Here is a 60948-nt window from a genome sequence, read left to right as displayed (position 1 = left end):
TCGACTGCGCCAGAGGAAGCTTGGGAGTCTAAATTTAAACTAAAATACAACCCTCAACCATGTATCAATCTATAGCCTCAACCACGGCCACAGGTTTGCCAAAATTGTGTGTGAAACTGGACAGTATCTCACTATGAAGTGCAAAGCTTCACCTTTATGTGTGAAATATGTTTAATGAAGCTCGTCAGCAAAGGCACGTCGAACAAACTTCTTTTTTTTTATTATTGAAAAGTTTATTATCAAAGAAATCACAAAAAGAAATTCCTAAAAAAAAACACAAAAAAACATTTTTGGGCCATCAGAGACATCTATTTATAACAATTAATGCCATAAAAATTCCTGATACTGTTGTGTTTAACATACAAAAGCTAGATATAAAAAATAAAACCGGTTTCTGAACGTTTCCAGTTGGGCTGTCCCGCTGAAGACCAGGTCAGTCTGAGACTCGCCACCCATCAGTACCAGTCTTCCTCGTCACAGCTGATCCTTCCTTAGCTGATCTACATTCTCGTCTGTTGTTTTCCCTTTATTGCAAATACTTTTCTTTCTGATCACGAGTCTGGTCTGGCAGCTCGGCGTACTTTAATGTCGACAAATCATCATCCAAATAAGACGTATGCCGTTCTGAATATTTCTCTGATGGTGAAATGTAAAGTTACTACATAGCTCGATTTAAGCAGCTGGTCTCTGTCATAAAAATGAGCGGAATTAATCGTTTCCCCCTCAACAGACTGAACCTGAAACACAAGTGACCCTGAGAGACGAAAACCTCCCAAACTCCCGATAGCTCATGTAAAAAGCAAACGCTGAAATATTCATTTTGCAAGGTGCTGCCGACAAACAAGCACTTGGAAGGAAAATTGTCAATGTACAAATTTCATTCTATATTTACTTGCTAAAACTACACTATCAGATGATTGTGTGCCATTTAACTTGGCTACTATCTACAAACAGCTAACTATTGTCATGTCACTATTATGCGTACCTTTGGATATCAGAAAACTATGTGACAAAACGTAAACGTCTCGGAGTTCATTTGCTTTCCAGCAGCTTTGAAAGAACTCTGCAGACGAGATGAATGACATGCGACATTTCAGACTGAGCCGTCGTCACTGACAAGTACCTGCTGTTCATAAATAGAAAGAGTCATCCCATATCAAGAAGTGGATATTATCGCATAAAGCTGTTGACGCGGATTTGGTACGCATTGAAATGGTGCTCATGTAACCTACAATATTCTTGAATTGGCTTCAGTCCCCAAAATATAAGAAATCCTATATGGAAAAAAAAAAAACCTCCACTAAAGGAAACAATTCAATCATCTGTAACACAGAATATTTCATTTTACAGCCTCTATTCAACCCTGGATTCATTTTCAAACTATCAGAATTAAATGATTCATGCCTCATTGGCGCTTCTGCACCTTTGAATAAGTTCATTTTGGATTTTGAGTCGTTGCACGGATTTAAATGTGTTATTACATCAGCGCCATCAAGTGGATGGTGTGAAGAATCGCATGCAGTAAGCGTCATACTTCATCTGGCAATGTTGTTCTAATGAAAAGGCTGGCAGTGAGTCTGTGTTATTAATTGTATCATCATCAAACAAACAAATTGAGTGGTGAAATCGTTTTGTGAGGATAATCAAATGGATCTTGAGGAGTAAATCTGGGTGTCGGCGCTTAAAACTTTACATTTGTGATTAAAATTCTGTCCACATCGTCAATATTTCTAAAATACTTTCTCGCAGGACCATATTGCTCAGTGCAGGAGGCTGATTGAGAGATTTTCTATATATATATATCTGACAGGAAATCTATCATAGAAGGTAAAGATTGATTCAACTTTGTGTCGTATCATAAACTTCTTCTTTTTTTTTTTCTTTTAAGATTTTTGCTGAGTTTGTGTTTGAGTGATGTTGAAAAGGCTGCAGGGGCAGTTCTGAGGTAGGATCTGCAGCCAACAAAGTTAACTCTTAACTAACAGGAGACCAGGACAAGTGAGCAGTTTTTTTTTTTTAAACAAACGACCTTGATCTTGTTGACGAAGCTAGAAGTATTTTGCAGGTGTTTGCTTCTTGGTGATTGTCAGTTTTAAGTCTCGTTTGGCAAGACGTTTTTCCCAAAGCGCGAGCAAACCGGCAGTATCAGTCATTTCACGGCAGTGGGGTTTTTTTTTGTTCGTTTTGTGTGCCACGTGTGGGGAAATAAGGAGTTGTGAATGGCAGGTTAAATATACATGTCGAAAAAAATCCAGCGCGCTCCCATTGAGGTGGCAGATTGAAACACGGCTTGTAAAATCTAACAAGACGTAAACACAAATTGAGCAAAAGAGTTAATCCATTTCTCCATTTTTTTTTTTTTTTTTTTTTTTAAACAACACAAACACGGCTGAAAAAAAACAAAACAAAACAAAAAAAAACACAATCATAAGAATATTAGCTAAAACTTTGTTCAGTAGTTCTTTTGAAATTTGGACCACAGTATCTTTCCAGTTCGCGAGGAGCTCCGGGGCTAATTTGGCTGCAGCATGTTTTTAATCTGCTTGGAGGTAGCCTCATCATTCAGATGTTTGGTCGTGTACCTGCAGGATGGAAGCAGAGGTTGAGTTGGAACGTTCTTTACCCCCCCCTGGTGTGTTTGTGGTGGAGGCTGACGGACCTGAGAGCGTTGAGTAAACCCTCCACCCGGCTGGGCGGCTGCTCCTTCAGCAGCTTGATGCAGCCTTTCATCTAAAAAGTAGGAACATTTCAGTCAAGCTGAGGTGTAAAAAAAAAACCTCCTGGACTAGAAGTGGATTTCAGGATTTCCTGGAACAAAAGCAACTTTGCCGTGTAAAAAATTAATTTAAAAAAAATCGGAGTTTCTGTGTGTTTTACATCTATATTGCAGGTCTTGACGAAGGCCCCCGCCGGGTGAACGTGGTCGTACAGGATGATGACGCCCACCATCACGCGCAGGCAGAACAGCACCGTCTCCTCGCTGGTGAAGCGGCTGCGGTACTCACTGCAATCCAAAGCAACGCACACACAGACATACGCAGTCATCAGGCTGACCGAGGGGCCACCGATTCATTCGGGGGGGGGCAGGTCAGGTCAGGACTCACGGGGTTTCCAGCATCACCTTACACACACTGGCCATCGTGCTCAGGCAGTCCGTCGTGTTTTCAAGGGGCACATCTGGATTCTGAACAGCATTGGGAAAACAACACGACATGCTGCGATCATATTCACATTACAAAAAACATATCGGGCCGAAGCTGTTGTGTTGCAATAGTTTTACATCATTCATGCACAATTGCCAATCCAAATTCCTATCAGGATTAGTTTTCTGGCATCTTTGAGTTTTTTCACTGACATAAAAAAAGTCTATGATGTATATTAGAATAAACAAATAAATTGCTTCTCTTCTCAAATGTAGTGATTTTCAGCTTTCCATGAATTACTTGAGTGAACCTACGAACAGGAAACGTGAAGAGGAGCATGTTTGTCATGCAGAATATAAATAATATTCATCAAATGAACCTAAACACCTTTGCTGTGTGTTATTAATACAAATTCAATCTGAGGTTTGAGCTCCCATCAGCTTGTAAAATCTTAATTTGTTCCTATTGTCGTTTTCCACCGTTCTCTTTTCTTTAATTTCAGTCCTCTCTATGGTTAGAAGATGGAAGTTATGACTGGAGGATGCAGATCGTTGGCCCCTCCGAGTCTGGTTCTATATGAGGTGTGGTGTTAAAACTTACACAACACAGTTAAAACTGTTTTTCATTTCCACTATCACCACCATTGATTTGTATTGCCTTTTTTTAATACATTTTTTTATTAAATTATTATGCGCATTTAGAAGTCATCTAATTGGCACTCTATATATTTACCTGAATTCATAAATTGAAAAATTTCAAAAGCGATTACAATTCATATACACATTTATTTTGTGTTTAAACATTTTTTTTACCAATTATAATATCTAGATTTTCTCCTCGGCACCATTTTCAGCAGTTAAGTATGTCAGTATTATTAGTCGTTTTCAGTTCAAAATACCTCTCTCATCACGGAGTAAATTAAAAACAATCATAACATGCATCTCTGAAGCTGTGGAAAGACTCACATCCGAGACAAACTTTGACGTGGCGTCACTTAGCGTCTTTAGCATCGGTGTGGCGCTGGCATAAAACAGAGACATCCGATTGGCCAGCTCGTTGTTGACCTCACTCCCTGCATCAGCCTAAAGAAGACAAACACATTTCATGTTTATACCTCCATACTGTAGCTCCGTAATGTTCAACGTAAATAATGTCCACCTGCGTTTAGCCTTTTGATTTATTTCAATAAAAAAGGTCTAATCTTTTTAAGAAGGACACATTCAAATCTGTCGGTTCACATGTTGGGATAACGTGTCTGAAACTGTGCCCGTGAGGCAGGATGGGCCTGTCTGACAAAACCGTGCAGCGATTAAAATGACATCCAATTCCAATGAAAGCTTTATGAACAGTGGCGCTCGTGGTGCAGTTTTCAGATTTCATCTCACCAGACGGGCAACTTACAGACAGATTGTTGATTCGCATGCGGCTGATCGTTCGGCGGTAGTAGCTGAAATCGTTTTGAATGGCGGGGTTTGTCATCTGCAGCCAAAGGAAAACAAACAAACATATAAAAATAAATAAATCACAAGGGAAATAGGAGCATGACAGCAGTCAGGGATGAGAGGGTGATGTCAGTGGGAGGAGGAGGAGGAGGAAGGGGGGTGTGGGGGGGGGGGGTGCTGCACTGAGACGCACTCGAGGAGAAAATACGCGCGAACCTTGAGTTCGTCGAAGCGCAGAGTGAAGTGCATTATGTGGGCGAACTGACGAGCCAGAGCCTGCTGCTGCTCCAGGTGCTGAGTGGGAGTGGAGCCGGAGCTGGTCAGGACGTTCAGGAGACACTGCAGACTGGCCTCTGTGGGACACGGACGCGCTTGGACATTATGTTGACATTGAACATTAAAAAAAAAAAAAAAAAAAAAAAACATACAATAAAAGAAGCCCCTCCGCGAATAAGCGAGGTTGTACTTATGTAAATGTAAAATAAATATTCATATGTGCATTTTTTTTTATTTGTATATATCGTACCAGTGTGTTTGGTAAAAACTGTACTGGTCAAAATATGAGACCAATATGTTTTTTTGCTCATCATAATGGGTCTGAAAAAGTGGAGTTGTGTTTTATTTGGGTCAAACATCAGGTGCAGTGGGTTCAATTGGTGAAGGGAAAGGGTGGCCAGGCAACGACAAGTTGCGACTACAAAATGTTGCATCTCAATGTTGTTTTTTTATTTAGATAGCAGAACAATGCAGGAGCACGAAGGGGGAACGACATCGTGAAAGTAACTCGCGAGGTAGAATATGTACGAACTGGCCGAGGAGACTGAAAACAATCTGTCCCGTCGCCACACTTCTCCACATCTGTGATAAAGTGGATCTGGTTACCGTCTGTATTTTTTAAAAAGAACAAACTATGGAACTTTAACTACTTCAATGTAACCATTTCACCCGAAAGTCAAGTTCAACAGTTGTGAGAAATTCTAATAAAAATCCTGCACAGTATTCCAAGACGATCAGCAGAAAACTTTAGAACAAATTCACGCTCCACCTAAGACACACAAGTATCTTCAACTTCCTTCTTTAACGTTCTGACTGGCTGGTCTAATTGAGACACTCACCCAGCTTCTGGGAAAACTCGTAGAAACTTTTGAGTTTGGCGACCAGAGGAACCACGGCAGACCAGGCCGCCTCCTGCACACCGTCCACACCTGGACTCTGGATGGCCTGCAAACGCAAGAAAACTTTTATTTTGGAAAGTGAAAATCCTCCAGCACAGAAAGCAAAACGACACAATGTGTCGACATGCTCCTCTTGCATTTGACACACTGAGTGTCAAATGCAGTTTCACATTGCGGTGGATATGATGTTTTAAACACAACAACAAAACTTTAGGAGCGATTATATACGGCTGCACGTTGCAATGATGACGTTTTGGTTTTTTTTTTAAACACTTGTGCAATAAACTAAATAAAATAGCCTACATTTGTTCATATTATAGAATATTTAGACAAATAAAAAAACTTTTTCTTGTTTATTATTTCATCTCGATTCACCCGGGTTATCATTGTTAAGGTTTGTTTCATTCATATAAATACCAGTCAGTTCCATAATGACCAGAATAGAATGATCTAAATCACATTTTAAACACAAGTGGTTGAAAAAAAAAATGTTTAGCTTCATGCTTCTTCGAAATTATTCTAATGTCACTCAATGACATGACGCTTGCTCCAAGGCGAAGTAGTCGAGTTAGAAAATGCTGATTCGCCAGCCTCTGTAGGTGGAGATACAAATGGGACAGGAGCAGCAGCTCAAGGCCTCGGAGGTACAAGCTCCGACACGCATGACGAGAGACGTGACGGGAACAGTCCAGGAATGGACTAGTAGATGAAGATATACCCGCGTTTAAGTCCACAGACGCATGAAACTGGCCACTTAACTCGGTCGTACGAGGTTTGTTATGAACTGTAATGCTTCTTCTTAGACCTAATTGACATGTAAAGAGAAATCAAAAGTGTCCACATGAGGGGAGCTGTAGTGATCAGTGACCTTTCAACTAACAAGCCATGAGTATAGAGGCCTGATGACGACAGTTTACAGCCCATTGACAGAAACGAAAAGTTCCTTCAGACACAAGTCCAAACACATTATTGTTACTTTTTGTGGATTTATCTTCTCGTACCTGTCGTATCTCCTCTCCGGCTCCTTTGTAGGCCTGCAGGTCGTCCAGGACCACCTGAGCCTCTGTCAGCACCTGGTTCACCTTCTCCCACACGGCAGTCTCCGACTGCGAGGGCTGAGCGTCTGAGGGGCGACAAGCGCATCAACGTCCAGGATTACGCAGCAATTCAATTAAGAGACAATACAATTAAATCACAAGCGCTGACATGATCTACTCGAGTACAAATACAGGTACTTGTGTGAAAATAGTGAACGTACCAATTCATTTAGACTATTAGGAAAATAAATATTCCTCTGAAATGTACTGAATTACAAAAGACAAGTTTTTTTTATTTTTTATTTATCACAATATCTTCTTTGGTGGATGCATCATTATGTACTTGCATGTATTTACATGCACACACACGCAATATAACTATTGTTATTATCGTACTATTGTGGATAAACACATTCTCTAAGGTAAGGTGAAGGCCGGCTCATCAGAACTGGGATAGTTTGTCCTCTGCCAATTCTCTTGTTCACCTGCATAAAGCTTCTGTTTTTGTTTGTTTGTTTTAAAAGTAAGATGTTACTTTGCAACATTTTTGTAAAAAAAACAAAAAAAAAAACAAAGGTCAATGAAACTTCAAGCTTTAATGTTTAGAGTTCAAACTTGTTTCGGTTTTTATATTAGATACATTTTAAACGGCAATGAACTACAACACGATCAATTTGTAAACAAGTTTTACAAACTTCGGTCAACATTTAAGGAACTTAAACTCGCGGATTTTGTGTGTTCCCAGTAGTCGGTTCAAACATTTTAAACATGTTACCGAGATGTTTAAAGTATGGGAAACACCGTGTGGTTGTGGTTAAACCCAGCAGGGAATACGTCGCTGAGTCTATAACGTCACAAACACAGAGACGGTCACACGGGCTGATATTCATACCAATTTAAATTGAACAGTTCAACTAAACAGCATCTTTTTCGGCTGTGAAATGCCACACGAGCAAACTCTGCGAGGAAAAGCCACAAACTGGACTCGACCTGGGGATTTGATTGCCGTGAGCCGACTTGGGAACAATGTGTTCGACGAAAACCTTCTAGAAATCCTCTCCTGGTTACAGCTCACATCTCGAATAAATCATTCCTGCCTGGTATAAAACGGAAGGCTTTTCTTAATTCCCTTTATTGATGTGCGTGGCACCTATATCGGCTGAAGGTAAACTGTACTAAACCTAACTCAGGCAACCTCCACTTCAAAACTTTCTAAATGATCATGGCCCCTCTGGTGTGTTTCTTCAGGCATTGTGCATAACGCTCATCACTGCACCAGTCGCTGCACACACAGCGAAGAAAAACATCAAACGAGGGGGTGTGTGAAGCACTACTTGGACCTGTTCTGGAAAGTTAATGTGTAATGCGATCGTGTGTGTGCCTCAGTTTTCCTCCACTTACTCTCAAAGTCGAGGAAAAAGTTTCCACCGTTGTTGTCGATGTCTCTCGTCAGCACCTTGATCAGATTCCCCATGCTGTCAACACAATTGAAAGACACATGTAGCTTTGAACGGGATCATTAGGCTTAAGTTTGACACTCATTCTCGTGTTTTCACTACAGAGAACCGACGTCAGTGACCAAGACAGTTGAAAGGCAGTCTTGTGAAGGTCCACCCTACAGGAACCATATCGAGGACCAATGTCTGCTGGTTTTAACCGAATGGGTAGTAGAATCTGTTGTGGAGATGCAGAGGATCCATTAATCCAAGTGCTTTATGCGCTCAGAGGGCATGGACTAAAGGTTTTGTTTTCCTTTTTCATAGTTCAGAAAGCTCCATCTTCTATCCCACATGGTCCTGTGTGGGGAACCTCCTCATGGCACTGCGTGACGGAAAGTCTTTAAACAACAACCCTAACTGGCTTCTCATTACTCCACCGCAAAGAGTGAGGACGGCCACCCAGATGAGACAAAAAAAAACTCACGTCAACTAGCCTGCATATGTGATCTCATTCATTTGGTCATGACCGCATGTCTGTGACCCCAGACCAACCGGTAAAGGGACGGGGGAAAGACATGGCATTACTGAAGCTGCCGGACCACGACGGTAGCCATAGCAACCTCCCGTACGACCATCACTGGAGACCAGGTCCTGGAGGCGGTGGAACTTGTCCAACCCGGGGAAGGTTCTCACCCCCACTGAGAGACGACGTGCCAGTTTCTTCACGCTACAATTGCTCCCGATGCAACACGTACCAGGGAAATGTGACGTTGCGCTTTAGGATATTCAATTCCATCCATCCATCCCCCCTTTTTAGACTACTTTATCCCATTTCGGTCGCGGGGTGCTGGAGCCCATCCCCGGCTCGCTCTGGGGACACACCCTGGACAGGTTCTTATTTCTTTATTTAAAAGGGGACAGTGCAATTTCATAAAACACATGGTTACACATGGTTAAAAAAAACAGAAGCCAGAATTAGCCAGAAGGCTAGTTTTCATCTGTCGTCCCCTGACCATGATGTAAAATGGCAATAAAATACATCTACAATAAAAAAATAGGCAAACAGTAAATTACATATGTAAACACTTGCTGTACAATTAATAAAATAAAATAAAACGTTCAAGGCCATTTCTTTGGCTGATGAATTCTGCCAGAGGATCAGGAGCCAATTCATGCACTATTTATAAATCAATTTTAAAGTCTGCAAATGTGTGAAAACTGTCCCAGTTTAAAATACTGTATTTATTTATTTATTTATTTTAATTGCACAGTTATTTTTTTTTATCCATAGCTTTAATCGCTTGTTTGTACAGGACTTCCAATAGTTTTTTTTTGTGCACTCTGACCAGCCTGGGATCAACTAGTTACTCAGTAGTTGAAGTGACTGAGGATCATCGAATGCAAGTACATTTTTTTGCGGTTGCCTGTCAAAACGTAGAGAGACAACAACCACACGCTCACTTTCACATATCGGGTCAATGCACGGTCACCAATTAACCCCACATGCATCTTTTTGTGGACCCTGGGAACAAACCGGGGGAACCTGAAGGAAACCCACACAGAAACGACCAGCCCATGGCCGTACCGTATATACGGAGGTCAGCAGGTCAAACATTAAGACGACAAACCGGCTGCTGCGACAGAAGACAACATTAAAGAAACTAACGAGACAAACACACTGCAGATTTTTTTAATCTTAACGTACACACATCTTTTTAGCCCTTGAAATTATTGCCGATGGTGACGTGTGCACGTTTACATATCAGGGGGCTGCCTGAATGGCCTTTATCATTCTTAATTTCACCTTTCCCGTAGATTTTGAGTACTCGGGCTGAACCCAACATCCTCATCGTATCAGAACACCTGAAATGATGCGGCGGCCCGCAGGAGAGCCCCTCCCCACACCGTGAAAACCCCACAGGCTTTCAGGAAGTAGCCGTTTCATTACGTCAACAAGCCCAACAAAACATGTAGTTCGTGTTCACTTATCTCACTGTGGGACGCTGCAGCGCGAAACTGGAAACGGTGCTGATGATGAGGTAAAAATACTGTGTGCCAGACAACTTCGGTGAGTTTAGTGTGCCACAGACTGAAGTGGAAGCAGCGCCTGCTTGTTAAAAAAAATGGCAAAAAGAGGAAGTGATGAAGGCTCTGAAAGTTTGGCCTAAATTTAAAACTGAGGAAGTCGAGCAGACTCAGATCAGGTAAGACACTTGCTGCTGTTGGCAAAACCAAACAACAGAAAGTACAGCCGTGAAACTCAAACACACAATCAGAGGCCGTATATTGTTTTTTTAACCGATCAGTTATTAGAGGGAAAGTAAAACTACTTTCTCACAAGGAGACAAGTAATAAAGCACATTATACTGTATTCATCTCCTGAATAGAATCAGTTATGAGTTTTTATTGGATTCAATATCTTATGGGACTGTAAAGAATGGACAACAGCTATTTACCTCGACTGCTATCAAGTCATTACCTTTTAAATCATTTCAGCCATTTATCCAAATTGAACAACTTCCCTGGAAAAGTTACATGAAACAATGCAAAACACATCTCCATCTTGATACATACTTATGCATACTTCCAAGTACATTTTGCATTGGAACATATTATTTCAAGGGGTAATAGTACTTTTACTCAATCTTACTACACATACAACATATCAAATGATTCATTTCAAGGTTGTTTCAGTCCACCTCATTTTATTCATCTGAAAAAAACAATGACAATATTTACTGGTTTCTGTCCTTCATTTGTCTTGTATACATTTAAGTGACATAAATTGTCCTTTGTCATGTAATAAACTAAAGTCTCAACCTATTTGTCTTGAGAGTCCTTGTTCATGTTCATGAGGCAAAGTTTAAAAAAACACAATGCTGCAGATTTAAATAGTTCTCATCTTGAGTACTCTGACTATCCAAGTTACTAGTTTTACGATAAAACGTAAGAGTGCAGAGAAACATAGCTGCAGAGTCCAAGATGATGTCTTTAAAGATCTTATTTGTTGAAAACACAAGCACATAAAATACAAAAAGGACCAAAGGCAGAAATAGTCTCGCACGTTGCTTCCAGAAACTGTTAACTATCAACTATTTCAGCTGAGTTCATTGCCTCAAACACGAACTGCAGCACGAGTTATTTTACTTTGTGGTGTTTCTAATAATACCTGAGCATCTTGTACTTCCTCCATCACTGCTTATGTGCAAGGAGACCTCACTTTCACGTTGCAGCTGGGATTCTTGCTCACTGCCTTGAATGTGTGCAACTGCAGGTGATCGTCTTTGGATTTTGACTCTGATCGCCAGATTAAAGTCAGCATGTACTTTTGACAGTCAGACTGAGGTGCAGTAACAAACCCCCGTCTTCACTTCCACACATGAAAACATCTTTTTTCCGATTGCCAGTGCAGAAGCTCTACTTGTTACCAAGTTACTGAGGTTGTAAGAACTTTGGTTTGGTGAATATCTGCAGCTTTGACAGAAGCACGGTGTGTGAGCGTTGCACGGGGTTTGCAGCAGCACTGCCTCCTGGCTGTTGTGGAACAAGTACATGATCTACCTCAGTGCAAACACACTGGGTCCGTTGTGTTGGTGTGTGTGTGTGTGTACGTACCTTCAGTAAAGTGGCCCCCCAGAGCACTACGGGAGTTGCGCTCAACAACAAGATCCGAAAGTGTGAAGCTCGAGGAGGGACCACGGTTTTCCTGGTGAAGCAGCAGCAGCAGCAGCAGCAGCAGCAGCGCCGTGCAGGACCTGACATGTCTAATCTGAGGCCAGGATCCACCCAGAGGACCGATCCCCCTCCTCCCTGCAGCAAAACCCAGCAGCCCCCACCTCCTCCCCGAATACCCCTCCCTTCTACTCCCACGGCCTCCCTCCCTCCCTCCGCTCCCGCTCCTCACCTGTCCGATGAGTGCGGATCGTCTCCGAGGGTCGGGGGCTCCGGCGTGTCCGCGGCGGTCCAGGTGTCTCCCGGCGGCCCGCCTCCTCTACATGCCGGGTGAGTGAGCGTCAACCCGGAAAGCGGCCGCTCGGCGCGCCGTTAACTATAAAAGGAGTGATTTCCTCAGGAGGAACTGAGCGCGGAGCCAATCAACGAGCCGACAGGCCGCAGCTGCACGCGCAACCCCACAGGTCGGCCGACTTGAGGCAACACGAGCTCCAACTGCAACCCAGAGAGCGAGAGAGAGAGCGAGAGAGAGAGAGAGAGAGAGAGAGAGAGAGAGAGAGAGAGAGAGAGAGAGAGAGAGAGAGAGAGAGAGAGAGAGAGAGAGAGAGAGACCTGGAGGATGGACACTGTAACCCAAGACATCAACGTCATGAAGAAGTTCACACTAACTTTTTGTCCTGGCTACAAATTCTACAGTTTTGCCTGAAAAAGTTGGACTTTGAGGCCCCCAGGGGGCGCCAGCGAGCGGCAGGCGGAGCATGACGGGGGTCAGGGGGAAGCCTTTTCCTAGCAGGAAAGGCGTGTGTATCTTTTTCTTGTTCAGAATTCCGAATACCTTAATATCATAATATTTAATAACTGCATGTTTAGTATTTGAATACCTATATTTCTTTAATTTATTATATTTTTGTGTCTTTTTTGTGCATCGTGGAGCTGCTGTGATGACTGAATTTCTCCATGTGAAATATATAAAAATCTAATCTTATATTAAGAAAATGTGAAAATGTGGCCTTGTCAGTTTTGTGTTTTCTACCATATACATTTGCTGCATAGTATCGTACAGTCAAGGTCTATTAATTGTTAGAAGACAAACATCTCCATCAGTAGCTCTTTGTGTTTACGGAAATTATTCATTATTGGTCATTTATGAAATGTAATTAATTGTGTGCAAATATGTCAACAGATACTTAAAATGTGGAATTTAAAATCAAAAGGTTTGACCAGTGTGTTTTGTTTCATATATATTTAATTCATAAATAAATTAAACTATCTTACAACTTTGCAGCCAAAGTACTTATCACACAAAAAGTGCATGAAAAACAGTTACATTTGCACAATTTTGCCCAAATAGCTCAATAATATTTTAAGTTGACAATGATTACAAATTTCACCTATCCATTAAACGTCATATAAAAGCATCCAATCACTTATGTTGATACAAGAAGTCACAATATTATGAACAATTCCATTGATGTAATCAGCCTCCCAATATTGATGATATCTTCTGGACTTCGCTGATATAATATTGGCTCTCAAAAGAATGTGAATAATTTAGCTTCATTATGAAGGCTATTTTATTTTTTGATCTCGAATTTTAATTCATGTTGTCATTGTCTTTTTGAAGTTTCTTTTTTTTTTAATCCTACTTTTCAATGTCTTGGTCTCATTTTATATTGTGTTCCTTGAACTGCACTTTGGGCATGAACTATGCTATATAAATAAATGTTAATAATTAATTTTAATTATATTAAAAGCCAAAAAGGTGAATATTCTGAACTATTGTCAGGGACCAAACAGTGAGGAATGAGGAAAACAGCAGGTTATTGAAAAAGGCAATTTTATTTACCCCAAATAATAAGAAAATACAAACTTAAGCTTTCTTTGCAGATAAACGAGGTCACCAGAACAAACTCAAATAACTAACAAACTGGACTGCTGACACAACAAATAACAGAATGAGCCATGAGGGAGCATTACTACAGTGGCTGGGCTAAACCACCTTCTACAGAAAGGGGAAATACAAATGACATTCTGGTGGAGAAAATGAACCCCGCTGACATGGCAACAGTTGGTACGGCTGAGTGCTGAGCAGGTATAAAAGAGTCCCTGATGCATTGCCAAGCTCATTGTCACACCAATTGCCACTCCAGGATGGGACTTCCCCCTGTCATGGTAACTCAAAAAGAAAACTGAGATTAATACAACAGAAAATGTGGTAATGATGGTCTTCCTATGTGAAAGTGTGTGCACTCTATTTAGACAAGACAAGGTAAAATACATTATGAATTTAAATAATCTGTGTGGTGTGGTCATGAAATGTTTGGGGAGTGGCTGTCTGTAAACCAAACAAGGAAGTGAGGTGAGTAAGTGCGAATGACATCACCTTCAGATTGCAAGGCCTTTGCCTTCAGCTATTCTGCCAATTTAATGCATCAAATTCACCATAGCCAAGTTTAGGCCTTGAAGTAAAAGAAAATACAATTCAACTAATTTTACTTCTGTCTATATTTTAACTACCTCATGTTTCTTGTCTTCTACATGCAACATGATTTATACAAAACTTGAGTTGGAGTTGGAGGACATGATGCTATAACTGAAAAACCAGTGTGATTACAGCGACGCCTGCTATAAGATGACTATATTGTTTCTACCAGTTTTCTTTGTGTTGGTCATAGTTGGATTATGGATGTGAGTGAAGGCTTTATTTTTTTGTTCACTGACCAACACAATTCAGTGAAAACTGTTGCATCAACCCTTACTTGAAAAACGACGGTATTTCCACTGTAGGCCTTGATCTCCATATCTATGTAAATCTCTGCTGCTCCCTGCAGCACAGGAGCGGTGTTGCTTCATCAAGGTGAGAGACTGGTGGGATTTAAGTTTATAGGGGAGAAATGAAAGATGTATTCAAGAGGTCAAGAGCGCTGCAATTAATGGGGAAGGGGTGTGATCAAAGAAAAAGAGAAATGGTCTTGAAATGAAAAAAGATAAATTGAAATAAATGAACTCCAGCAAGTAGGAAAACTTTCTCAGAGTAATAACGTGGTGAGGACAATGACCACAATGGAGGAAATTGTCTTTAAGCAGCAAAGAATAAAAAGGAAAAATGGATGGAGAAAGACAATATGTGGAAACTTATGTTTGGGTGAGAAAGAAAATGGCAGAGTGGGATAAGAGGGGGTAAACAAGGAGCAAAGCTATGAAAGGAGCGAAAGAAAGTTGCTTCAAACGTAACTTTTCTCCTCGGCTAATATTTATGCTTTATTATTTTTGTTAATGTTGGTTATCACTCCGCATTAAAACGACATACGTGCAGTCACCAGAACGTTCCACCGTTGAACGACATTTCCCATGGTGCCCCGCGGAAACGGAAGTGCGTCATCACCCGTGACCTTGTCTCTTCTTCACTTGCTTTCCTAACCCGGCTGAGGACAAGCATGGCGAATAAAGATCCAGGAGTAAGTGAGGGCTTTCCCGTCTCATTTCCAACTTTAGTTTCAGTGTGTTTGACACTTTGTCCTCCGTTTCGTTTAAACGCTCGGGCGTTTCCTGTTGCTCGAGCGTCGCTGGGTGATGTTTAACAAGGCGTTAAGTTCAGCACGTGAGGCCGGTGGAGTGATGTTGGCTAGTTAACGAATGTCACCCAAAAGTCATATTTTATTAACTTTAAGTCATGTATGACTCGCATAAGCTGTATGTTTGGTGTTAATCGACTATACAAGTGTACGTATAATGACATTTAACCAACAATGTTGCATGAAAGATAAAATTACTGTGTTGCGCTAGCATGTCCGATATCGTCTTCTAATTGACCCCGTCTTGAGCTTTTTGCTGCTACATGCACTCTTCCATTAATTCAGAAAGAAATTGGAGACTTCCAGAATATTCTCTTCAAGTTGGCATTGTCTGGTTACACTGGGCACCTTCAGGTTTTCACATAACACCTCGTATGTCCTGACAAAGTGCAAGTGAGACGACCAAGAGGCCTGTAATGACAGAATGCTGGAATTGCAATAAAATGAATGTCTTTGTCAGTTTTCCTTCATTCGAAATTAAATAATGTTCAACATCAAGTAAATTCTGATCGGCTGGATGTACAGATTACATCTAATGAGCTACTAGACTTTTATATACATGTATAAACCTTCGTCCTGCCAGCACGGATGTCAAAGTTATGTTTATGCAAACCCCTTTAACGAATCAAAATGCATTTATTTCAGGGTTTTCTGCAGCAGCTGCGGCAGATAGCTGGCAGGATGTCATCAGGACCCCGAGGTGCTGGTGTTGGTCTTAAACTGCTGATCGGTGCTGGAGCTTTGGCCTATGGTGTGAAGGAGGCCACATACACAGGTTGGTCAAGTCCACAGTTTTTCCTTGAAGGGTACTTGTTGGGATCTGTTGCAGGTGGGAGTGCCAAATCACTTATTTGGTGGTTTTTGCAGTGCATTTGGTTTGCATACGTTAAAACGGCACCACGAGACACATCATCTTGAAGGCAATAGCCTGCTTTCTGAATGCCACTATGGATAATTTGCAAGTCTGACACCTGAACACAGCCAGCCATCTATGGAACCGCTGTGGATGTGTTGGTCCTCCAGAGGACACAAACACTAAGACGGAACACGATAGAAATGAACCAGAAACAATGTCGAGGTGATATTGTTGTAGCGCTTTTAGGTTTAATTTTTTACATGCAGTTGTTCATTCACATACATGACACAGTTGTTGAACACGTATTCTATGTGTAATGTTGACCGTATCACTGGGCTGTATTAATAGTTTTTGGCCAAAACCAATGAGATAAAAAGAATGTAAAATTATTTTAAAGATGCAAATCAGACTCAATATTCCCCAAAAGTGAACTAAAAGCCTTCCAAGTACACGCACAAGTTTATATGCCCTTGGAGACTTGGAAGATGTGGACATTTCTATATATTAAAATAAAGCGCCAATAATTAAGTAAAACCTTTTAAATGTTTTATTTCAAGGGCATTCAAAGTGTTCTGTGAAGCATCGCAGGCTCTTCCTCAAACACGAAGAAAAGACTGCGACATGGGATAGTTCGTGTTAAAAAGTTTTTAGTGGTTCTTAAACGTTTCATAGTAACACTTGAGAAAATATCGAGTCCTCAAATTATCCCCACTTTGACAGATCTAGACACACTGTAGCTTATCGGGTAAGATTCCATTGCTGACGGTTAACAAAGGAAATGCGTTTTACTCCTTTTGCTTGGATTAATGGTTGAAAATTGTATTGAGCAGTTGAATTATAACTTTGACTTTTCACACACAGTTCCAACTTCTAACTAATAGTATGCACGTGCCGAGTGCATAAATTGCATCGCACAAAAAAAGAGGAAAGATAATATTGGTTTAAAAAAAATTAGACTGACTTGTTTTGACACTCTACTCGTGTATTAATAGAGGCTAATGTGCAACCATATGCCACAGTTTTAGAATAAATACCCTCATACATTATTTCTACTGCCCCTCAAAATCAATAAGTTTTGTGGTATTTGGTGACGACTATCAATGGTCTCTTTACCCTCCGAGGACAAGGCTGTCCATTCCTCTTTGCAGAGCCTCTTGGTTCGTCCGACTTTTCCACACTGTTTTAGGCATCGTGTGACTTGACGCTTCATGCTGCCACTCCAATGCTACGAAAAGTGTCACGGACTGCAGACGCCTGCACTACGAACGGTTCTAAACATATGCAGGATCTCTCTCTGTTTCCTGGGTTGACTTGTCTAGAAACGTGCAATCCTCAAATCCAGACCATTCCTGAGTTGTTAATGCGTGACTTTCATCTGTAGTTTACCTTTCATCTTTGTACGTGAAGCATTTGGGCAGCTACCATTGCTCATCATATAACTCCTATTACTATACAATCATAATATAAAAATATAAACCACCTAGAAATTTTACAAATAGACCTTATATGGTGCATTCTAATGTTTTGTACAGCTAGATAGTATGTTATGTGATAAATTGTAGGCCCAGTTAATATTTAACAAACCAAATACTGTTATGGAAGAAACATACTTATTTAAAAAAAAAAAAACAACTTGTATGATATATACACACAGAGATGTTCAAATTAAATACTAAATATTTGCCTTCAGGGCCCACATACAGTCCAGTTTCATCTTGAGTGGGCTGAACTGGTAAAATATTGCTATAATCTTTGAATTTATAGTTTTGCTTTTTTGTAGACTTGATGAAACAATCTGTAATTTTGCAAGATCACACAATTACTCCAATCTTAACATAGTCAATTTTGCTGAAACATTCTGCTGCAAAATACAGTGAAATGTAACCGCCTTGCTTGGTGGTTGTATAGGATTAGTCCATTTTAAAGCATTTTATAACCGTTTTCTGTTGTGCCTATAAAAGAGTAAGCCATAATTAAATATCCAGAAATACAAGTGGTGCTTGGTGTCCCGTCTCCTGTTTGAATGCCAGACATTTCTCGCTGTTAATATTGTTGGTCTCCCCTGTGTGCAGTTGAAGGAGGACAGAGGGCGATCATTTTCAACAGGATTGGAGGCATGCAGATGGACACCGTCCTCGCTGAGGGACTCCACTTCAGGTGCCAGTTGCTTTTCATTATTAGTACAAACTTGTTGGCTCCTCTACATTACCCAAGTTTTAAAGACAAAATGTTGAATGGTGGTGGGCTGCTCGTTGTTGTTTTTTGTTGGTTTTTTTTAACTGTTTTTGAACACTGTTTTTATTTATAAATATTAGTTTTACATATATTCTATTGCCCGTCACTGAAGGTTGCACACCTCTCCATCTGCATTGTAAAAGCACAAGTTCATTATTTTCCGTGACAGGATGATGTTTACAGATGATCTAACTGCGTATTGTGCTTTTCTAGGATACCATGGTTCCAGTACCCCATCATCTACGACATCCGAGCCAGACCCCGGAAAATCTCCTCTCTGACTGGAAGCAAGGGTCAGGCACTTTCCATTCCGTAACAAAACAATGTGTGACATTCAGTTTAGGTTTTAGAAAGATAAAATGTGCAAAATAATGAAGATAGTTTGTTAATTAGTGGCTTTGTTTTTAAAGTTGACTTATCAAACTCGCAAGTCTTCCTCAGATCCTATGAAAACATTTGAACTTTATTGAAGACCTGCAATTCCAGACCTTTTAAACCTCAATTATTAGATTTGAAAGATCAGATCTTTTTCAGGAATATAGGAATGTCATTACTTTTACTGAAAATACAAAAATATGCAAAAGTGGTATTTCTTTTACGGCTATTTCTCACTTGCTCAATGGCCCTTGAATCTCTACATTTACCCCTTACAACGTTTGGTTCTTTTTTTTGAGTCGCCATTAATAGAAAACCTCTAGTAGAGTGTCGGGAAATTTCTTTTTGTGGACTCTTCACTCGTTTTCATCAGTGAATCTCTGATTTTTGTGTCATCTTGCGTGTTCTGCAAAGCTTTTCCCAAGTACAGCAGTACAAATGTCCTACTTAGTCTTGGACTGTTGCGACAAGTGTTTATTTATGCAGCGTTGAGCTTTTGTTCTTAAAGTGTGGAGTGGTCGGGACTGTAGGTATACAACCGACTCTTGAACAGAAAAGGTAGATGCTGAGTTCAGCACACAAACGCACCTTTTAAGGGTTTTAAGTAGAATCCTCTTAACCCACGCACCAACGTTTGTGCACATACTATTTGTTAAAACTCCTTGAATCTAACGAGCAGTTCCATGCAGAAATGTTTGCCAGACTTGGGGACTGTACTCATGAATGGTGCTTGTTTTAATGCTGGAGGTCAAGTGGTACATTGCAGCATTTTGGAGGTCTTTGTCACGAGAGAAGCAGTTCTAACCGTCTCAAATGAACACACACAGACCTTCAGATGGTGAGCCTGACATTGAGGGTCCTTTCTCGGCCCCTGGCGTCCAACCTGCCCATCCTCTACCAGCAGCTGGGGCAGGACTACGACGAGCGCGTGCTGCCCTCCATTGTCAACGAGGTGCTGAAGAGCGTGGTGGCAAAGTTCAACGCCTCGCAGCTCATCACGCAGAGAGCACAGGTACCAACTCCGGCCGTCGCCGGGACAACTGCACCCGCGTACGTTTAAAGTCTTGTCACCCCTGAAGAGGCTCTGACGCGACTATCTCTGCAGGTTTCTCTGCTGATCCGCAGGGAGCTGTTTGAGCGGGCCAAAGACTTCAATATCATCCTGGACGACGTCGCCATCACAGAGCTGAGCTTCAGCAGAGAGTACACGGCCGCTGTGGAGGCCAAACAAGTTGGTGAGTACGTCGGTCCTGCAGTCAACGACGTATTGGACCTCCAGACCTTGGTAATGTGACCTTTATATAGTCAATCATTATTTTAAAAAATGAAGGTTGTTTGCAATAAGACAGAAGATACCGTTTGATCCACATCACCGCCTCCCAACTTGTTCACATAAACAAACCAACCATTGTCTTTTATCGACTATTAAGATGGAGCTTCTATTGTGAAAATCTGACAGTAAGAATGTGGGTTCAGTGTTTACTTTCATTCTGGGGGAGATGTGATTTTTAAGACCCTGGATTAATGTGTATCGACTGGTCCACTCAAAAATAAAGTATTACGAGGTACGTAAACGAAGCAGATGGCAAGAGGGAAAGTGTCAGTGTGCCTTTCCCAGCCGCTCCACGATTGAAACACATTGATTTAAAGTTGAATGCATCGATGTGCTGCGTTTTGAGGAGCAGGTCTGAGCTAAGTTCTTCTTCGGTAGTTAATTTATAATTGACTACTGGTCATGAATGGGGATGTTTACTCGCACCCAGTAAAGAGTGCTTAGAATTTTACTGGAAACGTATAGACACCCACACACAAATGATCAACTAGATTCAATAATTTCTTTTTCTGAAGATTTAAAATCGTGGTCTTCAGCCAGACGCGCTCATGCTGATACTGCAAGATAAATGAAGTGTGACTTTTGAGCATTTTGTTCCTCAGATCGGATGAAACTTATTACAATATTTTGATTGATTGACTTTTCTGAATGAAAACTAATTATCGATGCATTTAGGGGTGGCAACAGTTATATGATCTCCCAAACAATCCTTGTACTAAAATGTTTTTATCCTTTTATTTCCAGACTTTTAATCTTAAAATTAGTTTTTAAATGAGAATTTTTTGGGGGGGAAAGGAGTCTTGCTTAATGCATCTACAATATTGAAAGCTTCTTGCTAATTTACGTCAACTTCATTTGCTTTTCACAAATAGCACATTGTAAAAGGTTAGAAAAAAGTATGAAATTCTTAAGATGTTATGTACTGAATTTAGGAATCCCTCCCCCCCAAAAAGTGTTAAATTTTTATTGTTGGTTTCAAAAATAACTATACTTGGGGTAATTGTTGCAAACCCTGCAATATCTGTGTGCATCCATTCATCTGTTGCGCTCAATTTATTAGCTAGGTTGATTTTCTACTCATTGAGATCGAAGACATATTTGTGTTTATCCCTTTGACCCTTTCTATCTGTAGCACTTGTGTCACAGGTCACTTAAATAATACATTGATAATGAAAGCGCCCATTTCACAGCATTGTTCACATTCTGAATTCAACGAGCCCTTAGAGTCCAATATATGTATGTTAACACATTTTATTTACGTAGAAAGTTCAACCAATTCCAGTGTGAATGTTGGCCAATAATCAATTAATGCACTAAGCATGTGACAGGATCCAGGAGGAGCCTTGGAAGTAGCTCGGTACACAAAGCTTTTGTAGCCATAATTAAACCTATTGAGACAGAATATTTTTCACAACTTCTGTCTTTTGCTTGTGTTGAGCTCTACTATTTATTATTTTATTATCTTATGTTGTGAGTAGAAGGCCAAACCTGTTAAATTAAAATGTGGACATGATGTTCAGCAAACTTAAAAGATTCACCCTATCATTTTCTCCTGAAGAGTCTCGTTCAAAAAGTATTTAGTTGTCTTTCGAGAAAAGTAAAGAATCAAAAAAAAGTTAGCGTGATGATGCTCGAATCATATAAATTCTACCTCAAAAGAAGTTCTAGGAGATGTTTAACGTCTATTTGAGGTGTATGTTTATCTGATTGTTCTTTAAATGGTGAAATAATTGAAAATACTCAAAGTCCAAAGACTGAAGATACTTTATTATTTAGACAATGAATGTAACAAAGGAAAGGCAGACGCATTTTCCAGTCTTGCCGACTCTTCATATCTTCTCACACTTTGTGTATCTGGACTGTTGCTCCGTATAGATTAACCCTCAAACCCTAAGGTTAGTGGTTCAATCCCTGAATTCATCCAGTCAAAGTGGAACTGAACAAGACAACCAAGCCCACATTTTTTCCACTGGATGTTCAGCAGTGTTCCTTTAGACTGTAATGATGAAGCACATTTCCCCCCTTCACCAGTGTCTGGCAGTAGGTTGGCTAGTTCCAGTAAACGGCAGCTGTAGATACGGCGTGAGCGGAGCACAGCTCCAGGGAAATTTCCCGCGCCCAGATATTTTTATCAACACATTTTTATTGGTGTTGCAGTATCAAAAACACAGGTGGGAGAATTAAAATGCTTCCCAACCTGGCACTTTGACCAGTTACAAATAATGGGGGGAAAAAGGGAAGTGAAAAGGCTTTTCTGTGAATTATTAAATGTACCACTCCTTTTCTTTAGCGCCTATCTATAAAAAAATGTGTAGAAACCAATATTGAACGTCTTATCTTATTCAATAGTAGGGTGAATGGCATGGTTTCAGTGTTGTGTGCTTGTTTCTCCAGCCCAGCAGGAGGCGCAGCGAGCCCAGTTTTATGTGGAGAAAGCCAAACAGGATCAGAGACAGAAGATCATCCAGGCTGAAGGAGAAGCTCAGGCTGCAAAAATGGTGAGCTGGTGGATCCTCAGTATGATTCCGTTTCCTACATTTGAAGCTCTGCGGTTATTTTTATGTTGGGGTTTCCTTATAACTTAAAATATAAATAAATAATGCATACACAGACAATACCTTGTCATATTTAAATTAAATTAAATAAAAACTGAAGCGTCATTCAGAAACTGAGTGTGATCGGGGAGGAGCTGTGTCTCCCGTCACCCCAGACTTTATCGAGAGCGAAGCACATGTCCAATAGTCTCATTAAGTCCAACAAATGACCTGGTTAGCTGAAAACTTTTTATGTCATGGTCCTCCTCAGTTTCCTATTAATATTTTCTGAACACAGTGAATACATCTAGTTTCTTTTGCCTCATTTTGTGCACTTGATTTATTTCACTTGTGGACATGCAGTTGTAGTGGTCCTCAGTTTAATTGAGTCTGAACGGCATGTTGCACAGAAAAATGTATAAAAAATGTTTGTTTTTTTAACATACATTCTTGAAAAATATTTGATTTCTAAAAATAAAAAAAGTGGGTGACCATGTGGAAAATGTGAGTCCCAGTTGAGAAGCCCTGCCTCACAGGAGTGGACATGAGACGTCACCGCAGGATAAAAAAAACAACTACTCTTAATGGAGAGTTCAGTGAAGGGAAGGAGAACATTATCTTTATTTTTAACTATTAGGTGTGGATGCCTGTGGTGGCGGCTTAAAGTAATCGCCGCTGGGTTGCTGTACCTGTTTAGCAACAGTTTACTTTTCTGTGACTGATCTGCCTGCTGAAGCTTTTCTGACGAGGACAAACCTGAAACGTGGACATTTCTGAACCGAGCGCTGGCCACGTATATTATCGGAGGTTGTTTGTCCTGAATGCGGTGCTGTGCTTTATCTGGTTATCAACTTCATTAACTTTTAAAACCACCCCAGAGCATTGGCTTCGGATACATTCCTGTCCCAACGTGAACCATCTCGGCCTTGCCTCGTAATTGCACCAAGAAACAAACGGTACTTAAACAAACACTTCATCCAAGTATGCAGTAATTATTTAGTCTGCACGTCGACGTGTGTGTGAGAAATGCTGGAGCCGGGCCGTGACACGCCCGCAGCCTTGATCCTCCTCGCCATCCGTTTTGTTTCTCCTTTGAGAGACCGGCTGGGCCTGCTGCTCAGCAGCCTCAGGCCAACAACCTGCACTCCTCTTTTGTAGGTGTGTAACTGTATTCTCCTGTGAATACACTAACTTGTGTGTCTGTTTGTCTCAGCTGGGCGAGGCCGTGACGAAGAATCCAGGCTACCTGAAACTCAGGAAGATCCGAGCAGCGCAGAACATCGCCAAGACTGTAAGACATGAACACTTTGTTAATGTTTTTTTTTAAAAACATTTATTGTGATATGGATTGCCTTAAGTTTTCCTGCAGCTGCTATAGATACGTGTAGATGTATAAAAGGCGGCTGTCCTTAATACAATACTGGGCCAAGATGTACACACACACTGAGGGAAACAAAAGCTGCTGTTGATTACAAACATTTCATTTTTTTTTGTTTTAAATATTCACTTTATTTTAGTCTCTTGGATTAATTCTAAATGTGACCCTAAGCCCTGCCTCTGAAGGCCAACCAACCAGCCGATGGCATTCAACTACCGACTCCCCGAACAAGGTCAAACATTTTCAGCTCGCTGGAGACGCTTGTTATTTTCTGGGCTGTTTAAGTCATTTAAGATGCGAAATCAGTCAAACGATGTGCTCGTGCAACAGGGAAACAAGATTCCCTTCATCCCAGTTCCAAAAATAAACACTTACATGGACAAATGTCTCCTGTGGTTTAAGCTGCGCAGCAGACCACACAGATCTAATGCGACGAGACAATGTCTTGTATAATATTAGCAATGTACTCGTATATTATCAATCTCTTCCTGCTTGCAGCAATGATTAATGTAACGCTCCAGCTGATCTGATGAACACTAATATCACCAAAGCTAATCAACTAACATGGCTGGCAAAACCCTGAGCGCGGTCTATCGCTCATTACGGTGTCGCTTCTATACCGACATCTGCCACGTAAACATGCAGTCGGCTGTGATGGCTTGTCAGTCGGCAACAGTAACAGAGGGTTGGGATTTAGCCTCGGGTCAGCTGAGTGTAAAAGATGGTGCTGCATGACTCATGAAGGATTGGTGTGTTGTGAGCAAATACTTTGCTTCACTTCCTAGAAATATCAGTGTGACGCTACAATAGTAGAGAACTAACACAATCTTTTTTATACTCTTTACTGTGATCAGGACAAACTTCTCATTAGTTAGCCTGTATTAACTTAAAAAGATGCATTCCTTTTAAATTCCTTTTATTTTTGTTTTTGCATAGAAATTCAAGCAGCTTTGGAAAGTCGAACGATTCACAAATACAAGCACTTGTATGATGGCCATCTGGTATATTTTCAATTTGTCTGCCACTTTGTGATCCTATTTACTTTTACTCGTATTAATTGTAATTTTTGGTCATTTGGGAACCTCAACACACACACAGCTGTGCAGTTAAGTAATCTACAGACGCTGCCACATTGCATCAAGAACAAACTAGGAGCAAAGAGTAAAATGTGAATGAAACATGTAGACATTTGTCGCTTCAGAGATTCGAGTGTTGAGGACTCATCAGTGAGAATTTCTACCCCAACATCAAGCACGGCAACAATATCAGACACTGAGCTCTGGCCTGAAAGCCAGAATATCTTCAACGCTCCATTTTAAACTCTTGAAAGTGAATCCTGCATGACAACAGAAAAACAGTACGACTGTCCACTAGATGGCGCAAAAGGAACATGAATTACACTGTACAGCATGAATCAGAGGCGTTATCCACCCTCATTTCTTTCTTCCTGGTTTAAACATTTCATGAAAGTCATAATGTTCATTGAGGCACCACAAAATGTAATCTATTTGTAGAAAATGGTTCATATTCAAGGTTATTTTCTTACTCTTGACATTCGTCGGCATGAACTGAGCTTCAGTACCGATCTGCTGCTGACCTGCTGAAGGTGAACCAGTAGCAGTAGTGACGGGTCTCATTCATGCTTGTGTCCCTTCATCGACCCTGTGACCTTTACTTTCCAGGAAACTCACCATACCTGAGAAGATATCGGACCTGAATTTAGCTGAAGTCAGAATAACATATTTATACAGCTGCTATAGAAAACATGTTCATGTATCCCCGTTTGCTTCTGACTGCCGATGCATAAACATTCTCTGAAGTTCATCACTGCAGAAACCCGTACTGTTCTAAATTTGCATCCACCTGACTCTCACTGAATATTATCGCTGTTTAAATATTGCTCAACCCCAAATGTATCAATGATTGCTTAACAGAGCTCTAAAAGCTGGTGGTGCAAGACCTCACTCACTAGAAACTCTGTACAAAGAGCAGCCAAATGCTTCAAGCTGCTTATAAGGACTCTCCAGCAAGCTGCAGCCGTCACTCAATGTCGCTCTGTAATCACATCAGGAGCGTCACTGTAGTCTGTCTCTCCTCTGGCTAAAACAGAATCAGCTCTGCTGACCTGCCACTGGACACTGTTTGAGATCAAATCGGGATATTTAAAGTACATGTCCAGTCTCCATGCAAAATATTGAAATGGATCTTGTGCAGTCTACTTCTACTGAAGCAGGATTTAAAAGACTTGTCGTCATTTCCTTACTGATATCGTTAACATGGGACAAAAGTTGAGGACAGTGCATTACAGCATTTGTCTCATGAATCGATACACAACCAACAGGTTTCACGTGTTTTTGGCCAAATTCAAATGTGGCATAGAGAAAATGGATCTAAACAAGCCAGTCCAGGTCAGAGGGCGACTTGAGAATTCAACATTCCAGGGATCACCGGATCACGATCTGTTGGTTTGAGTGGAAGTTGTCGCACACTTCAGGGTACATTGTGACACAATTCCAATTATTTGATGATTTTATGCCACCAAGAAGCTCCTATTCCCTCACTTCAATTTGACTTACTCAAAGCTCTGTCATGTGATCGGCTGCATTCCAGTTGATTAAATGACTCTTGGTTGTATTGCAGCACAATACCCACCCGTTTGGACATCTTGTCCCTTGTGTTTTTTTTGTTAAATTTTAGATGGAGCCTCAGTTTGGTCTTGTGGTTGAAATTAGACTGAACATCAAATTTGTTGAAATCCATCCGCAGTTCCTGCTCAGTGTGTTTCATAAACATAAAAATCTACACACAAGTGTCTTACTCAAATAGGAGTAGAGACATGGAGGTAGGAATAGACTGAATTCTTCATAATTGTCATCAGTGTGTTTGTTGATACCGAGTTGAGCCAAGAGCCCATGTGAATATGTGCATTTGTTTCCAAGCTGCGCTGGAGGATCACTGATTACATTCATTCACTAACGGGCTCTGAGCTCCTGCTTTATGACGCCGTGACCTCGCAGCTGAGTGCAGCGCTCTCCGTCCTCACGCTGCAGTCACGTCACTGGAACCCGGCGCTCTGCTGGTGATGTTCAGCCTTTCCTACATGGACGCACGCCGGCTCTCGCCCCGCCGTGAATCAGCTCAGTGTTGAAGCTCCGACAATGTCCTCATTGTGCTCGGCGGCGGCAGCTCCCCGCACGCCGTGAAACGTTCCACCTGTGCTTTCTCTCCACTCAATCTCTCTCTCTGTTTGACCTGCAGGTGGCGCAGTCCCAAAACAAAGTTTATCTGAATGCCGACAGCCTGGTGCTCAACCTGCAGGACAGTGAAAGCTTCAAGTGAGTCACACGCTGTGGTTATTTCACCTTTGACCAAAATCCAGTGAGACTTTTCCCCCCCTGAAATATTTCCCTCCACTTGTAAAGTAAACCGCGGATTGTTGGGCATTAAACTAGGTCACAAGACAAAGTCCAAAAAACACGTGTGTGCAACGTCGTATTGGTGTGGCAACATGGACGCAGCAGCTCAGTGCAATGCCCGGCTAATTCAGTTGTACGGATTACAGTAGCATGACATAAAAAATAAAAAAAAAAAGCTGTTCTATTAAAAGTTCAAGCAGCAGAAAGTAAGCGGGTGTTCATGCAGCTGAGGACTAAGACCTGGAAAAAGACGGTACAGACAAATAGGCTCCATTAAACACACAATCATCTCCCACTCCTCAGCCCGGCTCTGACTTGTAGAACTCTAATAACTTATATTTTTGGATGTTTGCTTAATTTGTTTTTATTTTCTCCTGTGAACTAGCGTCTCTCTCAGGGTTTCGTCTGGACTATTGTTACATTTCATCCAAGACGACGAGTTAAATTAATTGGAAGTATAGGAACTAATTAATCTGCTGCCTGTAAGGATAATCCTGCACAAATGGATTTTCAGACTGTTGAATTTGAGCAGAAACCACCTTACTAATACTTGGTTCTGATGTTTGCACTTAATCACCTTTGACTTGATATGGATGGGAAACGGGGAAGGAAAACACAGATTTGATTAGAAGTTGAGCTGGTTTCTTCTGTTTGACATCAACGATGCCGTTACTGAAACTGCGAATCCCTGTAACGCCTCGTGGAGGCCTCCGTAGCTGCAGATCACTTCGGTTTGTTTTGTTTTTTTTAAAGCCATTATTTAATCAGGTTAATCCCATTGCGCTCACCGGGAGGCCTGACCAAGATAGCTGCAGCAAGAGCACCGTTGATAACGGGAACTAATAAATGACTGTAATGAAACATTAAGCTCTAGTCATATAAAACAATTGACTTTGGACTACATTAAGCATGATCACATGATCACAGTGCTGGTGACCCGGACTTAGAGCACGAAATAGCCTAAATGTATATATTGTTTTGGAATTTTGAAAATGGAAAACAAACTGTTTGTGCCGATTCAGTCGTTACTTTCTCTTTTAGAGGTAAAGTGCTCTCTGCTCTATTATTCCAATGCATAGAAATGAAAACTCTAAATACTGTATAGGTTTAAAAGTGAGACATGAATTTTCTTTTCACCATAAAGTACTTAAAATTGAACACGGAACTACACACAGGTTTAACAGTAGTAGTCCGCTGTGCTCCTGAGGAGTTTTCCTGTTGCACACATGCAGCGTTCTGCCTCCTCCAGTACGCATCATCCACCCTCGCTTCCATCACAAGCTTTAGAGCTGCAGCGTTTTAAAGCCTCTGGAACGGCTTTACAACAACCTCCCAGCTCCACTCGTCACCACATGGCGTGTTCACCTATTCACCGCTATCTGCTCAGCGAGGCGCCTCGGGTCCCCACACTCTTCATATGTAGAACCTGGCGTAATGCCAGGAGCTGAATGTTGGACAAAGATAAGATGACCCACTTTTTCCCCCCCAGACCCAGTTCCAGGAAAATCCACCGGTTATGTTCACACCGGTACGGCACGTTGCAGGTCTTATTCTAGTCGGGTAAAGTTTCCCTCTTGCTGAAGGCAGCCGTCGTTTTGCCGTGAAGCGAAGCTGAAATTACTTGACGGGATGTTTTGGGAAATATTTTGTTTCCATTTTTCTCGACCTGCACCTCATGAACAGTTACTGGAACATTCTTCCACTTGGTGGAGCCGGACTAAATGTCTCTCTTGCCCTCATATTCAACTTAAACACTGACTAATTGAATTTAACATTTATTGTGGCTCGCTCTCATGTAATACTTTCATGTTTTCCTTTCAGCATGTCATTCAAGAAGTAAGAAGTCCCCCTCCCCTTCCAGCTGTTGTCATTCCTCCTGCGGAAAGAAACCCTCCTGATCTTCACCCAGCTCATTCACTTTTCAACTCTCCAACCGGCTCTGAACACCAGGTTCACCTGTGGATCGGTTAAGTTGACGAATCCACCAAAACTGACTTCAATATGTTTTATTTAACGCCGAGCTGATTCAAGAGCAATTTGGTAGAATAGGAAGACGGTGTGATTGAACCATTGAGATTAGAGGGTACAGACCTGATCTGAGGGACGTCCGTCTGTCACTGACCGATTATTCTTACAGGATGTTTCACTCATCGATCACTTGTTCAGAATCGAGACCATCTTTACAGCAATGGAAGCGTTTGCCTTCATACCACCTCCAAACAGGCTCAAAGCTCACATTAATACGAACTGTTCACTGCCTGTAGCTTCTCAAACTAATAAAAACTTTGTTGGAGCTGCCGGCTGATGTGACGATGATTGATTTTTTTTTTATATATATTTGTCTTCACATGTATTAGACTCGACATCATACTATAATTAATACATTACACATTAATTTGTGAATCTTATTTTACAGAGCATGTTGCAGTTTGTTGCTTTCTAAGCAGAAAGATAATGTGATTTAAATAAACGTGTTCATGGTTACAATACACTGGGGTTTTCTTTCGCCCATTAAAAGAACTTAATCAAAGGATGAGTCTGAGGCAAGAGTGGCTAAAAGATTAGATCAGTGAATTAAACGTTTCCTCACATTATTGTATGACTTTGCTCCGTCTCATCCGCCATGTCTTCTGCTCAAACGCTTTTTTTTTTTTCGGGCTTGTCTGAAGGACCTAAATCAGTTTTTTCCAAAAGCTTAACTGGCTGAAGTTGAAATGTCATTAACCACTTGCCACAGTTGTCGGTCAATCAACCGTCAACCACTTCTCTGATGTTTCTGTCCCGTCAACTTGGTGAAGCTGGAGTGACTCCGGTTTGTGGCGGAACAGGTGAGATCTGGGGATTGTGGGTCACAGTTCAATGGATCTGGGTGAGTTCAGGCGTGTCGGCAGGTTGCAGAGCTTTAGCCTTTTGTAACACTTCAGTAAGCTTTTCGTGGCGTAAAGCCTTAAAACCTTGAGTCACATTTGTTAATGCCTGCTAGTATTTGTCTGTGTATTGCTTTGCACAACACAATGGAGGGGCTTTTTTGTATTCGCAGCTGATTGTAGAGGACTGGCTTGGATGTTATGACTAAAATACAAGTTGTATCAAATAAAAAAATTGGGATTTTGTGGAAGGCAACAGGACACATGAAGAGGTTTATTCCTGTTAACTGAGTCTGAGGTTAATCAAAGTTTATTCACCAGATCAGCAATACTATACGATTTATACACAAACCTGCACCCTTCACTGATTTGGTCGTTTGTATTTCGCTTTACCACGAAAGAGCCATTTTAAAATGGGTCAGGGAGTGAACGTAACCAGTGGAGTCAACTGAGTATCTGGTGACCTTGAGAAGCTGCAGCAAAGTTAATGTTGCTTAAACCCGAGAGAAACAATGTCTGAACTCCATTTTTATTTTAACTACAAATTGTGGCTTCCTGAGGAAAGTCTATTGACATGATCCACGTCCTGGGGTTTGTGAATTCTATAAACACACTGAAATACTGCTGATAGTTCTTCAACTAGTTTCTAAACTTGCAAAGGGAGGCGGTAAAGGCTGGCCATCAGGGTCTTATAACATCACGTTTTCTTATCTGTGAATAGCTGATTTATCTATGATCAGGTTATGTAACTGTTTTTGTTAATGGCTGAAAAGAAAAAGAAAAGGAAGAAAGTGTAATAGAGAATAATCATAAGCTTCATGTTTATATTGGGGTAAATATTTAGCTGTCAAGATCCTACTATAGTAGGATTCATCAACATATTGAATTTATTATTTGCATTTTACACACGACCTTGACAATTCTTGTATATAAATGTATGACGCGCTATTTTTTTTTTTTTCCTGGTTGATCTGGAAGCCGACACGGCACCTTATTAATATTCATCCTAACATGTCTGATTCACAAGAAGCAATGCTGCTGCTTCCACGCCACGCTGTGCTGCAGCGGTGCAGCGTCTGTCGAAGCGTTAAAGGTGAAAAATATAAAACTTAATTCTAAAACAAGTGTTGGGGGAGCTAGAACAGAGTTTGCTCTCAACCCATGAATATTAAAGTTGATGTACTTACTGGATGCTTTTTTGTTGTTTTTTTTTTGTTTGTTTTTAGATCGGGGACAACATAGTTCTCTCAAAATGTCTTCATGTTTGTACGTGACCGAGGGCAAACAGTCCTGCAGACCTGAGGTCATGTGATGCAACGTCGTCGGTACAACCAGTCCTCGCTCCCAGACCTGTGTTTCATTCAGACGCCCTCTTTAACGCTCAAACTTTTCTTTTTATTTATTTTTACCCCCCCCCCTTGTTGATTTTCTGAGGGTTTAAATCCGACAGTGCTCACGTTTACCATTTTAGCGGCCCGGGGGTTGTGTTGAGAGACAATTGGAGGCTGGACGTGGACAGAAGGCTGCAGCGGACAAACGGGTTTCCATTTTCAAAAGTGGCCCTCTGATCGCTGACCATGTTTCCAGACTCTGGAGCTGGAAGAGCGACAGCTGCTGCTCATTGTGAGAGAGGCTGCCCAGCCTGACCATCTGCACTACAGCGGGAAAGTTGAGAAAGACTCCCCAATTTATACAAATGCACCCCCCCCCTCTCCCAAAAAATACTGTGATGAATGACGGCAGGATCCGGGATCGATTCCAGGGTCACAGATGCAGGAACAAAATATCAAGTCGGCCTTGAGGGTGCAAAGTGTTGCAAGTTCCTGAAGGAACGCTATGAAGCCCCGACTGCAGGGATGTTGGAGGAGGGTGTGAAATGAAGCACCCGGTGTGATGGATTTAATTGCTCACCACCACGTCTGTAACACCGTCCACCAACACTGACTCCATAACCAACATTAAGCTTGTTTGGCCTCTAAATGGAATCATGCCACTAAAGATTTGAGGCCCGTTGGCCAACATCATTTCTGTCCCCACCGTGCTTCCCCTCCTCTGTTTTTCCCCCCCTCTGTGTCGCCACAACTGCAAACACCGAGCAGGAAAGAAGAGATAAGATGGCTGCCGAGTTATTTATAGCCCAAACTGTGAGCAAAGAGAAGCTGCAGTTCAGGTCCAACTGCTGCACTGCAACCCAAACTCTGCAGAGGAGGGGGGGGGGGACAAGGGGGAAGTGTGTGTGTGTGTGTGGGGGGGGGGGTTAAGAATCCATTGTGTGAGTGACACAAAGCAAGCTGCCGTCCCTCCATGTTGTGAGAGGCTGCTGTTCTTCTACATAAGAAAGAGGAAGGAGGTGGAGAGGGAAGCAGGGCGCAGATTTAAATCTCACAGGGGATTTTTTTTTTTTTTTTTTAATTTGGTGAGCATGGGAGGAGGGAGAAGGAGGAGGAGGAGGTTGTGTTAGAGATGGGTGAATATTCATGCAGGCTTGAGGGAAGAAAAAAAACAAAAAAAAGAAAAGGGGCTGGGAGATGGATGCAGGAGGAGATTGGCTGCAGCTCCCCGCCCCCTCACACCTCACAAGCCAGCCTGTCAGCCAGCCAATCACCAGCCTGTGCAGCATTTTGAAAGATGCTCCAGAGGAACAGAGATGAAGAGGAGGAGGAGGAGGAGGAGGAAGAAGGTACTTTTAAACAGGGGGAGGGGGGGGGGGGTCCGGTGATGATGATTAATGTACTGCTGGAGTCGGTGTGCAGCAACTGCAGTTCGCAACGAGACAAGCAGTACATTTGTTTACTTTCATGCAAGAAAAGCTGCTTGAGGAAGCTGCACTGACTCCTCCATATGCGCCACTCTTTCCAGGCATGACCTCACTGCAGCAGATTAATCAGGCTCCCCCCCCACCCCCATGTCTCTGCTGCAGCTCGCTGCAAGTTGTTGACTTTAACATGACCTTCAAAGTGGGTTTTTTTTCCTTTCTTTTCTTGTCGAACTGCAGCTGACCCACGCAGAGCGTTGCCCTGATTTATAAGAATAAATCCTGTAACCTGATTAGCACATTTTCTCATGGGTCACGTCATCAATTTTAAAAGGCGGCATCAGGAAACTGTGACTCTTTCGTAGCACCTAGTGGAGAACACGGGGAACTGCCACTTCCTCTGCATAACATTCGCACTTCTATTGATTTGGGGGAAAAAAAGCTAATTTTAATGGAATATCTAGTCAATTTAACCTCGAACCCCAGAAATACACGTCAAGTCCAGGTGGTTGGACTGAAGCCACAGTGTGTTTACAAGACTGCGTGTCCTCCCTCCTCCTCGTGTCCTTAATGTCTCGCGCTGCGCTGCAGCGGCTCTCGCGCTCCCTCCTGCAGCACCGCTGCTCAGAGTTGCAGCGACCTCGTTTCTTTTTTTCTTCTTTTGTGCCAGATCATCACCAGCGCCTTCTAATCTTCCGCTGGCTCCTGCCTGATCTGCAGTGCATGATTGCAAATTCGCTATTAGTAGGGGGGGGGGGGGGGGGGGGGGGGGTGAGGCTGCAGAGAGAGAGAGAGAGAGAGAGAGAGAGAGAGAGAGAGAGAGAGAGAGAGAGAGAGATCACACACATGCTAACACATGCTCACCCCCCATCCCCTCCTCCTCCTCCTCCTCCCCCCCGCCCATCCTGTTTCCACGGTGCAAAAACAAGGACGGATTACCGTTCATCTGTTCCGTCGTCATGGAAACACTGACCTCACACTGTGGTGACCGGTCGCCATGACGACCCGCTGCCGGTGCTGCGCCGCTGCTGGGTGGAGGCAGCAGGTCCGCTGGGTGTCGGAGAGGAGAGGAGAGGAGAGCTGCACTTCTCTCTGCAGTGCTGTCAGCACGCTGAAGTGCAGCGGCACAACCAGCAGAGGGCGCTCACCACATAGAGGAGATTAATGGCTGCCGTGAACGTTTCTGACCTGTAACACGTGAAGTTTTTTTTTTTCACTACACAGACTATTATCTATTTATTATCCTTTACATTGGAATGATGGCTTCATCTCACTATAATCATTTTAATTATACTTAAGAGACATAAAAGACCAACAACACTTGTATCAACCCTGCACTTTGATTCTCTGTTTTCTGTCTATCATAAATGCATCTGCTTCTAGAGGCACAATGATGTGTGCACACACACACACACACACACACACACACACACACACACGGTTTACACCAAGGCTATTTGTGGTCCATGCTTGTATCCTTGCACCAGTCCATGCAGTCACAACTAACATGTTTATCTGCTCACATTCCCAGTGAATAATGTGCAGAACGATAATAAAATGCCTTTAATTACGAGGTGAGATCTCAGCAGGCTGGTGACTCCTAAAAGACAAGAGGTCATCATTGCTGATGCGATATGGAAACAGTTTTTTTTTTTTTTTTTTTTTTTTGATAATAGTAAACACAATCAGTCAGATTCATTCTCCTGGCAATACAAGATTGTTGGAAGTTTTGTTACCAATCCACCTGCCTCCACTTGCACACTCTGCAGTAATATCCCGTTCTTCCCTTTAAGGCAACTGGGCTCGCTTGGAGCATTGAAGACGCTTCATAAATGTTCAATTTGTACAAAGACAGTCAACATGTAGAAGGTCAAACCGGGATCGGAGCGACGCTAGAGGAAGTAGAATGCGCTAAAACAGCACAGACCTGTAATCAAGCTGTTCTTGTTCTCTTATGTGAATGAGGCAAAACCCTGACGATCAGTATCGTATCTGTTGACCTTAAACTGAGTGGAGTGTTTTGCATCCTCTGTGTTTTTGCACGGTTGTTGGGAAGAGTAAGCAAATAAAACCAGTTCTTCTGGCACTCCTTTCATCATCTCTATGGCGTCACATTCACGATACTCACATGCTTTTTTTAAATCAGATTAATATGCAACGCGGGGGGAAAATATCCCAATGAACTGCCAGGACGTGTTGTACTGGTGACGACGATGTTTGCTGGGCGTGAAGGAGATTCAGCTTCCCAGAGGCCTTTGCGGTCTCCACTGACTGATCTCTGCTACCAGCTCCCTTATTTCCACGCCCCCCCCCCCCCCTTTTTTTTTTTTTTTATAGAAAAAAGGGTATTGATGGAGTATTTCGGCTCATTGATACTGTGTGTGATTAAAAATATCAGATAACTAACATGACTTAATCTTAAAGATTATCTATACTGAGACACCGAATCTGGAAGTCGAGTGTCAGATATTAAACAATAAAACCACCAGTTGTGAGATAATAGTACAGTGTTTCTACGAACAAATAATACAATAAATCAGCTTTATTACTCTCCATTGTATGACAACGCAATGCTCGAATTTGAATGAAAAGCCCAAACATTGCACTTAATTATAAAGGGGTTGGTTGTGGGGGGGGGGGGGTCAAAGGTCACCACACACCGTGACAATATCTTCTGTCCCTCCTGCTGGGACCTGAAACCCGCCACAATCAGGCTGTGTTAGTCCCCATTCTGTCCTCCTGCCTCTCTCCGCTTCAATATGTCCTCCTCCTGTTGAATCGGAGCTCCGCTGTTCATTTGCTGATCTGATGGAGCTAATTAACCTGCTTCTTCCTCCTGCTCCCTCATGCAGCGAAGGTCAGCAGGGACCATTAGGAGATGGCGTCCCAGTTTAGGGACACCAGCCTTTATCACATATGCCGACTTCCCATTTTGATCCTTGTCTCTGGGCCTCAGTTGTAGTCTGAACCCGAACTGCTGAGTTTTTTTTTGTTTTAGATCTTTTCACCTGCTTACATAGACAACTGATGTCAGTCTGGATTCATGCTGGTTTGATCAACACATTATATTCGGTTGATATTTAAACAAAACTGTCAACAAAATGTAAAAATAGCCTCAAAGTGGTGCAAAAAAAAACCCCACAAAAACAGTTATTATATAATAAAAATTATTTTAAAAAGACAGAAAATTACTTCTTTTAAAAGGGACTGAAGTGTCATATTGTCCCATTTAAAAAAAACCCACTGAATTACTCTAAATAAGAGGCTAAGCAAGGAATACATAAATCTCATTAGGCACAGTGAAGTGAAACAGGTTTACCTAAATATGGCCGGTGTGGAAGCACTAACACTCGGTACAAAAAGACACCAACTCACAATGAATTATAAAATAACACCTAAGGATTCTTTTTTTTTTTTTTTAATAAACTGACTTTATATAAGACAAGTTCAAAATGGCAGAAAATCCTCAAAGATTAAAAACTTCAAATTACATAAAATATCCTCAAAATTAGTGTTAAGAAATTTACAGCAAAAAAAAAAAAGTAAACGAACCATTACAGTTGAGTCGAATTAATCAGATTCCAGAAGACATTCAGACCAGTCCTAAGAAGACGACAAAACAACACAAAGCAAGGGACACGTGAAAAGACAAGCCAACGAGAAAAATGTCAAATAACCTCAAAGTGAGATTGTGAAGGGGGAAATGAAATATGTATGACTCACAAAGACACAAAACTAAATGGATTAAAATCAACTCACAACTTAAATTGTTATCTAAATATTTCTTGGTGACTAGCTGCAGTTAAACACATTTCTGTAAAAATCTTAATCAAACAACCCCCCTAATGGCGATATTATCTACGTTTCGACTCAATGTTCTCTCTCTGCTGTGAAGTTGCAGATGAGCTGTGAGAAGCTGAAAGCAGCTTCACATTTAGTCCCTGAAGCTCAGTCGTATCAGACAGGAAGCCGAGGAATCTGATCTCTGATCAGCGGAGAGTCTGTACACGTTGCAAACTGAAACCAACGAGCCTCAAAATTCACTTTTCATTTGGGTTTTTAATTTAGCTGACGGAGCGACCCTGCAAACCGACGAGGCTGTGACCTTTTATGGGTTTGGTTTTCTCCTCTGTGTGAGAATCGAAAGGCCGCGGGGGAAACGACGCTGCCGATGAGATCTTCTCGAATGCATCATGTAATTTTTGTTCTTTATTGGCCCCTTTATGTTTAATTTGAGTCCTTTTACATGCTGAGTGGCCCTTTTGCCTATTTAATGTCTTATTTGGATTCTTGTATGCTTTGTAGTTATTTGAGGATTCTATGTAGTAATGAGTGAAAATTTCAGATCAAATTAGGGAACATTTTATACCTTTTAGTAAATTGTTTATGGCACTTTGAAGTTGATTTGTTTTTATTTTAAATATTGATTGCTTCTCTAATCTAAGACCACCACTTCAACATGCCTCAAGGCCCCAAAGCCCATTCATTTGATTCTTTTTCATTAAAATATTCTTTCTTTATGTCCCCTCCTGTTTTATAGCTATTGTGGCTCAATTATATCCTATTTTGCTTTTTGTACACATTTTGATCTAATCTAGTCAGTCCAGGCACCATTTTAATGTGTTAATTCTATTTAAGATCACATTTAGGACGTTTTCTGCCTTTTTCTGGACTGTTAGTGTAACAAATTTAGTTTTTTTAGCTCATAAATATTTGTCACTTTTCTAAGTTAAGACACCTGATGTTGTCACAGTGTTCAAACTGCTTATGCAGGCCTTGCTCCTGTTTGTTACCGGTAAGCCAGTTGTGGATAAGTCAGCACATGGTGTGGCGTGGTGAGAATCCACACATGAGCACATAATCCTTCTGCTGCTCTGAAAACACAAAACATCTCAGCGTTGTGAGGTTTCATGTTGCATTTCAGAGGCGTCAGACTTCCAGAGCGCCGTCAGTGTGGGAACCGTCCCCTCCAGCTTCACTCCCACCAGCAAAACCTGATGCGCCTCTTTTGTCAGCTTGGAGGTGTCGTAAGCTTTTGTTTCTCTCCCGCTGTAATTTCCACCTGCGAGTGGCGACGGAGGCCGTTGGTAGGTGGGAGCTGGGGGACGGCGCTCTCAGATGCGACGGAAGCCAGCAGGAAGCTGCAGGGTGGGTTCGGTGGTTTTCCGTCTGAATGCTCTCGCTGCATTTCCTCTCTGAAAATGGATCGTGAGTCATGACCGAGGTCCTAGGCCATGTAGTTTTGTTTTATCCAACTTTAGTACATCTGCTTCAGAATAATGGAGAGAGAGAGACTTGCAGCTCTCTGAGAGTCAAGTGTACCTATTTGTTCTCTCTTTTCTGAGGAACCCCACTTCCTCGACATGCAGGCTCTGCATCAGACTATTAAATCAGCCTCTGAAGTGGCAGAAAGAAGGAGTCGGAGGATATGGATCTGCCCTGGTTGCCCTCAAATCCCCCTCCTCCCCCTTTCCTCCACTTGAGAACCCAGGTCAAGTTATGAGGTCAGCTTTAGGCCAAAACAGTCTTTTTTTCTCCCTGGTGTCCATCCTGAAAGTCCATCCATACATCACAAGCAGTAGTACATATGCCAGGCCTTTAGGGGTGCTGTGACTCACCAAATACAGCGGAAAAGGAGAAGAAGACAGAGTCCAACCTGTCAAGATGAAGGACATCAATGTAGATATCCAGGTATTCTTCATCAATGTCATTCAACATGTTGCCATGGACTTTTTTTTTCCTACCAGGTTTCTTAAAGCAGTCATAACTTTAATTTTGTGTGTGTGTGTGTGTGTGATGAGGGCATAAACAGGTCAAAACATATCTTAATCTCATCAGAGCACACTTTGTGATGCCAGGGGTCATTTTGATGACATTTGCAGCAGCTTCCCTGCCACAAAGGTCAGGAGGTACAGGGTGATTTTAATATATCAGCAGGAAGCGGCTGCAGCACGGTGACCTCCTCGTCGGAGCGATCAGACGCGTCTGTGTCTTCACATCGTCACCTTCCTCAGAAACCTGCTCATCCTTATCGCCGTGTTCCTGTGGTGTGTGTGTGTGTGTGTGTCCCCCTGCCTCATTGTCAGCAGATATAATCCAAAACTTGGCTTACAGTAAATCTTCCTCTCATTGTTGCATGCTCCGCTGAGCGACCCGCCAACGAATATCTGGAGGTCTCCCACGTTTAGGATTGTCTGGTTTCACTTTTAACTGGCTTCCTCGAGCAATCCAACCCAAAATCCATAGCTGTCCTGGCGAACGCCGTTTTAACCGCATTTCCATTAAAGTTGAAATCATAATAGCGGTTGTTTATCTTGTTTCAACATCAGCTGCTGCTAAGGACCTGTGGCAGACGTCACCAATTAACAGGGGCACCAGTGTAACCGAAACACCGGACAGTGAAGCACGATCATAACAATCCACATTTTGTAATATTATTAATAAACCTATAAAAATATATACTATTTAATCTATTGTTTGAGCTGATTTCCGATGCATGGTCACGCCCCCATCATATCGGGGGTGATTACTTGTGCACGGCGGGCGTCCATAATGGCGGCTCAACAATTTATGACATCACTTACGGTAGTCACCTGGATGAAAAATCTCAATACCTGGACAATTTGGGCATTGGCCTGGCAGGTCTTTGTTGGTTTGTTGTAACAGGTAAAGACAGAACCCCCTGAGTTTTGACCCTCGTTGGGTTGAAACTGATCTTAAACAACACAAAGGTCATGATTTTCACCAGAGTATTTCATAATTTAGTCAAATAAAAAAAAAGTTTTTTATTTAATGTTGTTTAAATAGAAGTTCCTGGCAGAGTTAAAAAGTCTTGATGCGATACACAAGTTTATGCAGTACTTTCATACATTTAAAAATGTTAACGGGTTGGTGTCGACCCCGACAGTACAGTTAATACAGTAGATTTCCAATGGGTCTCCACAGTGGTTCTTCCTACAGTCCAAAAGCATGCATGTGAGGTTCATTGACGGCCTTCATCTTGTGAATGTCAGAGTGTGTGTGTGTGTGTGATTGTCTCCCTCTGTGTGTGTTTGCCCAGCAACCTGTCCAGTAATATATCCTTCATCCAGATGGCTGTGATTGGTTCCCTAAACACTGGATGGACAACGAGGTCGTGATTGTGAATTGGACATAGGTGTGACTGTGCCTGATTGTCTGACCCTCTCTGTGATGAACCGACCAGCCTGACTTTGATGAAGCAGGGGTTGCATTGGGTAAGTGTGACGGAGGTTGGATAAAATCACAAAATAGGCTTTAGGGTGAAAGTATAAAAGCAGACAATCCATAAAAATGTAGATATTTGTCTTTCATTGCCAAAGCTGTAAACAGTGATGCATTATAATGTGTATGAAATGAGAACGTCTGGCATTCGACAAAATGTTACTGCTTAATGTGAGAGGAATCATGTGAGGCTTAAGTGGTGGTGTGTGTGTGTGTGTGTGTGGGGGGGGGGGTGCTTCAACCTCTGTGTGTGTGTGTGTGTGTGTGTGTGTGTGTGTGTGTGTGTGTGTGTGTGTGTGTGTGTCTGACCTCTACACATGTTGAAAACCCTGCTTTGCTGAAAAAAACTGAGTTGCATCGACTGCTCTTATTGACATTTGTGCCACTGAAGTGAATCAGGACTGACGGGTCCTCAATCTTGTGGCCTTGTCCTGCTGATGGACTTCATGCAACCGGACATCACGTAGTGTCAATGTGGCTTATTTCAAAACCACCGAGCTGTTTGCTTCTTCACTAGTCTGGCTGTCAGCGTTCAAATAAACCCACCGCATGTGAGTTTATGTTGTCCTTCTTACCCTTGATCACCTTTGTTTTGGATTTTGGTTGCCGATGTATGTTGCCAAAGTCCCTTCCTTTGTAGAAACGGTGAATACGATTACAGCCATGTCCGTACGCTCACAGTGGGTGGTGGCGTGCACACAGTTCACACTCCAGCAGAGTGCTGTCAGAGGTGAGACTCGGACCTTTTTCACCCCTGTGTGTGTGTGTGTGTGTGTGTGTGTGTGTGTGTGTGTGTGTGTGTGTGTGTGTGTGTGTGTGTGTGTGTGTGTGTGTGTGTGTGATGGACATTAGGACCCAGCAGAAACAATCATTGGTTCGTCTGCTGCTTTGTGAGACTCAGGAAATGCATCTCAAATTACCTCTCTCTCCCCCCCTGGACCCCCCCCCCCCCCCCCCCCCCCCTCCATTACTCGGACTGTGTGCACACGTGCATGTCTGGCTTTGTGAAGGCCGACCTGAGTTTGATGTCTGGAGACGAAGGTTTGCTCCAGTTTGATGCTTTAATCTTCGTTTACGCGGAAACATGAAGTTCCGTTTTGGTCGGATGAAGACCCTGTCGGGGTCGTGCCCTCACAAAGATAGAAGTACACAGATGAACGTGTGTGTGTGTGTTTGTGTGTGTGTGTGTGTGTGTGTGTGTGTGTGTGTGTGTGTGTGTGTGTGTGTGTGTGTGTGTGTGTGTGTGTGTGTGTGTGTGTGTGTGTGTGTGTGTGTGTGTGTGTGTGTCAGACGTGGAGGAGGGAAGGTCCAATCGATTGATAAGCTGAGTCTCGGCGAGGTCGAGCTGCAGCAGCAGTTTGTTCCTGTGCACTTAATTAAATACGTCACTTTATTGATCGAGCTGGTCACTTAATGCCCTGATCTCATTCCTGCTCTCCAGAGGATGATTCCGTGACCTTCCCTTTAGCACCTTTACATGGTACCGGGGCAACGCCGGTCTGTCAGTCCACCTCCTTGCTTCAGACCTAAGTAGTTCAGCAGCAACTGACTGGTTTGTCATGGAATTGTGTACAAAGGCCTCTGTTGTCCAGAGGATGAATACTTGTTGACTCCAGTCACCTCGGGCCATCGGCATAAACCTTAATACACGTGGGACAGTTGTAAATGCTATTTTTCCCACTCATATTAAGGCGTCAATTATTAGTTTCAATTGTTTGGATTGTACTCACGCTCCACACGTCTCTTCATATAGCAGTGAAACGTAAAGTAATTCACATTCAGCTGCATGGAGGTTTTCTTGTTTTCCTGGAAACACGAGAGAAGTCGGCATGAAAGCAGCCGCAATGAACGACTGCGTCTCCATTTTGGCCCACATCAAATGTGCAGGCCGGTCCGCCCTATCCTGTGTGAGAGCATCCCCACATCAAGTCCGCCAAAATATCAGAACCTTCAGAGGGTAAACTGAAATGACTTCACTGGAGTTTCCTCCACGAGGTTTCAGATCAGTACTTTCTGTTCTCCTATTATGTAGTTGGGTCTGACTCGTGGTATTCGTGCTCACCAGAGGACGGATCTTTTTTGAATTGGATGGACTCTCATGAGAGCTCCCACATGATTAACTGGAGCAACTACGACAGTGTTTTAGTACACTCTGTCCAGTTGGTTAAATTAATACACCATGACAGCAGGGCTCGTTGAAATTACTCTGATTTATACGTTAGTCTTGTAAATTCAGGTTGTTGTTTCTTCTTTTTTTCTGGTTTTCTTTAAGGAATTTGAGGGTAGAAGTTTACTGGAGGAGACATGAAACCAACCATAAACCTGTCAGTAGATGAAAACCATCATGCTCAGAGGATAAGGCATGTGCTGAATGAAAGGACTCACACACACAAAAAAAGAAACATGAAGTAGTATGAATACCATGTTGAGTAAAAAAACCAACAAAAAAAAACCCACATGCTAATCCAGAATCTGTCTGGGCATGTTAAGCTGCTGGTTTGAGACCCACTTGCTTATTTCTTTTTCTTTTTTTTCCCACATCATGTAAATGTGGAACGAGGAATATCCTGATGTTTTTGGATCTGGTCCATGCCACTTTCCCTGGACGAGCTGATTTACAGTCACAGACGATGTTTTCATGTTTTCATGCGGGGCTGCAGAGGGAAAAACAGGAAGTGTGCAGAGTGATTTCAGCCAGCCGACATGTTTCAGAGCCTGCAGGCCGTCTCCTGCAGCTCACCTCGCTCCACACACACACACACACACACACACACACACACACACACACACACACACACACACACACACACACACACACACACACACACACACTCGCACACTTCCTCATTCTTCACATTTCCGCCTCAGCGAAATGGCAAATATTTGTTTTCATCCTGAGTATCGAGGCGCTGAGCTCGGCTTGAACGCCGCTGCAGCCGCAACGTGCATGTTCGGGTGCAGAAAACCACCTGCACAGCTTCTGCTGGAGGACAGGGCGGCTCCAACCCTCTGGTTGGAAAGAAATTCACAACAAATGCACCAGTGAGTCAGATCCCGCCTTTGAAATGTCACTCAACAATTCTGATACACATTCAGTTGCCTTTTGCTCTTTTTTTTTTTTTTTTTTCATATATTTTCATAATATGTCCTGGTATCCATACTTATTCAAGGTAAACAGCTTATTGTTTTGAAAAGCCAATTTCCTGCACAGAAACAAAGTTTCTTTAATGAACGGTAGATGATATTTGGCCTCAACATGACATGTCTGAACAATACGGAAATAAATCCTCCTTCACTCTTTACGCCATCAACCAACTTTAAAAGAGATTATTAATCTCAATGTGGTTCCCCTGACTAAATAAAGGCTCTTTCACAACAGCATATATATGTTTGCTCTGGTCAAATTTCATATTAATAATTTTTCCTATTTTAGATTACAGCAAGTGAATTTTCTTCACTTTTTAAATACAATTGTTCAGAAGCCACATACAACTTGAGTGGGCCGAATCAGTAAAACAACCACATAATGAACTATAAACAACCTGGTTGCTCTTATAGTAGTAATGCATATAGGTCCAACTATTACTTCATCTTTCCACGAGACCTGTGCTCTGTTCACATCGTGTGTTTTCTCTTAGAATAGAATAAATAGAACTTTATTTCTATAGCATCTTTCACAGACGTGTGTCACAAGGTGCTTAACAGCAATAAAACCAGAAAATAAGAAATAAATGAAACAGAGATTAGATCATTAAAGGTATAGAAACTTCAAACATCAACAAGCATCTTCAGATTTAGTTTTTGAATAATGTTGCAATAAACGACATGGATTTGTCATCCATCGTTTGTTCCGGCAATCCAAGTCTGCTGAAACCTTCAGCAGCGTGTTTTTTACAGATTCACGCTCAGTGTGTTTATGTTACTACGCAAACAATAAGAGAGTGTTTCTGAACTTTATGTAGACATTATTATTTTTTATTTTTTTAGTGGCTGCTATTCCTCCGGCACATGGACCAATACCTGAGTGTAAAGATTAATAGGAAGAAGAAAAAAAATAAATAAAAAAATACCGAAAGCAAACGACAACAAAATAAAAACACAGAAAACCTTCAACTTGTTTTGGGTATTTTGTTTTGTTTTTTTGTTGAACAGTTAAAGTTAAAGAATCTCCATACAGTCATTAAAAACACATTATCCTTTAATGGCAATATACTATTATGGTTATTGTGACAGTTTTTTTTTTTTTTGCTCCTATAGATTATTTGTTGTTGTTTGGCAACGTGTTATTGACACCATCATCTGATTTATAAATGCAGAGTGCCATTCATGGTGTGGGCAGGGGAAATCAACTGGCATTCAGCTGATGCTTATGAATTGCAGTCGCACTCAGAGGGTTTTAAAGAAAGTAAGATTTAAAACCAGCACAGGACTGTGGTGTTGGGGCCGTGCTACACCAGAGCCGAGGGACTGGTACCACCTAACTAGTACATCATGGCCGCTGGCTCACGCTGGATTTCCGATGCCACCTTGCATGGCAGCACCGTCACAACTGGCGTGTGAGTGCAAATGTGAATGTGACTGTAAAGTGCTCCCCGACTGCTCGAGCAGTAATATTAGATATCACAAGTGAAGCACAAGCTTTTAAAAGCACTTTAACGTTAGTGGCTCGGTCTTACCAGAATGGAGTGTATCGTGGGAGTGATGTTTGAGTCTGACGTTTGTGAGAGACTATATGTTTGGGGGCATGTTGTTTTCCTTTAATTAGGTGGTAGGCACTGCACCCCCCCACCCCCCCACCCCCCCACCCCCACCCCACCCTCCACCTCCTCCAGCAGCCCTCAGGGATAAGCAAAGCAGCTAATGGTTGGATGAACGGAAAGCATCTCAAAGGAAATGAGCTGGGACAGACGTTGGATAAAAATCTAAACAAACATTGTCCGATATTCTTTTTTTTTTAGTTGGACTAATAAATGTTGTGTTCATGTTTGCATTCATGTTTCTCAGGAATATGGCCCTTCCCTCGCCCTTCATCACCTCCTCCCTTCCTGCTTCTCCTCCTCCTGCAGCCAGGACTCCATGTATGGTCTGAGGGGAAACTTTTCAAACCTCCAGCCACCAAAAAGCCTCCAGTGGGGAGTGACTCTGCTTCCCCAGAGTCTCGGAGGGCGAGTCCTGTATTTTTAGAAGCGCAGACTTACTGGCTATTATAAAAAGAGGGCGTGCGTGTTTCTGTGTGTGTGTGTGTGTGTGTGTGTGTGTGTGTGTGTGTGTGTGTGTGTGTGTGTGTGTGTGTGTGTGTGTGTGTGTGTGTGTGTTGTTCTCTCTCTGGGAGGAAAACCTGACAGTGATAGATGGATCATCATGTCTCTTCATGTCCACTGGAGCTTCAGTTGTCTGCTGAATCAGCTGCTGAAAGTGAGGGAAACTGCACAGAAACTCCTCTTTTCCCCAACACAGACTCAGGAAGTAACGCAAATCCTGTCAGGAGACAGCCTTTTCTGCCATTACTGCACTCATCCTCATTAAAATCTTGTCCTTTTCCCCCCCAACCCATCAGGTCATTGAATCTAACGTTTACTTTTTACATTTTAACATTGGTGGCTGACGCGCTGTGTGATCCCTCGCTCTCTCCGTCAACATCTCGTTTCGTCTTTCACTGATAGAGCAGCAGGGAAATTCCCAACACTTGGCGATATGAGGTTTTCCCTGGGACCAACAATAGTATAGTCTAGTACATAGGAGGCAAACAAAGGCCCTGTGAAAGTACGAGAGCTTTCCTGGAGACAGTCATGTGATCAAACGTGAACTCGGAGTGTGTGTAATGAAATACTCGCGCTTTAACAAAGGAAAGTAGTGTGAAGCATGTTTTAGCCACGGTGGGTTTTTGAGATGTTGCTTTCATTTCCACATTAAAGCAAAAAACAAAATCTACCAGCAGATGAGCTCTGCGCATAAAGATGTCCATTAAACTCTAAAGACAAAGGAAAAAAAACAAAAAAAAGACAAGCATAGGATGTTTTGGCTGCACTTATCTGCAAGGTAATGTTGATGCTACTTAGGAAGTCTTTGTGAAGCTTTTAAACAGAAAAAACGGTGGAAAAGGGCCAAAGGAACAGAAAATATTTACCCACAGAAGAGGATATAATAACGTCCAGGATGTCAGTTTATCTCGGTTCAGAGCAGGCATGAGAACGTTTTGTAGTTTTGTTATTGCGACTTATTTCTATGAATCTTTTTTTTTTTCAACCAGAACCTTCACCATAAATGCCTTCCTTGTTCTGCTTTATGACATTCTTTTTCTTTTCTGATATTGTTGGTATGACTTTGTTTGAGTCCTATACTAAAGTAGGAAAAAAAAAAAAAATACACTATATTACAAAACACATAGTGCTGTAGATCAACCGCTAACGTCTAAAACGCTTTTTAGATTCAATCCACTTGTGATTGCGACAATGGGGTTATTTTTTATTTATTTTTTTTGCAGAAGTTTCAAACGGTTTTACAGGAGACAAACCATTGGGCCGCAACTTTTTGTGACATCGTTCATATGTCGTCAGTCAAGATGCCTTTGATTTGTATTAAATTCATGCTTTAGCACTTGTATGGATGTCTGCACGTGTCCACACGTTCATGTCCTGTCTTCCTTTAGTTGGTTCCTACCAAGGTTTTGCCTTCACACATTGACATAAGTGTGCGTGTGTGTTTGCATCACTCCATACAGCAACACACTGGCGTTGACTTTTCACTATTCGGTGCACCTTGAGTATTTCCATGCACATAAAACCACCATTATTATTTCTGCTGCCTCTTACTTTGCAGATCTCGTTGCCGTGCGATCTACAGCTGGCAAACGTTGGATTACAGTTATTGAAATACCTCCAGAAATGACAGAAAATGATCATTAAAGTAGAGGTAGTAGCCTCTGGTCCCGCCCTATGCAGCCCGCTGAGCAGACCCAACACCACTACTGTGAAGGAATATTTCACAACATTCTAGTGAACCAAAAGTTGCCCGTGCCGTTTTCACTCCATATCAAATGACAGTCGTTTGCCAAGCAAACGAACATGCAACACAATTATTGGAAAGTTGTTACTGTAGCATGGAAATTCAGGATTTTGACAGAAATATCTCAAAAACAACTTGTAGGATCAATAAGAGAATAATTTCTAAACACACACAGTGAGACAAGATCACACAGCTTGACACACAAAATTCAAATTGCCAATTTTCCCAAAGTCAACTCTTTTAGATGACAAATATAAAACAAACAGTGGAACATTTTCAGCTTTGTTACCCGTCCACAGACCTTTTCACTGTTAAATCAACCAACCTGCTGAAAAATAACATTTTGTTTTGAAGTCGCTCCAAACCAGATTTCCAGCTTGATTCTTTATTTTGAAAATTCATGTTTGTCCAGAACATGTTTATAGGCAACATATCGCAAGAACAGCATTATTAATGCTCATCTGTTAATCCAATGAACGAGAACATAATACCACACACTAACAGGAGATTGTTTTTCAATTTTGGTAGCCTGTTTCACCATACAGAAAATATACTGATATATATATATGTGTGTGTGTGTGTGTGTGTGTGTGTATATATATACATATGTGTGTGTGTGTGTGTGTGTGTGTGTGTGTGTGTGTGTGTGTGTGTGTGTGTGTGTATATATACGTATATGTATACACACACCAAGCAGCAGCGTATTTTCCAGATAACTTCTTTCTGTGAACTTTTACTTTTTCTGACTTTCTTTCATCAGCTGTATATCAGTGAAACATCCCAATACAACTATATTGTTTTAAAAAGCTGAAAAAAACACTAGTAATACACAATCTGTGCTTCTGAAGGCTCTCTACATGTGCAGCAGCAGATGAACGTATTCATATTGTTTAATTTGCAGAAAAATACTATGTGTTGATTGTTGTGTTGGAGGAGCTATATTAAACGAGGGTTTGAAAACAAGGCATTAACAATTGTGGTTGAACAAGTGGGAGAAAAGATTTTCCTCAAATTGGTGGTTCAGTCTTGACTGAATCTTTTAGGGACACCCATGAGATTAGTGAGCATGTTTTTAATTATCGGAGGAAAATGGAATACGCATAGAAAACAGGCTGAGTGAAAATGTGTAAGGTTGAAACGGCAGGGCCTCATCAGCCTGCAGGACAGTGCTCCAGCCACATGCTAAATTCAGGGACACATATTGACCTTATAAAGGTAAAATCCAGCCAACATACAAACTCATCACAGAAAAGCTTGGAATCTCGGCAGGTATATTCAGACTGTGACACAAGAGCTCTGCCCTACGACACTGACAACCGGCTCACCAAATTAACTATTCCTTTAAAATAATCAATATCCTTCAGCAGTGGGAGCCTTTACGCGCTACAGGGTGATTCAGAGGTAAAAACTGCGTATGTGACATTAAGTGTGGTGAGTTGAAACTGCTGTAAAAAGCTTCATTCTCTCTCTCTGAAACGTGAAATTAACATTTAACACCATTTTGGTTGTTTTTTGGTGAATGCTGAAAAGGTGGCAGTTTAAAGTAACATCAAATTTATTATATAAAGTAAGTTATTACTCTATATGTGTGTTTGACTTCTTGTTGATATTTGCTGTGTCCTCATTGCGGGGGTCACGCAGTGTGACTGACCACTGACGTGTTATTTAAACACTGCTCCCGAACAGCCGTTAAAACTGGGTCGTATTAGATGAAATCGTGCAGCGTGTATTCATCCTCCTCTCTCGGATAGCAGGATGCCATTTAAACCCAGTTAAACAAGCCCAAGTGAGCGGACCTGAGTCCAGATCCAGCCTGAGCTGGAGTTCCTCTCCGGGCTTTCCCTCCCGCCGCTCCGTCTTCTCAGCCCGTGTGGAGCTGGCCGCCATTTCAGGAGCTGCAGAGGCCTTCTCTGTCATGGAAGAACAAAAGCAGCTCTGTCTTTGTCTGCAGCCTCACATTCACATGCAAGCGTGTACGTTTGGCTGCTTTCTCACCTGATCTGCAAACTGAAACGGAGACAAAGAGAGCTGCGGCAGCTGAGCAGCGACACACTTTCTAAATTATTAAAAAAAAAAAAAAAACCTGAATCATGTGTCCTGGAAAGGTCAGCTGGAAACACACACTCATACATACACACACAATGAATGTGTGTTTTACATGTTTGTCCCCCCCCCCCCCCCCATCTGCATTACATCGTGACATTTTTTTTTTTTTTAGCAGACTTTTCATTTTAAAAACGGGAAAACAAAATACTTACACAATTTCATAAAACATCTGATTATCATACAGTTGTGTGACCAGACTTCTAATCCTGCTGTTGCTGATCAAATAGTGTCACAAGAAGTCCTGTGAATTATTCTTTTTTCATTAATATCGTTATTGCGTCTGTTAATCTGAAAAAAAAAGGGGGAAAAAACATGGATGTTTAAGATTTTATTAATTTCTTTCTCGACACTCCTTTTAAGAGTCCATGTGGGCCTTTTTTTTTTAACTTCCCTGCAGCACGAGGTCAAATCTACTTCTCAAACCTCAATCACACGTACTGCAACACCGGAATACAACATGAAACGGGTATTTACTTTTATGATATGGAAACACACACACACACACACACACACACACAGGCCATCCCATATCAAAGGAGTGTTTGAAGTGGGCCTGTGTGGGCCAGTTTGGTGGTGTTTTTTTTGGGGGGGGGTTGGGTTGTTGGGAGGGGATAGACAGATGAGGAGAAGGAGGAGGAGGAGGAGGAGGAGGAGGAGGAGGAGGAGGAGGACGCTTATGGTAAACAGCAGGAATACCAAACCTACACTGGTGTATTGGGCTCAATGGTGACAGTGTACTTTAACCCACACATGCAGTCAAAGTGCGTAACAAAAGACAGAACCACTACTGTCCTGCTGGCGACATCTGCAGGCCAGTGCCTGTATTACAGCGCAGACTTTCAGAAGATCAATTCTTCCCCCCCAAAGCATTTCGAGGAGGTCACAGTTTGCTTGATGTCTCTTATAAGCTGATGTCATTATGAATATATTTTGTGTGAATAGACTTAGATTAGATTTTCCTTTTTGCATTTCATTAAAGAAAGCAGCTTTTATTTTGTTGCACTCAACTTTTACTTTAGTTTTTATAATAGCACCTTTTAGCTCCTATTCCTGTTCTAATAATTGGATGCCTGTTTTATTTAGGACGTAAAACAATTTTTGTACTTTGTCATAATGTGTTTTGTTTTTTTTCCGTCTAAATGAAGTACTTTGACTTTTAGATAAAACCTCTGAAGGACCACCTATTTGAGTTCATTATTCAAACCCAAATGCCAAAGCTTATTGTCTCCAGAGCTCATCCCCTGCATCCTTGTGCTATACATGAACATAAAGCTTGTGGTGGGACGCATAGGAAGCATGTTAGTAAAACCTAACAGGGTATAATGTGTATAGAGTGATAAATATGAATAAACCTCACTGGTTCAGCAACACCGTCCTCGGGGAGGACGATCCTCAAGGGGTTAATCCCTTTGGTAGGCTACATCAGGGAAATCGTGGCTCCAAGAGGCAACGCAACACCGACAGAAACAATAATGACACGTCTCATTAGTAAACAGGAAACAAACAAAAAAAACCTGCAGGTAAGACAGGTGAACATCCAAAATAATCAAAACATAAATGTGCATGATATATATATATATATATATATATATCCAGCTCACTATTGCTTACATGTGCCATACAAATGAAGCTGCCTTGACTCATCTCGACCTTCCATGTCAGTGACAGACGCCTCAGCCAATCAGCTCATGCAGAACACAAGTCAGCAGACACGCTGATCCTTCACAACCTCTTCAGATGTGGCGTCACCAGATGTGGATGTCCTACATTACGAGAGGAAATAGCAGCGGTGGAGCATCGGCTCCTTTACAAATCGGTGGAACAAATCAAGTCTTTCTCCGCCTTTTGCAAATGGATGAATTTAGCAAGAAAATACATTGTTGGTTGTCATGTCAAGTTTCCACAGAGACAAATCTCCCATTGAAGTTGACATTTTACTGCTAGATCTCGATATTGGGGGATAATTAGAGAAGCTTGAACCGCTACAGGGTGGCATCAAGCGAAAGACAAGTCATCATACTGCAGATAGAAAGACAAACACACAATCTAACCAGCGGTCAGATTATATTAACGTGAGTTTGGACATTGGGAGAAATGTGGAACATGCAAACCGTAATAAACCTTTCTTAGCCTTAAATTGTTAAGAACCAGAGGTTCTCAATCTGTTTCAAACTTCAACCAACTTCAAAAGTCCCAAAGGGCCTTCTTGTTATAAACCTCTCGAGTAACTACAGGTTAAAATCCTATTATTCGCATTAACCGCTTTCTCCTGAACATCTCGACAACTGTTTGAGGCAGAAAATAAGTGGAAGTGGTCATGATGAGTGTGACGGCATAAAGACATGTATCAACAGCAGAAGAGGAGTCTGTCGCACATATTTTGCACAATTTGCTGCTTTAAATGTCAGATAACAACTATAACATGTCCCTGTGTGGTTTAATGATTGTTTAAAGAAATGTAAACCTGTGTAATTAAATAGTGCTCCGACATCCACTTCCTCTAAAGTAACGACTTAAACAGGATTAACAGCAAGGTTCTTTTTTTTTTTTTATTCACGAGTTATATAATCATTATAATTGACTTTATGTAGAGTAAGTAATTGGAACTGCAGTGTCATATTAACTTATTGAAATAATGTCGACGCAGATGATTATTCCATAATAATAATAATATTAACGTGTTATCTACTATTTAATAGGCTGCTCCATATTAGTGGGCTCACTACGGCAAATCATTCATTGCACATTCATTCAACACCTCACACAGTTTATATTTATCCCAATCAGGGCAGTTCAGTTCAGCAGTCGAGCGCAAAATGACGACATACCATCAACAATCAAAGATGTGATGTCTGAAGACCACACGGGGTCAAAATATATCTCATCTACTCCTGCAAAGCTCCCAAGACTCAGCAGCCTGATGGCTGAAAGAATGAAGGGCTTATAAGATTAATAATAATAATAATAATAATAATGCATTTTATTTGTTATGCACTTTACATTAAATAGTCCTCAATGTGCTAAAAGTGAAAAAACAACAAATAATAGACCTTTTTTAAATAATTAAAAAAAAAGTTGATGTATAGTTTATTGTGGCATGAGGACATATGAGTCAACAGTAGAGCTCGCTTCCTCCAGTCTTGAGGAAAATGTCATTTCGGGGTCAAACATGTGCATGAATCAACATTGTTGACTGTGTAACAGGAAGAATTCCTCCCTTATTGTGAAGTTTTCTCTTAATTTTATCCTGTTAAAGTTCATGATAGGTTGGAAGACAACCTTATTTCTTAGTGGGGTTTTCTTGTTGTTTTTTTTTAGATATTACTTGCCTTAGCATGTTTTTTTTTTTTTTTTTTCACCTTAAATTAGAGCCGATAATGGAAGTGGAGATGTTTTAAGGGTGGGTGAGAATTACTGTGAGTTTTGTTCAGGTTGAGGCTTGACGTCGAAGAGCTTGATTTACACGCCTTTACTTACATTGTTATATCATGTGGTATTACAGAACGTATGACTGCTTATAGATAAAATGTAAGTTGGCTGACAGGATCTTTGTAAAGACTCAGGTCAAACATCTTCTTTTAATTCGTTATGTGCATCACATTTGATGAGGTCCTTTCGTTCACGTGCAGTCGGCCACAGTTCACCACTGATTCACAAGTTTGTGCAGGTCATAGTAAATAATTGATTGCAACCGGTTATTTCACGGAAGCATTTCATTTTTATATTGACCAAAAATGAAGGTTCACTGCCTCCCTTAGTTATTCTTGTCCTATAATTATCTCCGCATAGTTGTATTATTGTGGAGTTGTGGTGTAGTATTTGAGCCGTCTGTTCTCTATGGGTCACTGACGGCTCTATAAGCTAAACTCTGCTGAAAAGACTCGTGTAGCTGGTCTATGTGGGTTGGTGAAGCACATAAAGACATGAGCTCTACAACTCTGTTATTGTCCCCCCCCCCCTAAAGACAGACACGAGAGGACCAATTATAAAACCTATAAGATTACTAACTCACTCCTGCCTCACAGCACTACTTTGGAGTAACTTCTCCACTGTAACATGTCATTTACAACACTGTTCATTGGACTGAACGCCCTAGCATCAGGTCAACCACATGGTGTTTCTGTGTTTGTCTCAGAGATTTAGGTCAGCTGGTCCAAACCAACACTTTGTAGGTAGTTGAAGAGGCTGAGATGTTTTATCCATCTATTTTATACACTCTTTATTCATCTTTTTGTTGCGCCGCATTGAGCACAGGCATGATACACACCCTGCAAGCCGCCAGCCTGTCACCGGTTTAACACGCTGAGACAAACAATCGCACACACTTGCAATTGGCGCAACGTACAATTTAGATACACCGATTAGGTGCATGTTTTTTTTGGTTGTTTTTTTTTTTACATTTTTGTGGATTAAAGTGACAAATAAAAGACCATGAGGTCATGAATAATACAAATGAAATTTCATTATTCCATTAGTCCCTGCACGCTTGCAGACACTGTGACCATATCGAAAGCAATACGTTTGATTCACATGGTATTAAAAATTTAATTCGGTGAGCCCCGGAGGAAGCTTAATTTGAGATTAGTGACTTCTGTGTAACATCAACTTGAGGTCCGGTCAGTTCTATTTATAGCTGTCATAAATTCATGACTTTTCAGCCTGTGCAGCATGTCGCAGCCTGCGTTCTGATAGTCTTTGCCTCAGATGATGAAGGGACCTTTCTTCTTGTAGTTTCCTGAGTAGTAAGAACGCCACAAAGTAAAAACAATATTGTGCACTGGCTTTGCCAGGAATTACTATGAGAAGAAATATGTTACATGGTCGGGCCTTGGTGTACAAAGTGCAGTGATGAGTGAGTTACTAATAGGTGATAATGAACCTTAAGCAGGCATTCGGAATATCGCCATGGTCTACTGTTGGCCTAAAAGTAGCAGCAACAAGCATCTTCTTTTAAATAAAAGAAAAACAAGATGTGATATAGAAACAGAAGCCCAGTGTAATTTAACACGTCTTTGCAGGTCTTCAATCTCGTGCTCAAAAGACAAACTGTCACCAAGCATGACATCGAGGCATTTGGAGGGAGAAACAATCTCAATAGGAGTTTGTTGAAAAGAACATACAGTTGATCAGTAAAGATCATCATTTTTGTTGTATCTGCGTTGAGTGTGAGTCTCAAAGAGAGAAGCTGGGGTTCCATTTCTTTGAAAAAAACCCAGCTTGCAGGTGCTCAACAGCACCCGTACTTGAATTAAATTTTTTCGCATTGACAATAACCCGAGAAAGCGGATTGCCTTCCAATCCAGAGGTTTACATCATTGTAATGGTAATAATGGTGATAATCTGCACGTGACCACCAGAGGACACTAGAGGGACGAGAAACCACCCTGAAAGAAGTCAATGAAATCCCTCTGCACTGACACCACTCTTACTACATAATATCATCAAATTCTCATAGCGTCATTATAAAAGGCAAAATCTATTGGCTCAGATAAGGTACTCCATTTTGACCTTTAAAATGATCTTTTAGGAGTCAAGTAGGCTGTAAACGTCCTTAAATTCAGATAAAGATGGAACACATTATTTGTGTGGGTGTGCTTGCGCGTGTGTGTGTTGACAAATGTACATTCTCTTTTTTTAAATGGGTATTAATTTGTCTTATTCCTTTTGGTTATTGATTATTGTCTTTAAAATGCACTTGTATCTGTTTTTGATATCAACTTTAATTTGTATTTGTTTATGTTGTTCTTTGTCTTGCTAAAGATATCTCAATTCCGTTTTACAGCGCATTTAATTTCATTCCACTAATCGTTGTTAGTATAAATTATTTATGTTTTCTTGTCCCGTATTTATAATTTTCATTTGCATTGTGTTGACCTCATGAAAAATATATGTCAGAACTGTTTTGTTGCTTCAGTAATTGATGAAATGACGAGCTGAACACAGAAAATGCTGCCCTGTAAAAATGCACCACAAGAAAAAAAAAGTAACTTGATTATTTTAAAAATGATCATATATAAGTTGACATCATTATCTGAATATATGCGTTCCAGCGGTGAAACAAGTTGTTATGCTTTAGGGTTTTCATTTCACTGTCCAAAGATACTTTAACTGATTGTGGTTTTTAAAAAGTGATCAGTCTTCTGTCTTCAGTGAAGTGACCGGAGTGACCAGGAAAAGACTAATGCTCAACCAGATGTGGACACTTGAGGCGTAATAAATGAACGTCTCAGGACAGCTGCTGGCCAGATGTTCCCTCGGTGAGCTGTCAGTGTGTGTGCTGCCAGCAGATGGAGGCAGAGACTCACAGATGACTGACATTTAAACCACCGCGTCTGAGAGACTGAGGTGAAACCTACCGGTACAGGTCAGTCCTTACAGACAACACACACTACATGGACGATTACGTGTTTTCACACTGTAGGAGGAGACAAGAGAGACTCCATACAAGCGGCATTGAATAAAACTAAGAAGGTTTTCTTTTTAAATGACAACAATACAATAAAGATGAATAAGTAAAATAACTGCAAATATACACACGTTTCTCCACAAGAATGGACATTTCTTCTGATCTTATCTTATCTTATCTTATCTTATCTTATCTTATCTTGCTCGCCTCGTCGAGTCATATCATCATAAACATGATAATGTACATCTTGTAATTAAATGGAAAAACACAAATTAAGATAATATTTCATCAATGTAATTAGATATTTTTGAGGGCCAAGCAAAATGAAGCCACACCTTCCTTTCAATCCAAGCTTGTAGGATTAAAGAGTGTAAAGTGGATTGACAGCTCTAAATAAAAAAAGCTAAATTTGAAGGTATTTGTTTAAACAAAACCATTTATTGTTGGCAAAAATGTTTTTTTGGTGTGTTTTTTTCTCCCGCTGGAACTTTTTTGATTGGTGGCAGTAGGTCATTTATATCAGCTAGTGTTCATATCTCTTTACAGTCAGTCCTCTCACCATGAGGGTGGTCACATCCCGGAAGTGTATGGGATAAATTGTGTGTGTGTGTGTGTCTGCCTGCCTGCTGTTGGACTCCACAGAGATCAATAATTAAACACGCCTAATGGGCTGCTTGCAGCAGTTAGGGACATCTGTCTGACTGTGTGTGCGTTTTTCTGTGTGATTGAGGAAACCAGGCTGAAGGTGGTCGGATCGGCTGTATCACTACAAGCTCCGAAACCTCAGGTTGACCTACCGACCTGCCGTGACATAACACTGCTTCAGACTGAGCTTAAATATTAATACCACACATGGAGGGACCAAGCATGGTGACGTTGGTATTTTCATTGACACTGACAAGACATTCATTTTTCAAAGCACAAATTAAACGTGCCTCTTCCACATGTTCCTGAACTGTTGCAAGAAAAGTATTTGAAATGCGACGAACATGCTGCTCAGCATCATTATCATAATAATCTTGATATTAAGGGCACAGACCTCCATCACAACCCCCAAAAAAACAATAAATCATAAGAAAAAGACACAAACTGACCACAAAACAACAAAGAAACATGCTAAATGACCACAAAATGCACAAGGTCTCAACGCTACCAGACAAAGCTAAAAACAAAACAAACAACCCACACAGACACAAAAATAGATAGGAAATTACCCAAATGAGACACAGATTATACAACAATATTGTGTATATATTCTAAATGACCTCAAACACGTCCAAAAAAAACACCAGAATAAAAGAATGAAATTGCCTCCAGTCCCCTGCAACTCTGCTGGATGAACAATTAGATGGATTGTCATCACTGTTTCTCGTAGTCGTAGCTGAACTCTGCAACTTCAGGAACCGAACACTGAAGATGAAACAAAGTTTTTAACTATTTGCAACACTGATTATTCAGTTACACTGTTAATTTGCGAGCACTTAAAACTGAAAAAGGTTTTCCCCTCACACTTTAATATGTTATGTACCTTATGGAATGTCATTTTTATCTGAAATTTTGGTTTTATTTCAACTTAACTTGTTCTTTCCGCCCCCCAGTTTTGCTCTTTTCTTTTTTGCGACATTATAAAAGTAATTTCAACTTTTGTAATGTAGCGTTCATCTTAATTTTGAATTTCGTAAAATGTTTTAAGTGTTTGTTGTTGTACTTTGGCTCGGCGACTAATAGAATTTAAATCGTCAACATTTGTTGTACACATCACAACACGCACCACTATGACTTTGGTAATAGTTGTAGTAGGATTTCCAGTCACAGCGGTGGTAGTAGTTCCACTAATAATACTAGTTAGAGAGGAAGGTGGAGATGCAGTGAGTAGATGTGATGAAGGCGAACGAGTTGACCAGGAAGTACGTATGGGAGGAGAAGAGGAAGACTCCAGAGAAGATTCGTGGATGTGACGAAGGAGGACAAGGAGGTGTAACAGTAGAGGAGGCAGGGCGGAGATAGAGGCAATTGACGGGCTCTGGCAATCCCCGAAGGGAGGAGTCGAAAGACACCATCCAGACAAAGATTCTTATAATTCCTTTAATCATTCATATTTTCAATCCGACGTCCCGCAAAACATTGACCAGAAGCCAAATCACCATAGAAACACCACAAAATTAAGCTATATACACACAGGACTGTAGGACAAAGGACAAAGGAAGATAAATATAAAACTTACCAAACACCAAATGGCATGAATGAGACACAAAATGACAAAAAAAAGTAAGGAAAAAAAAAGATATCAAGACCTCCAGGAGTACTAGAGAATAGGAACAAAATACAAAATGACCATGAACACAATAAAGAGCTCTTCAGTGTCTATAAGTTTGGAGGCTTTTCATGTGTCTCGGCCGACCTTCGCATTACTCATTGTTATACAACGCATACGGTTTCTTGATGATTTCAAAATAAAAAAAATTTAAAAGTCTGTCACCAAAGTAGGTCATATTTATTTTCTGGCCGTAATGAATGTTTGTTTCAAATTTCAAGCCAATCCGACTAAAGTGTTTAAAGAAACCTGAGCTGGAGTAGAAGCCATCAGTGTTTTCTTATTTGCATTAAATGCTTTGAGTGCCTATGACTTTCCGGTGACGCCGCGTTCTGCAGGTTTGTTTGTTTCCACGTGACCCGAAGGCACCGTCAGCTTCCCTGCGGCTCTGGGAAAAGCAGCGTAGACCTCCCAGCTCACATGCATGAGTAGCTGCAGCTCAGCCCCACAACAGCACTACAGTTCATCAGTAATTGTGCAGAGAAGGGCGCATTATCTTTCCCCATCATTCCTATTCAGTAGCCGGGCCTTTCAGCTGCCAGATAAAGGCTTGTTGTCTTATGGGGAGAGCAGCAAATTCGTAAGCACACAAGTGAGGCTGGTGGATTCCTGCAAGAACATCCTGGAATGTGGGAATCGTCTTCATATTGACCGAAAGACAAATTCAGCCAGCGTCCTCACGGCTTGAACTGTTTTTGTCCCTGTGGAGTCGCACTGACCTTCAAAGTACCAAGAAGCATGAACACCTGTTACTTAAGGGAACAACGTGCCCCTCAAACCCATCTTTTTATCAGCTTTTTAGCTCAGGCCTCCTGATGGGAGATTTACAGGTTCATTTTGGGATTCCTCCAAACTTTTTCAAAATATTGAAAAGTAAATCAAACTGATTCTGAGCTTCAAATTTTAAAAAAAATTTAGATCCCGTTTTAGCAATATTCCGAAAAAAGCCAAACCAAAGTGAGAAATTGCTTCCTGGCTGGACTGTGGCCTCTCGGAAGAACACAATGAAAAGACAAGCTAAAAATGTTAAAGACACAGATTTATGAAAAGATGGGCACTTTCAATGCTGCAGAAGTACCTCCTTTCTATTTCGTTTGACTTTCAAGTGTGATTAACATTTCTATTTTAGCTTGATACACATTGGAATTTCATATTGAGCAGGTTTTTGTTTTCCTCCAACAGAAAATAGAAAAATACTGCAAAGTTAAGAACGAACACTCAAAAACCATTCCAAGAAATGTGGAAACTCTAGAATGAATACAGGATGTGAACATATTTGCATTTTCATCTTCCAAAGGCTGAATTTTGGTTTCTACATATTTAATTATGCAGATGCAAATCAACTTCGATGCTGTATAAGGCCAATTGTTTCAGACTGCTCCATTTAAGCTGCTTTCATTTTCATATTGGCAAAACCTAAAATGTCAACTCGGCTTTATTCCTTCTATCGAATTGATGCTTGTGAAACAAAAACAAAACAAGTTTTTACATCTCAACATAGCAAAGTCTAATTCAAAAGAAACCTGTTGATTAAATCCATGTTCTATAGAATATCCGGTCCAAATTTGTTGCTCTCTCCTTATGTTACTTTACAAACCAATAAAAGAGCAATAAATGTGTAAATAATTTGACTACTTTGCTCAATGTTTCAAGGCAAAACAAGTCAAAGAGATTTCAGAATGTCTGATTCTGATGTTTTCATTCAAAATACTTTAAAGTATTGGTCTATTAATTGCTGACAGCCAAGAAAGTTTCTGTGGAGACATTTTCTCTAAAGATATTTTGACATGTGAAGTGATAACCACTGTGTAGTTTTCCTAAAGACATCCTTTCTTGGTCGAAGGACTATTAATCCACTCCTACAGGCTGAAACACTCGGCGCTTTGTTGATTGAATCCTTGAAAAGCTCCGGTCTCACCTGGCTAACGTAGTGATTCATGTACTGCTGGATGTTAAGAGATGTTATTTCCAAGTCCTGGAGTGTGAGGGACACGTAAACGCTGGGTGAAAGTGTTGATCATCTTCTGTGGCTGGGGACGGAGAGGGCGGCAGTCCCTTCCGTACAGCCAGCAGAGGGGGTGAGCAGCTGTTGAGGTGTGAACAAGGGGGCAGGAGAAGCTTGGATTGCATTGCTGGTGTCCTGCTGGTGTCCTGCTGGGCCCGTGTGGGAGGAGCTTGAGTCAAACCTGTTTGGTTTTGCATGTTCCTCCCTGCTGGACCGAAGCTTTACACTCACTTCCTTTAATCCGATCCTACACCTACACAGTATTTGTTTTGCACTGACTTGGGCCACATCCACACGACGAAAATATTTTTTTGGGTCTTTTTTCTCGCCAGCCCTCTACCAAAAGATTCTGTCCACACCTCTCTATGAACACGGCTCAACGCCGGGCTTCAGGGCATGTAGTATACATGCCAGGCCTTTAGGGGTGCCAGAGTTCTCTTCGGGGAGTTTCTGGGGAAAACCGTTTGGTTTGGCCATCTTGAACGCTCCCCCTGACTCTGAACTGGATCGAACAAACGATCTGACCCTGGTCCCTGTTGAAAACGTGAGTCTCGGTTCTCATTCAAACGGTCTTTCCAGCAGGCGGGATGAGAAGACGTGACATGACGTAGAGTGCAGTGGCATTCTGCGTAGTAAAC

The 60948-nt window shown here is 41.5% G+C and overlaps 2 protein-coding genes across 2 annotated transcripts; one reads left to right on the top strand and one right to left on the bottom strand.

The window, feature by feature from the left end:
• Positions 1-204: 204 nt before the first annotated feature.
• On the bottom strand, positions 205-12251 carry LOC308135442 (CYFIP-related Rac1 interactor B-like). Its single transcript, XM_080503441.1, has 11 exons — positions 12141-12251; positions 8199-8272; positions 6762-6883; positions 5701-5806; positions 4802-4938; positions 4545-4622; positions 4109-4225; positions 3105-3184; positions 2878-3004; positions 2660-2730; positions 205-2582 (listed from the first exon to the last, which is right to left on the bottom strand). The coding sequence occupies exons 2-11, from the start codon at positions 8269-8271 to the stop codon at positions 2513-2515; spliced, it is 981 nt and encodes a 326-aa protein (XP_080359567.1). The 5' UTR covers position 8272; positions 12141-12251; the 3' UTR covers positions 205-2512.
• A 3055-nt stretch (positions 12252-15306) lies between these two features.
• LOC308135717 (prohibitin-2-like) lies at positions 15307-30738 on the top strand. The gene is made up of 10 exons (XM_080503811.1): positions 15307-15366; positions 16129-16258; positions 18412-18496; positions 18788-18867; positions 19777-19961; positions 20055-20184; positions 22677-22780; positions 24030-24107; positions 27453-27529; positions 29432-30738. The coding sequence occupies exons 1-10, from the start codon at positions 15346-15348 to the stop codon at positions 29448-29450; spliced, it is 909 nt and encodes a 302-aa protein (XP_080359937.1). The 5' UTR covers positions 15307-15345; the 3' UTR covers positions 29451-30738.
• Positions 30739-60948: the final 30210 nt, after the last annotated feature.

This window comes from Blennius ocellaris (assembly GCF_963422515.1).
Source record: "Blennius ocellaris genome assembly, chromosome: 10".
Taxonomy (NCBI): domain Eukaryota; kingdom Metazoa; phylum Chordata; class Actinopteri; order Blenniiformes; family Blenniidae; genus Blennius; species Blennius ocellaris.
This window is presented reverse-complemented; position numbering and strand designations above follow the sequence as displayed.

Coding starts and splice junctions, on each gene's coding strand:
- LOC308135442 (XM_080503441.1), bottom strand. CDS start 8,271: ATGGGGAATCTGATCAAGGTGCTGACGAGAGACATCGACAACAACGGT. Junction 6,884..8,198: donor CTTTTTCCTCGACTTTGAGA/GTAAGTGGAGGA, acceptor GTCGCCCCTCAG/ACGCTCAGCCCTCGCAGTCG. Junction 4,623..4,801: donor TGCGCTTCGACGAACTCAAG/GTTCGCGCGTAT, acceptor CTTTGGCTGCAG/ATGACAAACCCCGCCATTCA.
- LOC308135717 (XM_080503811.1), top strand. CDS start 15,346: ATGGCGAATAAAGATCCAGGA. Junction 16,259..18,411: donor GAAGGAGGCCACATACACAG/GTTGGTCAAGTC, acceptor CCCTGTGTGCAG/TTGAAGGAGGACAGAGGGCG. Junction 18,497..18,787: donor GCTGAGGGACTCCACTTCAG/GTGCCAGTTGCT, acceptor GTGCTTTTCTAG/GATACCATGGTTCCAGTACC.